Source organism: Pezoporus wallicus, unplaced genomic scaffold (assembly GCF_028554395.1).
Source record: "Pezoporus wallicus isolate ANWC-B61680 ecotype Strahan unplaced genomic scaffold, APGP_CSIRO_Pwel_v1 contig_2012, whole genome shotgun sequence".
Classification (NCBI taxonomy): Eukaryota; Metazoa; Chordata; class Aves; order Psittaciformes; family Psittacidae; genus Pezoporus; species Pezoporus wallicus.
In genome coordinates, this window is record NW_026639840.1 from 2,935,338 (window position 1) to 3,007,426 (window position 72,089).

Here is a 72,089-nt window from a genome sequence, read left to right on the forward strand (position 1 = left end):
GGCATTATTGGCATTAACCAGATGTATGCCATCAAAGCTAAGCATCCCAGGGAATGGCACATAACACTTAGCATGACAATATTTTAAGATCAAGAAATACTTCAGTGACAATGTATTTGTATGTTGGTCCTCATATCTGAATAGATGACCTGAATGTACACTGAAACAGGGTTCACTGACAGGAAAAATAAAGGTCAGAATATTCTTTGTATTGCATCACTTTTTTGTTGCTCCAAAACACTCCATGTTTTCCTTTCTATTTTGGAAACGAGTAAAACAGCTCTGGTATCAGGCAAGATCCTCAGCTGGAGTCCATACACACCATTCCAAATAATAGCAAAGTAGATTTTTTTTATACAAATACAAAAAATACATAAATACACCAAAAAGATCCTTGCCCTGCACACCAGTAATTTGTCAGCTATATTTTTTTGAATCAGGAATCATAAGAAATCATTATAGGTTCCTTTTCTACTGCATATTTGTTCTGTGGTTAAAGATGAGTTACTGCACAGTTTGGGTTAACGAAGGAATATTCTCCTGAGACAGAAGTACACAGTAGCTTTAAGACGGGGATGGGTACTTTATTATGGTCTATGAGTGATTTCAATGCTACTTTATCATCTGCCAGCATGCACACACCAACTAATAAGCTATTCACTGCTTTTGGCCCCTGAAGGCACCTTTCAATAAGGCAAGTCATTGATTTTTACCACCAGACACACAGGCCATAAGCCATTCCCTGTATCATTCTATCCCCGGTGGTGCATTCTGCAGGGGAAACTGGTCATTTCAGTCACACATGCACATGCACATAAGCACACACACACTAGCTGGAAATAACCTAGCTCAGGTGCCCAGATATTTACTTTGTCTCTATTAGAAGAACTATTCATATTAAACTCTTCTGCAATCCTGTCAGTGTAATTTTTATTAAGAATACTTTGATGTAATATTGAGGCCTTATACAAGGGGCAGAATATATTTTTTCCCCCTAACAGCGTGCTTCTACTACATAAATCAGCAACTGACCATCATTGTCACTCTTTCAAGTATTCCTAGCAGGGAGCCCAAGGACTGAATTGCAGTAATGTACATAATATTAGACAGTGCCTTTTGGATTACCTGTATTTCTTTTAGGTCTGCAAAGATCTCTCTTACGGCGTTATATGGTGCTACTTTGAAACGTTTTTCCTGTTTTATAGACCAAGAGCAGTTAAACTTTATGACCTAGCTCACCTTATTTAAAATATAAAAGACACAATGTGGGTCATTGTAGTTTTAATTACTGCCACTGTCTTCTACTTTTGCTCTGATAATGTTCTTGAAATCTATCAATTTAGCTTCCTAAAGCTGACCAGACCAAAAGAACACAGATGCTTAACTAATATCATACAGAATAATTCAGATTTCAGTGGAAGTATTCTGATGTCCTGCAGCTGAGCATCTGGACATCTTGTACGTGTTTCCCACTTAATTTAATTCCTTCTTCAGCAAGCTTTCCTTGGGAAAATAGCTCACATACCAGTTAGTGTCTCCACCACAGCTATCAAGATGTAAGGAAGACAGCCAGTGCAGCAGCTCATCTTTCCCTAGCATTCCTTCTTCAGCCATTTGACCAAAGCAGCTAAGGGAAGGGTTAGTTCAGTACCTTGTACCCCATGATGCCTGAGACTCTGAAAGCATCCTGGCCTGTCTGGAAAAGTGACTTGTAATGGCCTTAAGCTATCTTAACTTTATCTGAAATCCTAGTGACAATTCCCTCTGGGCCACTTGGGCACAGAACACGTGCTATCCCAGAGGCTTCACTTCCACTGAAGTAAAGCAGTTTTTTAACAGCTTTAGCAGTTCATGAAAAAAAAGGCCTTTAAAGCCATATGATGTGAATTACATTTTTTATCTGCTCAGTGTATGATACTTCACAGTATCTGTAGCATATCTAAACTTTAAATATTCAGAAGTATCGCAGTTTAAAATATTTTAGGCAGAAATACTTCTCAGCAGCAAATAAGGATTTCCTAAAAGAAAGTTTTCCATATGGAAAAGCCAATTATATTTCTGATTAAAATATTAAAACTAAATATTGCTTTGAGGTACTACTTCAAAGTTTTTCATTCACAGCTTTCTGGAATTTTCTTAAAATTTTCTTAAAATTTTTCTCAATAGCTTTTCAGACTATACATTTACATTAAAAGGCCCACGGCAAAAAATCTGAATGTCAGCATTAATGCAGGAAGCAAGCTAGCATTTATTTTTCAGCTATTTCTAAGCATTCATTAAAAGTAGCTTGATGAATTATGTTTCCATAGTATACACAGCCTTGTTTTAAACATACATATAGCCTGTATTAAAATCTACAATATTCAGTTGACTCGTTTATCATAACATTATATGCATCGAAGCAAAGCAGCTTCATCCAGTCTGTGGATGTACTGTGACTTTGATCCCTATCCTCCCATAGGGGAAGGGCTGTACTTGTTAAAATAAAGGGTTCAAAATACAAAGATTTTTACATAATGAGAATTGTTTTCTGCAACAGAGGAAAAAGTGCTTTAAAATGTATTTGGAAGTCTAGGCAGAAAAATGCATCTGCAGTTAATTGGCAATGTGCTATTGATCTAAGCATCTAAGCAGCTAACTGCACATTCTGGTGCTGTGAGGTTATAAAATATGGTTCTGGTTATTGCAATGTAAGTTTACAACGTAATTTTTACATAGAGACCTGACTGTGAATGTCTCCTACAGTAATTTATTACATGACCACGTGGTCATCTCTGACCTCAAGAATTCATGAATTTGTTGTTGTAATAGGGAAAATTTTGAGTTCTGCTTATCCAAGTTTGGAGATAAGAAATATCCATTTTGAAGAGACCTAGAAAATTGAGATACTTACTATAGTGGTGTTGAGAATGAAATAAAAAAACAAAACCAACAACCAAACAGACCTATACCAGCCCATAAAACATCAGTAGAAATCTGCTTCTCCAAACTTAAATATCAAAGGACCACTATTTCTTCTGACACTGTCTCTGAGTAAAGCAGCTAAGTCTCTGATTGCTAATTAAACCGTTGCAAAAAGCCCTTAAACGAAGCACCCCCATGCCTGACTAACAACTTAAATCTCAAAGGCTTTCATAATTGAAAGTGGAGGAGATCAAATAGAGAAAATATTAGAGAGTTAGTGAATGACAAAAAAATTTATTTGGTCCATTTATAATATATCAAGAGGTCATCTCCCATAGCTCTGGGATGGCATACATCTAAATGCCTGTCAGAATGTACATTGTAAAGGACTAACCAGACAGCCTCAGACCCACTGTACAGCCAGACAAGTATCCTGTGAGGACTGGTCTTACCTTATTTTCTTGGTTTTTTGTTTTTTTTTTTTTTCTGGATTGATAGTAGAGCTTTTTAATTCTATCCCAAGCTGTCCCTTAAGATTTGTCTCAAGGGCTCTAAGAAAAGAAGCATTTGAAATTCTTACATTTGGTCCTTCAGTTAGGACACATGTTCCAGCTCCCTTTTCTGCTTCACATAAGCAGCAGGGTGAAAAGGCCTCCCATGGCTCCGATTAAGGTGTTCCTCACTTCAACACACGCATGCCATGCACAGCTCCTGACTACAGCAGCTCTACAGATCTCAGTGCTGGGATAAAGTGAGGATTCGTACGTCACTTCTGAGGAAAACCTTTAACCAGCTGCTACAATGTAAATGCTATTCTTTAGGAATATGTCTAGTTAAAGTGCTAAATAAATGGCAAGTAAAATAAGCGTATCTTATTGCATATGTCCTTCTGTTAGAAGGGTACAATGCAAAGACCACAGATGTCAGTTTAGTTCCTTCCATGTTCAAGTGCAAACGTAATGATGGAAAAAAACATTTACCCCCATACATAAAGATTTTGTTATTCCCAAACAGAGGGTAATCCCTTTCTCCTGCAATATCACATAGTGTGACCATGATCTCTTCTTTTTACCTTAGGGTCCATTACTGTCAATTTTTCCTCCTATCATCAGTTAGATCCATCTAATGGAAAACATTTGTGTGGATTTAGAAAGGCCTTTGCTGCTATGACAGCATGCTTCGCAATGAACCTTTGTCAGCACACTGCTATTATTTTCTAAACTCTGTGGGTGTTTGTGTGTGTGAGTCTGGAGTTGTGGGGGATGTGGAAGCTTTGATGAAATGATGTGGTGAAATGCCTGGCTGAGGTGTCAAGCATGTGCCCAAGCAGGAAAATGGTGAGAGCTCCAGTCTCATTTCTTACAGTCTAGGTGAAGTGAGGTTTTAAGATGGTGGATCCTGCCCTTTGTGATAGCAGACTGCAACATACTACTCCCTCCCATTTTAGAGCAAACCAAGTGACAGAAAGAAGTGAGCCTCCCACTTGGATTCCATCCTCCTGGGGTTTGTATCTCTTTCTGTATCTCTTGCTCAGAATGCTTCGTGAACAAAAGTTAGCCCCCACTAGATAAGCTCTTTTGACTGAAATTGCAATCAGTTTCCAAGGTCTACAGAAAAGGCATTTGGATTGAGCCGGGGAAAGATTGCATTTTATTCTTTTTTCTTTCTTCCCTTCACCTTCAAACAGCAGATGAGTACTCAGTGCAGTGGGTTTAACTTCAGTGAGGATAAAACTGCTGGAGGAAACTGTCTCACCTGAACCATTTACCATCAGTGAGCTTTTGGATCTCAGAGAAGCCCTTTCCCTGCAGGTTGCAAAAGATGAAGGCAAACTCTTTAAGGATTACTCAGTTATCAGGCTTCTGATGCCTAAGCCTGGAAAATGTGATCTATGACCAGTGGAAAAGTGGCAGAAGATTTTCATGGAAGTTCCAGAGCTCCATTTGCTATAGAGTATAATTGCCCTGTAATGAGTATCCCGATATCAATTCCTTTTGCACAGATCTGTCTTTTCTCTTAAAGGGAAAAGAATTCAGCTCACAGGTAACATACTTTGTAATAGGAAACATTTTTTTTTCCTGAAATGTGCTTTGCATTTAAGAAAATGAATGTTTCAAATTATATTAAACATTCCTCCTCTTCCTAACTCCATTAAGGACTAGATTGTGGTCTTCGCTGCTGACATGGGGCTTTCACATGCATCAGGTCTCTTGCACAGTCATAGAGATATCTTAGTTGGAAATAATCACTTATTCCTACAGTGTCTCTGAGTTTTCTATTACCATTTTGGAAATTTTCATGTCGCACAATTGCAAAGATGAAATCCCTATGAGATTTCAGTGGAGGTGCTTTGTTAGGTAGACATTAAGCCTCACAGATACTCAGTGTCAAGCTGTCAGATGTAAGGTAGGATTTCTCACCTGATTTCATAGAAGAGATACTAATATACAACTGATAAGGAGATGGCCCAAGGTCTTGAAAAGAGCTGATTTGTCCTATCCACCTGCCGGTGCAGAACTGTTTCAGAAAGTATACATTTGAGTGATGTGTCAAATTATTCTTCCATTTTTCATATGACAAAACTTCATCTTTTTTCCTGGATGATTATTACACAGTTGAACAAGTCTCACCAGTCCTGGTGACACACTGATGAGAGCATCACAATATTAGACTGAAATTTCTCCTTTACCAATTCCATCAAGTTATTTCTAGTGAGATTTTCCTCAGCTGCTTGAAAAATTCTTCACTTGTCTTGCTTCAAGAGCCATAGCCTTTCTGTTGTGGTTTGCCTTATGTAATAGGAAGGTTTGGCTGGTTCAGAAGCGCCCAGCACCTTTTTGTGTGTCCATGAGATGCTTGGACAGCACACTGAGCCTGCACACACCAGGTGCAAGTCGTGCCCCTGAGACATGACATGGCTATACCTGTTGCAATTTCTCTGCATACAGTGTTTCTGCATTGAAAATGTACCTCCTAGGTAATCTCTAGGAGTAGCCCCATGTACTAACAACATATTAAACAATAGAAAACAATAAAGACAAATCAATTTAAAGCACTTCTATGCTTTGCTTCAAACCACGTGACTTCACCTGAACACGGTGTCTGCTCACAGAAATGGAGATGAGAGGCCAAAATGCTTGAAAACGAATGAATTCAGGCTTTGCTGGTAGGCAACCAAAGTGTGTGTGCCTGACTGAAAACTGAAAACAACTGCTTTCAGCAAATCAACTTTGTGATTCAGATTTAACAACAGCATCAAAAATATTTCAGCTTGTGAAATGGTACATTCAGTGAAGGTTTCATGTCACATCTAAGCTAGAAAATTCATGTCACATGGACCCAAACTGTTATGAGGTGTTCTACTGCACTGGCACAAAGTGCAGTGCTTACTCTTACTAAATGATCCTGCATATAATATATAACAGAGAGGTCCATGCATCAGCAACAGGACTGTGGTATATTGACTCTGAGGTAGCCAGTATGATCCAGCTTATATATAGTTATGTATCATTGTACTGAAACCCCTGTTAGGGCTCATAAAGAGCTTTTTGTGTGTTTTGGCCAAGAATTTCCAACTGGGTTTCACTTGTAATGTCAAGTAGACAGCCCAGGAACAAGGATCCAAAGCTTTTCCTGAATAGGGATACTGGAAAGAAACTTGAAGCATTGCAAGAAAAGGAAAAAGTTCATCTCCAGTGACTTTAATTTGACTTTTTGATGTGGTACTGTCGTGGTTTAAGCCCAGGCCATAAATCAGAACAATGCAGTCTATTCCCCCCACCTCTTTCTTCCCCCCTCTCCCTGGGGGATGTGAAGGAGAATTGAAAGAATGTAACTCCCACTGGTTGAGATAAGAACTGTCCAATAACTAAGGTATAACACAGACCACTACTGCTACCACCAATAATAATAATGATAAGGGAAATAACAAGGGAAGAGAATACAACCACTCACAACCCGCCAACCGATAGTACCCAGCCTGACCCCAGCAGTGATCTAGCCCTTCCAGGTAACTCTGTTTACATTACTGTGGGCATGACATGCTGTGGTATGGAATACCTCTTTTTGGCTAGTTTGTGTCAGGCATCCTGTCTCTGCTTCCTCCCAGCTTCCCCTCCTCCCTGGCAGAGCATGAGACTCACAAAGTCCTTGATCAGAGTGAACATTACTGAGCAGCAACTAAAAACATCGGTGTTATCAGCGCTGTTCCCAGGCCAAAAGTTAAAAACACAGCACTGCACCAGCTACTAAGAAGGAGAAAAAATGACTGCTACTGCTGAACCCAGAACAGGTACATTCACTGGGCTCTGGCTTTGTTTTAAAAAATAGGGCTGTTCATGAGACAGGTTTTCCCAAAGACTTGTAGCTCTACTTGGTAATCAGTCACCCTCAGATGAATATTTTTAATTATCACCATCTGGCTAAATCACATGCTTGTGGAAAAGGCATATTAGCTCATCTTGTGCTACTCACTGGCAATTCAAGTTTGTCCTTCTAGTGCTTTCTCCTGTCTGTCCTAAATTAATAAAGCATAGAGGATTCCTTCACTTCTTTGAGAGATTGTCTTTAGGCTAGTTGTCGTGGTTTAAAACCAGTCAGGCAGCTCATTCACTCACTCCCCCCCATTCTTGCTTTCCCCCTACTCGCGGAGGGATGGAGAGGAGAATCAAAAAGAATGCAACTCCCATGGGTTGAGATAAGAACAGTTTAGTAACTAAGGTATAACACAAATCACCACTGCTACCACCAATAATAATAATGACAAAGGAAGTAACAAGGGAAGAGAATACAACACCTCACTGCCCACCAACTGATAACTCACCCCCACAACCTGACCAAGCACCAACCAATACCTCGTCCAACCCCTCAGTCAACTAGCCCTTCCAGGAAATTCTCAGTTACATCCTGGGCATAATGTGCTGTGGTATGGAATACCTCTTTGGCTTGCTTGGGTCAGGTGTCCTGTCTCTGTTTCCTCCCAGCTTCCCCTCCTCCCTGGCAGAGCATGAGACTCACAAAGTCCTTGGCCAGTCCAAATATTTGAGCAGTAACTAAAAACATTGGTGCTATTAGCACCATTCCCAGGCCGAAAGTCAAAAACACAGCACAGCACCAGCTACCAAGAAGGAGAAAAATGACTGCTACTGCTGAACCCAGGACACTAGTAAATCCTGCTTTCAGGATTATTTTTCTAATATTCATGAACCCAAACAATATCTTAAGTAATTTGAAAATGTTGAAAATTGTTTTCCTGTTAGACTTCTGTGATGCTATAGAGATGCAGTGGTTCTTTCTAGGGTAGTAATTTTTATTCAATATCACAATATTAAGGTGTTAATTCTAACCCAACTATTCTAACTTTTAGGTTGTTAGAACAAGTTGATGCAGATTTTGAAAGCCATTTATTAATCAAAGGGCCTTCAAGCTGTGTTTCTCTCAGTGCACCCCACCAGCCTTATTTATTAATTTATTTATTTATTCCTTTTTTAAACTCCAGTATTACAGTTTCTGGTTTAGAAGTCTCAAAAACTTAATCCTACTGCAAGTTGAACTAACGTTAGTGAGAAAGGGCTTCATCCAGATAGTGAGCACTTCTGGCAATAGTGCCTATCATTTTCCTGATCACAGGGCAGGGGTACTTTTCCCCAAGGTTCATGGTGCTGCAACAGAATAACCCTCTGGGCTTGTCATTTTCCTGGTAACCTTATTACTTTACTGATTTTTTTTTTTTATCTTGTCTGAGTGATTTTGTCATTTCGATTCTCACAAAGGAAAAGCCTTGAATCTTTCCTCATTCACTGTCATCAGAGAGAAATGTACACGTCACAATAGTTGACTGGCTTGTTAAAAATAATAGTAATTTCGACCAAGACCAAAGGATCATCAAGTTGTTTGTGAATGATTCAACCCATTTCAGAGTAACTTTTTTCAGTTAATGACTTTGCTGCTATTGACTCCAAGTGTTCTTTTCATGGACATTAAATTTTCTATGTAACTGTATTGGCAGGGGAAAAGAAAAAAAATCCAGCTAAAATGAAGTACCCATTTGTGAGGGACTTGGGCTATTGGGAAGGTGAAACCTGACCCAGAAGAAAGTCATGCTCTTTTTTCTATTCTAATGCCTCAGCCTACTTTTCACATCTTTACTGGTTTAGTTTTACTTTCCCTGATGCTTTCTCTGTTTTTTCACTCCTACATTTTATTTACCTTTCTTTCCTTTTCATCTTTGTATAAACATTGATGCACACATTTTAGATGATCAAATGACACAAAAAAACTTGCTAATCAAGAGAAGGGAATAAATGATAGGAGCATGTAAATCTGTGTGGCTTCATGAAATGAAATAAGGCTTTTGTGCTCTCTGGTTTTAAGAATCTTTATTCTAATCTGATACTAGGTAGCAATGTTCACCCTGAATTCATCCTGCAATTAAATCCTGTGGATTTATACTAAGGGCAGATTTCAGCCTGCATGTTTTTAGAGTAGATTGATTTTATCACTTTAGTCATGAGGAATGCCATGTATTTCCTCTTTTTCCCGTTTACCTATTTCAAATTCTAGAGGAACAATTAATTTGCCATCACAAGGAGTGTTTGATGAAGCAAAATAAAGCTGTGCCAAATTGCTGACATTATAGCACTGTGCCAGATCATACACTCTTTCTACCAGTGGTCACATCTGGTACTTTCCTTTGGTGGTTCTGCTGGTAGACTCAACAGATCCAGTTCATTTTCAGTTATATCTTTATGGCAGGATACATCCTTTCCCACTCCCTCTGGAAAGCTTCATGCCTTTTTAGAGGTTCCTAAATAGGAGTTGACTTTCCAATGGCTTGAACTTTGATTGATTTTATCTTTGAGCTTATTAGATAGCCAGATCAAGGATTGTTCAGTCCTCATTTTTCACTTAATATCTGTATCACAGCTAGAGTCAGGTCCCAGGTGGAAAAAATCTGACTATCATCATTGAACACTGTAGCAAAGCTTGACAGTCTTCTCTATCATACAGATCTATAAATATGTTTCAGTGTTTCCAATCAACAACAAGTGCCTGTGCTCTTTCTTCTGTAACTGAACTTCTGCACTGGTGACAGTACAGGAAATCTACCTGATGCATTCAGAAAATACAGTCTGGTTTGTTTTGTTTTTTTTTTAATTGGAGGAGTTGAGCTTATAAAATGTACTCAGCATGGGGTCATTGATAGGCTGACAAGCATTTGACTTTATCTTCAATTTCTTTCTCTTTGCATCTTCTTTCTCTTTGGACCTTACTGATTACCTCTGCATTTTGGCTTAGGGAACATCTATGGCTTCTTAACCTGCTCATTTCCTGAAAAGATTTGTGCATTAGTTTCATACTGAATTCAGCCCGGAAATTAAAGAGTCAATGTCTCTTCACAAAGTTAAGGGAGTCTTGCAGAGAGAGCCCAAATAGAATTTAAAAATGCAAGTCATTTTTTTATATATTAATATGGCTATGAGGCACTATTATGAAAAATGAGAAGCTTTTACTAAACTTAAAAGGATATGAATATAGGGTAGTTCTGAACCTCACATTATTCTTTCTTAGCTGATATAAATTGTAGTCCTTCTCTTTGTGCATTATCTTTAAGAATGGAGTCCCGTACCATAGGGTTTTCTGGGAATAGAATCATGGATGTGTCTGCCATTTGCAGACATTGGTATAAAAGTATTGACATTAATGACTACAAAAGGTGCAAGACAATGCTACATGTCACAAACCATTCCAATCTTCTTGTGCTATTTAAGCAATTTCAGTCTGGTTGTAACCCTTGTGATCTGGGGCCACATCCTCCTCCTGAATTAACTGCTGACTTTATAAAAAAAAAAAAAAAAGAAAAGAAGAACGATGGTAAGTGAATGCAGATTTTGATGTATGGTGCTTGAAGTGTTTCAGTAAAAATTAAAATATTAATAGGTTAATAATTTTCATTGATTTATAGTCAGATTAGTTTGAAAAAGGTCTTCTGAATTATGTCTGTCCTGGATTAATTAAAATAATACACAAAAGGGTGAATACAATAAGTGCCAATTATATTAAGTAACCTCCTTGCTGCTCCTCTCCTGTAGAAGAAGTATGAAAACAATCTTAGCAGCATAGCTTCTTGATAAATTTCTTACAGAATATGGACCAGACAAGACTAACCCCGAATACTGCAAAAGCTCATTTAAAGTCTGTGACAGCACAGGACAGCCTTATCCTAGAAATCATGAGAAAGTGTTAATTTAACATAAGTCTAAGCTTTCAAAATAATTTAAGTATAATCAGGAGTCCATAATGTAGAATTCATTGAGGATCATTCATCATTATGTTAAAGGGAGACTAGGCAGAGATCAGAAGTACTAGTTGTCCCAGTGCCCTCCCTTTCACCCCTAGCATTAAGCTCTATTGCACATTAAGCTTCTTACAAGTCTTTCTGTACTTTTCAGCTTTTGGTCCTGTTACAAATATATCTCTGCTTTGTAACGTCACAACCAACTCCTCCTCTCTACACAGTCTGTCAGGACTCTCAGAGTTTGTTCTGTGCACTGTGCTTACAGATGCAGGGAAGAGCAAGGAAAAGCTCTAGTTAATGTCTGTGTGTGAAATACTGACTGTAAGCACATTAGTTGTAATTATTAGTACTTTCATTGTTTGTATGTACAAATAGATTTAGAAAATCTCCTGTAAATTTTAGTATCTCAGACATGTTGCTCACCAGTTAAACATTTTTAATGTATAGCTAGTGTATAAAATTCTTGCTAGCATGAAGTTAGATTCCTTAGGATGAAATGAACACTTTAAATAGTTCATTCAGTCCTGCCACTGAAAAAAACATCTGTGACATCCCTCAGATAGCCCATAAGATAACAGGGGGAATTGAAGCAGTGGTCATGAGCAATCTAGATTCATATTTCTCTATGTCCAGACATGGAAAGCTAAACATTATGAGTCTTCAGACACCTGTTTTTATAAGACCTTTATTTATTTTGAAGAATTCGCTATTAAATAAAGTGCCAGCAGGTGGCATTGAAGAATATACGTCATTATTCCTGTTTCTTTAGAAGTAGTAAGGCTTCATGTCATCATGTACCAAAGATGCATTCCCACTTTATAGCAGCTGGGGATCTCATCTTAGATGTAAGAAAACTCTCTTTATATGCTAAAGTTTTTATTTATCCTCTCGTGTCACGACAGTCTCAGAGAGCTGAGGTTGTTCAGCCTGAAGAAGGTTCAGGGGAGACCTTAAAGCAGCTTCCAGAGCCTAAAGAGGGCCTGCAAGAAATCTGGAGAGGGACTTTTTAAAAGGGCATATAGTGACAGGACAAGGTTGCATGGCTTTAAACTGAAAAAGGGTAGATTTGTGTTAGGTAAAAGGAGGAAATTCTTCACCATGAGGGTGATGAGACACTGGAACAGACGGCTGTCCAGAGAACTTGTGGCTTCCCCATCCCTAGAAGTGTTCAAGGCCAGGTTGGAAGGGCTTTGAGCAATCTGGTTTACTGGAAGGTGTCCCTGCCTGTGACAGAGGGGGGTTCCAGCCCAAGCCATTCTCTGACCCTATGATCTTCAAGACACAGCCATCAAATGGAAAAATCCTCACTGGATTGCCATCAATAACTGAGAACCACCACAGTGCACAAGTCTCCTCTTTCTTAGTGTCTGCCATGGTTGTGTGCTGTTGGTTCCACTGCCAGTGAATTAGTTAATAGTTCTTAAATTCCTTTTAATGATGCTTACTCCAGATTATGGCTTTTGCCATTTCTACTTAATGTTTTCAGGGTGAACATGAAGGGAAAAAAGCAAGGGAAAATAACGATATATAAGAGAAACAAAAGTTAGAGAGAAAATAGAAATGGAAAAAAAAAGGCTGAAAGCTAAATAGCAGAGCAGAAGATACTAAGCTCATGGGGATTTAGTCAGATCTCACTTTGATTATGAAAAATGACTGTTTTAATTTGGATTGGTTTTAGCTAGTAAGCCTTATCAAATCTTCATCTATGTTGATTCCTGTTTGCAATTGGTTCTAGTTCATGAGTGACAGGTTGAAGAGACTACACAAGAAAAGGAAAATACATAAAATAATCTGGTAATTTATTTAGGTGTTTGGAGAGGTGGGAAATAGGTGCTTCAAGAAAATCACACAGAAGGTATTTCCTTTTGTTTTGTCTTTCTAGACTTAACTTCTCACCCGTTCCCGAAATGTACTTTTTTTTCTGTCTCCATTTTTCCACTTCCTTTTTTTTTTTTTTTCTATTTTTCATGGTTTGCATAACTCTTTTTTTCTTTGAAGATATCTAGATAGAATCTGTGTTATTTTCTTTAGGTATGTTTCTCCAGATTTAAAAGACAGCTCCTCTCTGAAATCAATAGCAAGAGCTAAAATATTCATCTTTCAGTATGTGGAGAAGATCTTAACAAAACACTGCAGATGAATCAAAGGCTACTGGTTGTGTTTACTGGCTGTAATAAAATGAAAATGTCTACTGTTTACTCTCCATGTTTAATGGTGACAGGTGATTTCTTCCTCTTTGTCTCTTGAATTTGAGTGGTTTTCAATTGCCAGATCAAGCACCCATCCAGTGAATATGCAAATATGCAGAAGAAGGCACTTGCAGATTGCTTTACTTGAAGTGCTTTGAGAAACAAGGTTGCCCAATGGGGAAACAGGCTACAGACTAATTAAGAAGTGGCATGTTTCTTCTTCCTTGACTTAAAATTCTCCATAGAATTTTTTTCATTATTAAGCACTTCATAAGATCCCAAGTCTGCTGAACATTAAAAACTTGCAAAAGGCATTCTTCTGGAAGTTTTAATTAGGATGTTTCCCATTCCAGGTAATGACAAAAGGAGTATATGACCTCTGATTAGTCTTCATAATCTTCTGCCTAACTCAAAGATATAAAGTTGTGAGGCTTTTTTTAAATCTGTACAAGGAGGTTCTATTTTATTTTTTTCTTCCTTCATTTGGGGTATTTTATAAATTCATGTAGTTATACATTACAGCATCATTCAACGAGCAAAGGCGTGAACTGCTGGATTTATTGTAGCTTTTCATATTCCCAAAAAATCAAGCTGGCATCTTTAATGCAGAAACAGATGTCAGACATTTTGTGAAGAGAACCAACATGCCATAGTATGATTTACTTGGCAACACAGCACAGCAGAAAAAAAAAACAGAAAATTATTTGGCTGTAGGATAGACAGTTGATTTAAATGTACCACTTAGCCAAACAGTCACACTGAACTGATTATGTTATCACAAGTTCATCTTTCTCCTAGAAAGCACAATGTCCCCCTCTCCATTTCATACTGACTCCTTGTTTCTAGCATTGTCACCCAGTGACCTGTCTGTCCAATCTCATTGTGCCAACAGGGGTGAAATTTTATAATATATTTTCAAGGATTAAACAAAAGGTTTATTAGAACACATACAATATTTTTTTTTGACCACATATAGAAGGGTGGGAAGAATTAAAGAAAAAAGGACCGTGATAACAAATAACATTAGTTACATTTTTAGACATGGAAATATTAAGGAATATGTTACTTGCTTCTGTGTTCCCCAATAAGGAGAGGAACAGAGCATAATCGTCTATCATGATCATCTACTTTTATTCATTTTAATAAAATGTTTTATATACAGTCACTTGGGTATGCAGTTTCATTGCTCATCCTTCTGACTCAAACCCTATTTCTGCCCATAGACAGCACTTCTGTTGAATCTCAGAGCTTCTGCTTCAGTTTTATATTTGACTGGTCTTGCATTCCTTTGGTGATACAGTCATACCTCAGGGCATTTGCCAGACAGTTTGTAGCATCTCTCCCTTCAAGGGTTCTTGTGCTAGATGCAGCGCAGCAGACAAATGGGATGGAGAGCACTGGAAGGCTGGGCCACAGTGCTGAACTGCAGCTCAAAACAAGACTCCGCACTTGTGCAAAAGGCTCCCTCTGAAGTCAGTAACAAATATGATCCATCACCCCTGACTCTATAGTGGTCAAATGACTTCACATGTTGAAACCTCAGAAACTGAGACCTGAGAATAGTCATTCTGAGCCAGTATACTAGACAGGACTAGATAGGATTTTCAGTTGTCACTTATGATACCATTAGATCCCATGGAAGTTCATAAGAAAGGGACAAGCAAATACTCTCCCAGCCATCAAAAATTTGCAGTTCAGTCTTTCTGAGGTTAAACGTATTGCTTTTCTGTTCAACAGCTCCTCACAGATTTGTCTTCTATGAGTTTATTAAATGTAAATTTTAGTGCCAATACCACCCTGCCGACTATGTTGCATGACAAAGTAGTATCTTTTCTTTCTTTTAAACCTTCTACCTGCTAGTTTCATTCAGCGCACTATAGTCCTTGTGTTGGAAAAAGCAATGAATATTGATTCTTTGTTTACCGTCGTCATTCCACTCACGTTTTAAATACCTTTATCATGCATCCACTCAGCTGTCTTTCTTTCATGACAAAAAAGCTGTAGTCATTACTTGTATAAAAAGCATTCCATCCCTTAAATCATCTTTCTCTTTTTTAGTTCTACTCTGGTTTTGAGATGAGGACCTGAGAACTGAAAAGTTAGAAAGAGTGAGTTGGTGACTTGTTTTACATCCACAGTCATATTACATACAAACTGAAACAATAGTACAAAATAAGGCACGAAGATTGCAGTAGGCATGAGTTATCTAGTGTTATGACTCCTAGAATAAACCCACAGACCATTACATCTTGGACTTGTTAATTTTTCTTTATGCTATGTTGTGCTATTTATGTAATTTTATGCTGTTTAAACTAAGCCTTTTCTGCCCCTCAAATAGATCTTATCTCATTTTAATTGCTCTAGGACCTTTTTTTTTTCTGTATAATTCAATTGGTTAGAATTAGACAGTTGCAACTGACAGATCTCCTGCTAAGAAATACTGTAAGATAATTATGATCTCACAGAAGATGGACTAGAGGCAACCTTTCTTCCACATATTCTAAAAACACTTTGGATACTTTGAGCAAGGACAGGCCTAAGAAAGGTGCTTCACAGCATGAAAGCAACTGGAATTCTTTTACATTATGTAATTAAGCATTGTGCCTGTATCTTCCTCACAAAAGGCTCAAACCTGGTGTGACATAGTCTACAGAAGAGTTTTTTTGCCAGATGGGAAATTGAGAGACAGTAGGATTTAAGTGGTTCATCCAAGGACAGAAAAACAGAACAACGGCTAGAGTATCAGCTTGAGCCTCACCACTTTAATTCGGTGACTTATCAGATGCTTCTGAAAGTCTCTATGTGCTTTAAATAGAAAATTGTATTTTTTCACAGTAGTGTGAGGTAATTATATAAAAAGTTTTGAAGTGCTCTAGACTGTTGTTCTGGGCATGCAGCTGAGGAGAACAAGGGAAGACAGGCCAGGAAGTTCCTGACTCGTGGATGATTACCTCAGCTACTAAGCGCTCTGTTACTAGTTTTTGACCTGTCAGATATGATGTAATAACTGGGTTTTTGACATGGGGCTTAAGCTCAGGCACTTTCTGAAGGTGAACTTGAATGCTTGAAAAAGCTTTTCTACTATCTTCCTTTTTTTGATAGGAAAATTAGAGTGCTGGGAATGAAAATACTGAGCTCCCATGCAGTGGGACTTGTGTTGCCTCGTTAAGTCTGTCTTTATGAGCCCATAAAAAGACTTCAATAAGGAAAACCATACAAAAGATCTAATAATTCTTGGCTATTTGGAGGGGAAAAAAAGGTGTGGAGGCAAAAGAAAAATAACACAACTTTCCATTTTCTAACATGAACAGTTGGCAACACTGTGTTTTTCCAATTCAGATGATAGTATCTGGACTACTGGTTGTAAACTGTGTCATGTTGCCCTCTCCATAGTGAATTCATCAGTCAGCTGGTGATAATAATTTTACTACAGAATTTTTTGTTTGGTTGGGTTTGTTGTTTTTTTTTTATCTCACATGTGCTGTGGGAAATAATTTGTCTAAAGCATTGGACTGGAAGAAAGAAGCCTGCAACAAAATTAAGGAAACTTCTTCCTTTATCTTCCCTTCTCTGTTCAAAAATACTCAGTATAAAATAGTTTAAAGGGCTGAGCATTTAAAGATTTCAAGATTAGTTTTGTCACCCACTAGTTTAGATTATTTCTTATATACTGCAGTTTATTCCTACATTGGTGCTCAGACTAGCTGCAGAGTGCAGAGAGAAGCATGCAGCTTTGGAATGGAAGAGCACCATGGGGCTGTGTGACAGCTGCCACCAAGACAGATAGGGCAGGGGATAGCAGAGGGGAAAGGGAATCTGCAGCACTGAAGGGCTGGGAAATCCTCAGCAGCATCTGGAAGGGATTAGGAATGTACAATTTAAAAGAAACAACGAGGAACTGAAATGAGTTTCACTGAGTCAGTTACCTTAGTCCTTTCTCTGACATCCAGCTCAACCTTTGGATTAGAAAACTCCAGGTAATGCTGTTATCCTGTAAAAAATTATAGTGGCTGCAAGATGAGAACTGTGCTTTTAGGAGACCATTTGGTAGTGGCTGTTTTCACTCTACACATTTGAAACACTTGCATAATTTCTTATTTCAAAACAAAGAATGAATCTATCAATACTTTGGGTCCCTCTGTGAAATTATGGAGGATTTTTTTTAATTTCTTGTAAATCACTTGTGTCAGGAGTTCACAGCAAGTTTGGACAAGTTGCCTGCCATGTCAGATTTTTCTGAAATACACCTGAACTACTTAAACCCAATGAGACTGTCTCTAGAAAGAAATCCAGGACTCCCATGGAACTAACACACCTACCCTCACACAAGCTCCTTGCTTGAGCCTTATGTAAGTAGTCACACCAGTGCTGAAGTGGGAACTCTTGACACCTGCTCTGACCAGGTGCATGAGGTAATACAAACAGTGAAACAGAAAGGAAAGTTCTCCATAGCTTTATTTAGGATTCAGGTAAGTAGGAGCTTGGGAAGTAATGAGAAGACTAGCTAAATTCTTTCTATGCTTTTGGTGGTTTTTTTTTTATAGTGAGGGATAAAATTCTGAAAACCTTTAATGTTTTATCCTAAGGAGCTGGCTTGCATCGATTTCAGATTAGTTTTCGCCTTCCTTGATAAGTTCTGGTACTTTTTCTTGATTTATGTAGTTCTTTCCTTACAAGGCTGGAGTTTCCATATTGGTGCTGTAATTTAACATATTCCGAGAGGCATGAGCCATGAACATAGGTAGAATATCAAGAAATATCAGATCATAAGCAAGAAATTTGAATGGAAGCTAAGCTCTAATGCATTGGTATAAAAAAAAAAGTTTTGATAGAAGGAAATCTGATGATTTTTAGCTGGTGCATTGGTCAGAACTGCTCTGGTAAGTTCTGTTTGCCCTGTTCCTACACATCAAAGAAATGGAATTTGACCCCAGCTTCCACCCCCCCCCCCCCAGTTCCCAGTTATCTTTGACAATTCTTCAGAAAGATTTTCTTTATATATGCATGTAAAGCAAGAGTGATGTAAATACATAAAAATAGCTTTTTATTCCCAGAAACACTGTTCAGATATTTGGAATTGTGTGTGTGTAGCTTACCTATACTGGCAAAGAGAGGGAGAGCTGGAATTTACCAGGCAAATCAGGATCTGGAAAGAGATCTTTGGATATTTAATTGTGCAAAGCACAACTGTAGCTGAACTCGGGCTTAGTTTACAGAGGTGTGCTGAGCTCTTGTAATCTCATATGAACCCAAAATGCAGAATAAAACATTCTCCTATAAAGGCAATTTCCTTGAAGCTTCCCAGGAAGTGGCAAAATTCACTTAATGCAGCAGTTCTGAAAACTGCGGTTTAGTTTCATCCTCAAAAGCAGCCTGACAAATCTAGACAAAACCGATTTAACAACCTTTAATGCAATGGACAAATCTAATGAAAGGGCGTAGCCAGCTTTCTCTCCTGTAAGGCAATACTGGTGAATCAACCCCAGCCTTCATAACAGTGTTTTTCTGATGGTAGAGGCTAACATTTTCTTCATTGTACTATAGAATCATCTAGGTTAGAATAGACTTGCCATGAACTTTGTAGGGTTTGTGGGTGACACTACTGCTTCACTAATATATAGGTGAAGCTTATCTTTCAGTCTGTGATTCCCATTTACAAGAGCAACTACTTGGAGACCTGTGTAGCATCCAGAACCTTTTGTGCTTGCGTTTTGGATGAGTGAACTGCAAGTGGTTCTAAGCCCCTGGTTCTATTGTGGCTTTTTAGAGAGGTGAATTGATGGCATCACATTGACTTAACGTTAATCTTTGTTACACGTTGGTATTCCAGCTTCATTGCTAATTTTAGTATGTTCGCTATCTGAATTAGCTTATTATTAAAAGATGAGCCAAGGCTGGGGCAAACCCCTGTTACTCTCCTCCCCCATCTCTCTGCCACTGATAGCCAGGTGATTATTAGCTAGCAACATGCTGAGTTTCCTTTAAGTGTAGCTGGGAATGTATAAAAAGATGGGGAGTGCATGAAAATGCTGCTAATGAATTAGTATATGTAAGACTCAAAAAGAGCTCAGGAAGACACAGGTTAGTTAAGAGCAAGGAGCAATCTCTTTTTACAAAATCATAATGTGCAGATTTATTGGTGAGGCTACTTACCTTGCCAGTAGTAAATATGCAGCTTCCCAAGCAAGCTTATCTCTTGCAACTGACACCCTTGATCTCAGAGAAGAGAAACTGATGCCTGAATGGAGAAAATAGAGCCTAGTTGTCCCACTACTGTGCAATAAGGAAATGGAGGAAAGGAGCTTGCAGCAATGTGGGAGGCATCCAAGTTCTTTTTCTAGCTGGAGTAAATGGCCCCAGCTACAATAATTTAGGTGCTGGATAAAGAGTCTGCCACTTCCGAGCATGGACAAGAGGTGGAAGCTGCAGAAAACTACTAACTAGCCTCTACTTTGGAGGGCAAACCTATAAATTGCAGGGGCAAGTTAGATGGGAGAATAATGTCTTGCAGTGATTAAATAACATGTTAGCCATGTAAATTCCTTCCACTTTCAAAGCATAAAAGAGCTATACTCATTCACCCTAGCCAAGAATTTGATATAATAATTGCAAAGCTTCCTGTTTTTCTCATGTGTAAACAAGAGTTCTATATTATATAAAGAGACTGTGGCATGAAAGTTACCTGGCCCAATTTCTGCATGCAATTAGTTGACTTACTTTTTTTCTCTGTGTGCAATTCCACACACAAAAGGATGCTTCAAATCACAGCCAGTTATTGATAACGCCTTTCAAGGAATCTTTCCTAAAAAAATTCCAGAACAAAAACCCTGTCTATTTTCATCTCTTTCCACACTATACAACTGTAACTCTTTTAAGCAAGTGATGTGGTGTTTTCTACTGCACCTTGAAATTGCAAGCTTTCTGTTTATTGCAGAAATGTCAGAGATGCTACATCGTTTGATCTATAAGAATCTAACGCCATATACTTGACTGAAATTTAAACTCAGGATACTTTTGTCCAACAACTGCACCTCAAAGATATCTCCATAAGGATAAAAAAGAACACTTGGGATGAAAGATGCTTCAAATGTTGCTTGTCTGGGGCTCAGATACAATACCTAGAAATACTCTTTTCCTGGAATGACAGTGTCATGAAGTTGTTTGATTAATAATTTTTTTGGAACAAGACCTGTAATTTCTGGCATGTGCTGGAAATTTTAATACAGGTTCACATCTGCTGAGAATAAACACTTAAAATCACTGGGCTACTAAAATATATAAGCTACTTTTTATGACCTTGAGTTGAGTGAAGTTGTAGTATCAGTGGGAACATTTTTTGAGTTGCAATAAAAAATGGTCTCTTTAAAGGAAGTCTCAGTTTGTACAGAGAGGAAATTTGATGGAGTTTCCTTTTTAAACGCTGATTGATAGAGCTAGAGGGGCCTTCATCAAAGGGGAAAACTTGAAGAGAAAAGAAAAATAGAAGGGAAGAGGTAAAAAAAAAAAAAAAAGGAAAAAAAAAAAAAGCTGAGGTTTGAAGGCTTGATACTGGATCCAGGAGGAAAGAGAAGGAGAAAGAGAGGATATAAAGTGATGCAAATCCTGAGGGGGAAAATGACAAAAAAAAAAGAGCATGGAAAAATGGGGAATGAGATTAAGGGAAAGAGCAGACCAAGCAAAAGAAAAAGCATAAGAAGCAGTGCTGGAATTAGGCCAGTGCTGAGCTGTGGCTGTTCAGGAAAGATCCCCGATAGCTCTCATAACAAGGGCCAGACTAATTGAAATTTGTCCCTCTCCAATTCTGATGGTTAAATTCCAGTACTGATGGGGGAAGCACACAGAGAAATGCAGATTGAGTAAGAGCTCTTCAGTATAACTAGGAAAACACTTATTTTAATATCAAATATACAAGGAGAAGAATATCATTTTTCCAAGCTATAAGTCTTTTCTTTGTTTTCGGCACATGGTGAATTATCACTGGATTACAACTGATGCTGAACACAAATGGAATTCAACCACGTTCCTACTTGAAACAGCAGGCCTGAGAAGACTTCCGAAATGTAAGTCCTTTGGGTATGAATATGCACTACTAAAAAATCTGTATTCAAGAAATAATATTATGATTTGGGGAGAAATATACTGAATTCACTGTATGTAACTAAATAGCTGAATGTACATTTTAAATACAAAGCTTGGTGCGGGCTGAACCACAAGATCATGGCTGATACTTCTTTAAGAAGTAACTTCTTAGAGGGTCCTTTGTAATTATCATTAATAATAATATAAAAGAGGAAGATATTTATGATCCAAGGTCTGCAGCTAACAATTTATACCAGGAGAAGATCTGATCATTCTTGTCTATTTTTATCCCTCATTAAATCATTGCAGGAAACAGATAAGACAAAGGATCCTTGACTTTTTCCAAAGTGGAGTCTCCTTTTGAGTAAATGAAGTTAATAAATTTTTAAGAGCAAAATACAGTTTTAAATATTAGGCTAGAAGAAATTGTTTAAATAACCATTTTTCACAACCAATATATAGTATTATGGAAAAGTAATTACATAAAGAAAAAGACATGCCCAGTATTTTTCATTTATGGTGGGAAAGACATGTCAATACACCTAAAATTTATGGGACATAATTCTTGCTCTTTTCTGAAACCAATTTAAAAGGGAGGCAACTCTACTGAGGTAATTCTGATATAAAATACACTGAAGATCTGCCCAGGTGATGAGGGGCCTGATTCAGCCAAGTGTATAAACATGCACTTAAATTCATTCCCACTCAGCATATGCTTGCATGTTCTGTTGCTTCACTGGCACACACAGTTTATATCAGCTATAACATAGTCCAAAGACTATAATGTAAGTAATATCAGAATGTATACATAGCTGTAGGTTGTGTGAGTAAATGTGTTCCAGTCAGCTTCTGGGCCCTGCAAACGGAGTGCAAGTGTCCCTTGCATCTAGACTCTGTCCCAGAATGATCCTCAGAGCTGTGATGAGAAGCCTTTCCCAGCCCTGAGAAGGGCTTTCTGCGGCTGGGTAAGAAAGTGTTTTGATCTTGAATTCTTTTGGAGTCTATATTTAGCAAAAGCCAGCTACTCTGTTAATGTGTCTAGATAATATAGTGATTGGCACCTTAGAAATACATAAGAAAGGAATCCAAATGAATCCTTTGTGAAATTTTAGTACAGAGATTTTGCATTGTCCAGTGATAAAAACAAATCCTTTGTGGAAAGGACAAAACTGTTTTTCCATTAGTATCACTCACTGAGGATGTTTGTATACATTGAGTGTCTGATAGCATCTTAAACTTAATCACTTTGCCATTTGTAGCAACAAGATATGTCACTTGACAAGCACTTTAATTTTGTATCTTCCTCTCTATTTTTTTTTGTTTCTTTTTGCAAGCTCTAGGGCTCATCTATTGAATTGTGCGGTATTTTTCATGCAATCATAGAGATCCCTGTCTAAGGAGATGGGATAAAATTTAATGTCTTTTAGGCTAGTCTAATAGGGAGAGAAACTTGATAATCAGGTGAAGTTCTCTGGCGCACAATTCACTATTTACAAGCAATACACAAGTTCTGGATTTATTTTAAATTCCAGAGAAACCAAAGAAATTGGGAAACAATTTTCTTGCTTCGAATAATCAGGTTTTTCAATGAGTGCTGAACCAAAGGATGCTGGTGTTTTTCACAACAGATAATTTTTATTACTTCTTAAAATGACCCTACTATAGTTTTTAAAGGAAAAGTTGATAAATAAATAATCACTAACATCTCTCACTCAACTTCCCAAATGTATTTATGAAATCTCTAAATCTGTACCCAGTGTATTTTTTAACGCAAGTTATCCTCATACTAATGATGATGAGGAATATTATAAATGTTCAGTGTGTGGTGACAAATAGTGTATTTTATAAATTAATTTCAAGTTAATGCTAAATTATTACAGAATTACATATTACATACACTTTACTACCAAAAGAGTTCATCATGATTAATGTTATTATAGTGAACACCAAAGGAATTAATAATGATCTGCACTTCTCATAGAGTGGTACCAATGTAGAGAAAAGAAGGTTAGACTAATTAAATTCCAGAAACCACTTTAGGGCTCTGCTGCATTGTGAAGGCTGGTTTTCATGTTAATTAATTCTGTATGAAAGGTTGCTGAAGTGTTTTAATATTGTTCAAAGAGGCACCAGGAAGCATTTCAGAATTATTATTTTTTTTGGCCAGGATATCTTGACCAAGAAAATGGGTTCCTTTCCATGATGAGCACCTGCATACTGGTAAAATTGCAGTAAATAATAATAAACTGAAGATTCTAGTCTTGTACTGAGGTGTAGAGCTGAAGTTGAGTGAGGATATTGCTGTGTTCTGAGAGGATGCAACTGGATGGGGAGCAAACCTCAGGCCTAGAAATACAGTTCATTTACTTGCTTTAAAGAGAGTTCCTGGACAATACATTATGGACTTGACTGCCCTATTGAATTTCTCACTGCCTTTATGCCAAGACTTCCACACAAAGGAGTACTAGACCAGACTTGGCTTAGGTTTTCATTTTCACACATCTGATTTCATGATGATTTGGTGTTGTAGTTCAAGGATGAAAGGGCACAGTTTTGCATGGTATTTCCTGTTTGGTTCTTTTTATTCTGTGATAAAGTAGAGAGCAGACAGCATTCTTTGGTAGCATTTTGGTGTCCTACCTAGTTCATTTGCAGCTTTCCTTAACTGTTGTTGAGTAACACAAATATTTCAGACTCAGATTCACACAAAAAAAAAAGTTATGAAAAAAAGTAAATATGAAAATTTGCTTTGCCTCTGCTTCTACTGAAATTCTTGGAAATGTTTTTACTTCTACCCTTGTAATAGACCCAGTTGAACTTGGAAATACAATTCAAGCTGGTTTTTTCAAACCTCAATTCCCTTAAGCACATGCTTCATATGTTAGGCATGTATTTAAATTCTCTTGATTTAGAGGCATGAACTTAAGAGCATTGCCGAATAAAGAAAGGCAGGAGTGTGTATTTCATTCCTTTGATGATCAAAGGAACAAACCTTTTGATTTGATCAACATTTAATGTGAGTTAGATCACCTCTACTTGTTATCCAGTAGGCAATGATTTACCTAATGTCTCTACTAAAGACGCAGTTCCTGATTAAGCCATAGCATTCTGGCTGTGGAAATAGGAACGGCTGCAAAATACACCACATTTCTTTCTTTGTTTTTTAATGGCATTGGTTATAAAGTATGTTTTCAAGTACTGTAGTCTCACTGCAAATAAAAGAGGGAATGGAGACAGTAAAAATGAAAAGAGAGAAGAGAGGTTTGGTTGTGAAAGTCATATATTCAGTGTACCACCCGAATGATTCAATATGTTTTATGTTCTTAATATTTCCCTTTCTATATACAGTACGTCACACATCTCTTCCCCCTTACACTAACAATTTATATTCAGGATACTCTAATGAAGTACATCTTGAGTCTCCTTTTCATGGTTAATGAGGAGACAACAAGAATTTGACTAATACTAGTACAATTACTGGAGCAGTGAAGCGTGCATCTCTGATTAGACGTGATAATTTGCAAGGCTGGGCTCTTCACATTAAGTTTGCAAACAGTTTAAAAATCACTTCCTCTATTTATCCAGCTAATCTCTGTTTAATGACTCTAGACCTGACAAAAAAAAAAGAAAGAGAAAATGTCTCTTGAAATCCTATACTTCATTTCTGAAGCTTGTGTATAGAGAAGAGGTGTAATTTATAGTAAATCTTTTCCAGAAGACTTTTTGATGAAGCCATGCAACTGACTTTTTACACTGCAGTGGTATCTTTATTCATCCTCCAATACTCAGTTTCCTATATATATATATATAGGTTTGTTGTCTTTGTCCAGGTTTAGACTTATTTCCACTGATTTTTGTCTCTTTTGTTTGATTTCTTGTTTCTAATTCACCTTTTGAATTTCATACTTAACTGTTCATAAAGGGTGAGGTTTTTTGTCTAATTTGCTTATTTTTTATTTGCAGAAAAGGTTGGGAAAGTGACTGTTGATTGGTGGTGCTAGGGAATTCTTCATCAGTCAGTAACACCATGGGCAGGTGGGTTTTAATGAAAATCTGGCATGTACCATTCCAGATTTTTTTAAAGTGCAGCTTCTTTTTTTTAAGGTCTATTTCCACCATCTGGACTTGAAGCAAAGCTGCCTGAAACAGCAGCAGCATCGGTTAGAATTCTTGACAAAGCAAAGCCAATAAAGCCAGTTCTTGTTGTCAGTAGGTGGCACTTGTCCTGAATCAGGAGTAGGAAGACCTTATTTATCAAGGGCATCCAGCTGTTTCAGGTGGGGCCAAAAAACTTATGTCTTCATGTAAAACTTTGTCTCAGAACACATCACTACTAGAAATAACATGTCCTAAGTGTGACTGCAAAGAAAGAGCTTGTGTTAGAGCATTTAACTGAGTTCACCAAGTTTACAAATAACTTGCCACTAGTTATCCTCATGGCTGGACAAGGTGCCACAGTGTTGACTCCATATTGTGCAGTGGCACTATAATATTGTAATTTCTTTAGGATCCTCAAAAGCTGAGTAAAAACAGATTCGAAATCAGGGTACTGCCCTAGGAAGGTAGAAGGGATTCAAGGCTGACTCACATAGTTGGGTTTATTGGTTGGTTTTTTTTTTCAAAAGTTTTCCCTAAAATGTGTAAAAGCAGATGCACAGAGTGAGGATCAAATGTTCAGCCTGTTGTTCTGCATATATTTACCTATATAGCTTTCAGAGAGCATGATTAACTGTCTAATGTATCTTGTTAAAGATTGTCTCTGGGATTTCCCTATTTTACTAAGAGACACCTAATAGCTTTTTGTTTCCACTGAAAAACAGCAGCTGTTGCAAGGATTGTGTAGAACAGACAGAAAATGTGCATCAACTTCCTTCTGTACCTATGGAAGTTATTTGTGTCAAGGAGGATTGGGACCCTAGAGAATTTTTGACACACTGCATGGAAAACATCTCTAGATATAGAGGGTATCTGAATCGTCCTCCTTTTCCAGACACAAATGAGGTGAAAATAGAAAATTGTGGGGTTAAGCTCTTTGGGATGGCAGGTTTCTAAAACTGATTTGTGAATTCCCAGTAGCAGAGCATCCTCCCTGAAGATTGGGAATAGAAGGGTGGAGGAAGTGCAACATGACGTCCCTTTTTCCTGTTACTAATGTGATGGAAGATGGCCAGTGCAGCTTCAGAAATGGAAAAAGCAGATAAAGGACTTTCTTCATTTCTGCTCTGCAGTCTCCACTGGTGGTCCTAGTAGGGCCAACTGTCTGATTTCAGTCTTCCCCATTACAAAGTAACAGATTTAAGGGCCAGAAGATAGCATTTGAATATCTATTATCCTTCATATATATATTTATTTATTTATTTATTTTCATTTGGTTCATTCTGCATAAAACCATAGTAAGTAGTGAAGCCATTTCTCATGGGAGAAGAAGTGAAAGTACCCTGAAACAGGGCTAGGAGGAAGTGTGACTTCCTTGAATATTCCTTGCTCCTTATGCTATGAAAGCTATCATTTTTAAATTCCTGCATGCGGTCTATCTAATTGATACTATTTTGTAATACTTACTTTCTTGCTTGTAATCACAACAGCAATACTGGAAAAGAGGACTGCTTTTGCACTTGCTTCATACCCTGGGAAGCAGGTTATACTATCATGGGTAAAGATGAGGGCACTGCACGGGTGTTTTCATGCCATTTGGATTGTGTTTGTAATTCTTGGTAAGTTTCCCCCCCATTACCCAACAAGCAGTTCCAACCTAATGTCGGGTACTGTTTGTAATTTCTAAAACTGCTGGTGAAGCTTTGAACAGAGATACTGAGTTGCCTTTTTCTCTTCCTTATACCTTGTATCTATCAGGCTGCAGAGGATTGGAAGGGGGGATTTTACTCCCCCTCCAGCTGCCTGACGAATTTGGGATGTACTGTGCAGGGATAGTTCATTTAGGAGCAATTTAAGCCACAAGATAAAATTTTTAGGAGATGTTTACTTTAAAACAGGTTAAGCATATGCCATTTAAGTGATAAAATACAAAAGCAACAAAATAAGTAATTAGCATTAAATTTAGAGTCCCAGCTAACTGATTGTTAGTTCCAGCTTACGGGGCTGGCTAATGAACTCTAATTTTTTTCTTCTAGGCCTTGTGCCTTGGAAAGCTCCTAGGGCTATATAATTTCCACTCCTTTTGCAGCAGATAATTAGTGAAGCCACCCTGAGTTAATTCTGCTTTTTTCCATTCAGAATGAAATAACACCTTCCTTATTCCTCTCCTTTTTACGCATCTCTGAGTGTATAAAAGGCAGGAGAGGAAAATTGTTTTCCATTCTTTTCTGCTGGTTAGTAACTTTATATTCTTTTGTGTAAATAGCAAAGTACATTTTGCCTTGTAGTCAAACAGGGCCTGATAGGCATCTCTTTGAAAGCGATGGAAAACTTTCTAGTAGACTTTATAGTTTCATAGCAGATTTATCAGTTGTACTCTTTTTAAAAGAAACAAAACCACTTGTGACCCAGGGAAAAAGAAAGAACCAAGTTTAGTGGAAATGTTAAGTGGCATGGAATCTATACTCAAGAAAGCTTTTACTTTAAGAGAATGGCAACATTTAGAAAGCACACTATCACTTGATCACAAAGTTGAGTCATTCTCTAAAATAGATCTCAGGAGTTGTCATGCAAAAAAAAAACCAAACAAAAAAAAAAGCACATTGATGCTTTCTGAAAATTCCCATAATAAAACCTTAAATTTATTCTATTAATAGTTCCTTAAATTAAAAAGTGAATATAGAAAAATTTTCTTACCAATGCTTTTTCAATGTCATTATCAATGTAGTGGACTGTGCACTGTTTTGAGCATTCAAAGAGTGACTCTGTTTTTATCTTTTACCCGCCATTCCTGATTTCTACATAGCAGTGTCTTTGCTTAGTCTCTATCTTGTTGCAGTCCACAGTAAGAAAAATCTGGAACTCTGTCAAGCAGCTTAAATTCCTTTTTATAAATGACATCCAGAATCCCCAGTGCTGAGTTTGCTGGCAGTCTGTCAGATACCATGTTCCACAGCACAGATGTATCACCTTTCCCTGCTGAGATTACTCACATGGAAGAGTTCACGTACCTCTGAGCGTGTCCAGGAGGAAAAAAAAAAAAAGCTGTTCTGTGCTTAAAGCATTAGCATGGAGATCTGGAAATCTGAGCTCAGAGATTAAACTACATGTCCTGAACATGCACAGAAATCTGTATCATAACTGCAACACTGTCAGAATTGCCTGGTTTATTTCCTCCTTCCATTGTTCACCGGGATTACAGGCTCCTTAAGGAGTAGATGGTGGTGTGGTAATCACAGAAATAATATATGGGTTTTCCCAGGACACTGGCTCTTCCACTGTGAGGAATGTTGAAATAAGATTCACTAATCAACAGGGAAACCACTGTGAATTCCAAATGTACCCATTCCCTCAGGTTATTTCATCTCTCTCCATATCTGAATTATTTGAATCCTGATTTCCTAAGGAAATGAGGTTTATGTAAGTATCTTTACCAGTCTTTCCTTTTTGAGCCAGACATGTTTGTGAATAAAGTTCTTAATCATATTAAATTCTTAATAAGTAATGAAAAAGCTCTCCTGGAAAGCAAATACCCTATTTTCACTGGAGGGAGTGGAAAAATAAGTATCACTTAAATTGTTACTAAAGTGAAAAATCTACATGGCATAGCACTTTGTGAATACCTAACTGCTTAGAAAAAAAAGAAGCCTCTTTTGGAGTTTTTGCTGTTTCAATCATTAGAGTGTCTCCTCCTCCACTAAGGCTTCTTTTTTTTTTTTGTATGTGAATTATCTGTTTTCAAACAAGGAGCTAAAGAAGATTTTTCTCTAATACCTACTGGATGTTTAATTAGGGTGAGCTCACACATATTCAGTTAAAAGTCAACCAACAAGAAGATATAAGTCCAGTGGAAACCAGATGTAGTTGGCTCTGGTGCTCATGGAATAACTTATTCTCTGCAGATTGCTTGTCACTTCTTCCCCAGATGTGAGCTGTCCCCCCTGATTATAGTGCTGTTTCAAAACACTTGTTCACAGGCTCCACAGATCCAGAGCAACCCTAGTACAAAGCCAGTCACCCTCAAGTTTGGAATAAATTAGGATTTAGCTATTTCTTAAATTACTATTTAGAAAAAAAAGCCTTAAATTGTAGCATTCCTTTCCATTGAGGAGTTGTTAGTCTGCAGCTGGTGGTGTTTGTTAGAAGAGTCTTCTCATTACACCTCTTTCAGTGCCTTCATTTTTGTCACCTTTGTAGGAAATGTGTAATATTTCACCGCAAATGAGACTCTGCCCCAGGGATAGTTTGCCGGGGATTTTATCCTGCTTTTGTGTGTTGCATCAGAGAGCCTTTTACCTGTGTAAGTACTTACAAACCTCAATTTAGTCACTTTATCAGTTTTCTGATATCCATGCCTAAACCTGGAATTTCAAGCATTTTGGAACATCCACCTAGAAGCTCATTTTGAGCTGAAGCTTTAGTTCGTCTTCATGGAGATTCTGGTATGGTCCATAAAATAGACAACACAATTGTTACAAGACAATAGAGCATCTATAGATAATGATAAAGCTTGCTTCTCTCCATAAGCTCTTTACGTGTGGATGTGGTGTAGACAGATAGAACATGCATTTCACTGCACTACTAGTGAGCTCTTAGGTTAAGTGATTCACTACCCCAAAAGTAGGGTTTGCGCCCGAGGGCTGTTTTCGAGCTGCAAAAGCCCAGGTCATAGCTGTTAGCATTTGGATGTGCACCTTGCTGAAAATGTACTTCCTTGTCAGAATGGGAAGTCCAGCTATAACAAAAGCACTGGTTTCATGGCAGGGTGCATATATGCAGCATTGCACCAAGTATCCCCAGAAGGCCCACGTGTAAATCTGCTGTCCTCCTCATGTGTGAGGGGAACTTATTTCTGTGTGTATTTTCCATTAACCCTGAAATAAGGGTTCCTTGCCTTCGGAATCTTTAGGCAGAGGCTGGGTTTGTTGGTCATGAAAGTTAAAACAATTATCTCATTCATAAGGCAGGAATTCTAATTGAGATCTCCAACACTAAAAAACAAGCAAGTTATTCATGAGAAGAATTATGCCTTTTCCCAGTCCTTTCCTCTAAATATTTGGTCATAGAAGGGCTTGTTTTAGACCAACTGCAGCAGAAAAAAAACATTACATTTAGATTTGATATTCTGTGAGTCAGTGGAAGTTGGTAACACACAGCTATATTTATCTTGTCCTGTCATTTCAAATGTTCCTTACCCCTCTCTATGCAATCATTTCTTATAGTTGTTAGCATCAGTCCTTGCTATCTCATACCTGATATTTTTTTAAGCCAGCCTTGTTTATTTTAGACAGGTTGCTTCATACCCTGTTCAAAAATGAAATGTTTTCTTTGTGTAGGGACTTTGACAGGAATGAAGAAAAATCTCATCCATTTTCCTCAGTTGTCCTTACCTCATATGAAGGAAAACATTCACAGCTGTCTCTAGTGTCCTGCAATGCAATAATTTTTCTCAGAGGTAGCTTAATACCCGAAAACCTGCTGACATGGCCACTTTCTTTCTGTGGTACTGTAATGTCTGGACACTGGGAGTACAAGTACGATCTCTGTAAATTTCCATTAAGCCCAGTACCCCTTTAAACAAACTCATAAAACAAAAATCCACAAGATTTGTACTTGGCAGAAAATTCTCTCCTTGGGCAATTATTGCAGACATATCTTAGCAATAACTCCAACATTGGATGAGTTATATTCTTTCTCCTTCTTTGTCACTGGGCTAGTTTTTCCTTTGGATGGAGTGTACTGGACAGTGCTATGCTCTTGAGGCACTTGTCCAGCATGAAGTTGACTTGAATTTGTTTGAACATCAATTGCTGTTCTAATAACCATTTCTAAGGAGGCAGCAGGAAAAGAATATGCTACAGTCTGCACAAAATGAAGATAAAACAAATGTAAACTTAGATCAGATAATTAACGCATCTTTGTGAGGTACTTGTAACAAATCCCAAGAAACTATTCCACAGTTCTTTAAAGCAAGGAGGCTAAGCTTTGTAAACTTAATGGGGTTCCTCTTTCACTCTTTGAAGGGATCTAAACTAGGAACACACGGTTGTTTTTTTTTTAGGGTCAAGAAAATGTAAATGACAATGTATAGAAAACATTGCAACCTCAATCCAATTCATTCTCGCTTCAAAAACAGAAAAAAAAACACCAAAACCCCAAACCTCAACCAGATCTTTCCTGTGATATATAAACAGAAAGGTTTTAGACACTTCTTTCAGATAAACGCAACAATACAGCAATGACTTGTAACAATGCTGGTAAGAAATAAGATCCTGATGAACAGCAAAGAGGATAATGTATTTCCTGGAGGATATCCAGATTTTTTTCTCTTTTTGGAAAGAGACTTCCCAGGTTTTGCCATCAAAACAGATAACTGAGTTGAATATCAATCACTGCAGGAATAAAAGAAAATGCCTGGCATGCACAACAGAAAAATCTGTTCTGAATAACCTGCAGCACAGAAAATGGGAATCCCAGTGCAGTTCCATAATCAATGCCTAACACTATAGCAGAACCTGCAGTATGTCACTGCAAACTCTGGCTATGTATATACACACAGCACAAAACCAGGTGTGCATAAAGGCAAAAAAAGTTTTACAAGCTGTGGGTTGAAGTCAATAGTGGCAACACCCTAAGAAGGTCAGAATTAGACTAAGCATTCATTCAATTTTGTTAAATTGAAGTATGTAACTGTTATTCTGGTGTTAAAATTTTATTCTTTCCTATGTATCTATGGTTTTATCCCATTACATGCTGACCTTTGTTATATAATTGGCAAAAGGGTATTCCATTAAAAGTAAAAGCTTTTTTTATTTCATTTTGTCTCTTTTGGTTCAATTTTTAATGTCCATCCTCTTAGTGACCAAGCATTTACCAGGTTCACTACTCTTCTGTAGAAGACAGTATATCATGGCTCCATTGCTCCAAAGTCAACCTACTATTTTTTCTATTTTCTATTTATTTACTTAAAGAAATTAACAGATCTTTGTTGTCCAGACTGGCCATCTTCTAATATAGTACACGTATCAGAATGAGCCAAAGCTTTCAGGTGCCAGGACAAATGTTGTATATTGGATATAAGTCTACAGTGTGCCTCAAATTGAAGCATATTAGAACTTTTAATATTCAGATTAGATAGAAACTGAGGAGTGCATGATGGTCTCTATGACAAAGCTGAGTTTTAATCCATTTTTCTGTGGATAACTGTCTACACTGGAAATTTTTGTCAGATCATTAACTTGCACCAGGTGTTGACAGTTTGGCTAGTTTGATAGAAAGGCAGAGCAGGAACTATTATATCCCTCCTAGAGGTTTCAGATCAGTGATAACAAGGGAATAGTAATGTATCTATTCAACATTATTAATTCAAGTGTAAAACTACGAGTGCTTATCTTTGGCAGAATAGCTGCCAATTAAATTCATCTTTGCAAAGACTGTGGATCAGAGTCTCTTGTGTTCTTAAAAAAAAAAAAATAATTGAATTTTATCTGAGATATCCATTGCTATAAACAAATCCTCATCTGTATACTGTTGGGAGGCAGGCAGTAGTTTGAAGTCTTTCAATCAGTGGTGTTAAAGCAGCTTGTAAACTGCTTATGGGTGGGGAATGCAGTCTGTGCTGGGGTATTTCACGTACCTTCTCTGTGGTTTCCTCTCAGTTGCAGAGACTAAGAGAAGTATCTGTGTAAATAATATGGATTTTGTTTTATGCAATTCTGACAAAAGAAATAATAATGAACAGAAGGTATTTGAAAATGAATCAAGAGGAGGTGAGGTGTATTTTACTTCTGTCTTCTTTTGACTTTTAAAAGAATAAAAACATTTATTTTTAAAACAAACTAAGAATCTTGGGAAAAATCTCAGGCTTTTTGAGTGACAAATGGAGCTAGTAGCCACATAGTATCTATCAGTATTTTTCATCTGTATTTTCTAGAGAATAATCTCAGTGTACATGTATGTGAAACAAACATACTAACACTACAGTAGCTTCATTAAAGCCTTTATAGCCTATAGAAATTTTATATTTGAATTTATTCTAGGAATGGAATATCATAATGAGACAAAACTTAGGGTTTCACCCACTGTAAAATTCATAATGTTTTTTTGGTGTGAACTGGAAATAAGGAACAAGCACCAGAGATTAAATTTTGAAAAACTGAAAAATGTTCTACACTTCTGAATACAATTAACAATTTATTGTTATTTACAATGCATACCACATGTTTTGCACAGGACTAGAACTTTTCTCAGAAGAAATAATTAAACATTCCACATGAAATCTTTTTCCTCTAAGTATTTTCTTATTACTAAAAACTTTCCTTCTGACTCCATTTTCTCATCTGTTCCTGGTAAAGCAATACATTCATGTATAAAGTTTCCTATGCCCTGCCTTAATGGCTTTACTACTAATACACAAGAGTACTGTCATATACTTGTATGTGTGAAGTGGAGATAGGATCTAGTGGCATATTTATTAACTGGGTTTCAGTAGTCCTGTTAGAAAGAAGGATTTTTATGCGTTTTGGTAGAAAGAGGCATTAATATTCATAAATTAGTTTGCTGATCAGTAGTTATATTTTGGTGGAAGGCGCAACCTGATATCTGATCGGGTCTTAATTAAATCTTGGGAGCACTATATGTCTCATGAATTCATTCCATGAACTGAAATAAATTACATATAAATGCAGTACAATACATACACAATAGGCAAAACAATTGTACTAGAACTGATGGAATAGATCTTAAGTTAGATGCATGTGTGTTTTGTTTGTGATCCATCAGCTGACAGGAATGATGGGCAAACCTTTAGCTTATTTATACCTGGTTCCTGGAGGAAGGCAAGAAATAAAGCTAGAGCTATTTCAGGCAAAAAGAGTTTTCTTATACATAACAAATGTTGAAGCTAGGACCACAGAAGGCAGGGACATTCCATCCAGGCTACTCCAGAACCAGCAGTCTTGAAATAAAGTTTTTTTGAAAACTGGCTGTGTGACGATAATGCCCCAAAAGTTAAGTTTTTGGGGTCTGGGCAGATTGCTCCTAAGCCAGGTGAAGGCCTGCAATGTTTGTCTGTCAGGTTGCCATGGTAGGAACTCCAAGTTTTGTCCTGAGAGGGAAGCAGCCCCAGCAGGCTCAGCACTGTGGCACAGCATCTAGCAGCTGGAACACCTACTCAGAGCCCTGGCTCCACCGCTGCACAGCTTCTCACTTCAGAGCATGGGTGAAGACTTGAAAACATGGAAATAGTTATACAGTACCTCTGACTGCAGGGTTGACATCCCAGCAGGTCCGTCTAGAATCCATCAGTTTTGAGAATTGCAAACCTTAGAGATAATGACTCAGTCAGTGCAGCTGCAGGGTCTTGAAAACTTATTTTCTATGGAAACACTGTTTTTGAGAATGTCTTGCTGTCAACTCAAAATCTGTCCAAACCACTCTAGAACAGGCATATTTCCTGGGAACTGGAAACTACTTTTTGACTAGTTCCCCTTATAGCTATAACCATGATTTTTTTTCCTGCTGTCCTCCTCCACTTTTCCAGCTCAGCATGTAATTTTTTTTCCAAAACTGAACTCTCTTTAGAACAGAGCCCCTTTGACTGAGTATAGGGAGGAATAGTTCCAGGACACATAAAACCAGTAAGAGAGGAAAATACCTTTAAGAGACTCAACATGCAAAGAATAAAACCTTATATCTCTTTATGGGGAACAGCATTTTTTTTTTTCTTCTGGAGTAGGGGGTCAGAAGATGAGGGAAAAGCCATTCACCTATTCTGTTATAGACCTGCCTTCCACATGGCACCTCTGGTTTAGGCAGCTTAAGGTTTTGCACACAGTCCTATGTTAGAAGATCTGTAACTTTAACAGACACAGAGTATGTTTAAAGCCTGTGACAAACAGAAATCACCACTTGAGCAGAAGGGGCTTAGTACAATGCCTGCTGATAGAATTCTTCCCCCTTACAGTAAAGAGCTTTAGGTCAGTCCTTAGGTAAGCACAACCACCAGCTTTAATATTTTTAAGAATGTACCAGGTCAGTTATGAAGAAAAAAGGGGAATATGACTTGATACATGGAATGCTTTCCAATTTGCTGAGTTACTTGCCAGCTTCTGAAATATCTCACTCTTAATTGAACAAGAAGTATGCCTGAACAAAGGAAGCTGTAAGCATTGAGAAAAAGAGTAAAGTCAAGACTTAAACACAGACAAGCTGCTTTGGAGTTACAAATGCATTTTCCCTATTAAAATAATGTAGCTGTCAACATTTCGTGCTTTTTTTGCATAAGCACTACCAAATGGGGAGATGCAGAGATGCCCCATGTACCTTCAGATAAACTGGTCACATTTGGAAATAATCAAAATAGAGAGAAGGTGGGGTTTCTGTTGGCATTTACTGATACAGTCTGGTTTGTATTAGGATGGAATTTCTGAGATTGGGAATGTATTAGCCTAACTAACAGTGGTTGCTATAGGAAATATATGATCTGTATTATTCTACATGTACAAAAAAGGCATGCATACTGACAATTTCCTGGGATTTGAGTGTGCCGGGGGAAGGTAATGGACTCTAGGAGTCCTATATTTGTAATTTCATAGCTTGTATTTGTCGTCTTTACTCTTGTCATTGTAATAATTATGTATACTCCTCAGGAATCTGTGTGGGCTGTAATCTGCCACCAGTATACCATTTTGTATTTTCCATATTCAGTTCCATCTAGGAGAAGACAATGACTTGGAACAGCCAGAATAGATTTGACAAGAGAAAACTGCCTGAAAAGTCTGGTAGCCTACCTACTAGGATGAAACAACTGGTTCCATGTAGGGGAGAGAAGTGGATGTATTTTATCTTAATTCTATCAAGGATATAAGGGGGGGAAAAATCTGCAAAGAGACCGAATTAAAATTACTGGATATTTGAAGTCTATGGTTTGTAGAAAATACTATGGGAAATATCTGTAATATAAATCTGTATTCCCTGTTAATGTCTGCAGTACAAATTAATAGTGTAGTTTTCCTCAGCCTTTACCTGGATGTCAGGTGGCAGAAGAGGATTACCTGGGGGGGAAGCAATACCATGCAGCTTCCATTTCTGTCCATGCCATGATTCCCCATAATTGTATAGGTGGCAGTTGCAACTTTCTTATAGATCAAACACCAATTACCATCCTGTTTCCCAAAGATTAGAAGATTTTTGGCTCCAGCATCAGGTACATCAAAGCCCCACTTTAAGTTCTCAAGAGCTTGTACTGCACGCCAAGTGCATTCGCAAAGTGCTGTAATGTATTTGATAATATTGTCTCTTGAAGGAATCTGTGTCACTGAGCCAGTATATCGTAACCGCATACACTGAAATGCTCTATATTTTCCTAGTTCTGTTTACAGATAACAAGAGAAAAAAAGAAGAAAAAGCCAGACATAAAAGTATGAAGAAACAGAAGAGCCTAGACTCCTGATGCAACTGATACTGTACAGAAAAAGAGTTAGTATAGACAGAGCATTTGATGCTGAGAATATACAGCATTTGAATTCTGATCATCTGTGCAGCTCTCAAAGTAGCGAGTGTATTTATGAGGTTTAGATTGGATTTACTGTCACAGGCATTGTTTCATGGACACATTCCATTCCTTCCCTACCACTGTGCTAAATAGCTTGTTTTAAGAAGCCTTGAAATGGGGCTCAAAGCATATTTAAGGCCATTTTTTCCCATGCTCCTTGCACCCAAAGGCAACTGAAGCTGGGGCAAAAAGGTATAGGGTATGTGAAGTGGAGGTGGTGATGCTGAGCTTCCACTAACATCTGGTCATTAATTTCAGCTTTGGGGACTTCCAAAATGTTGGCAAACACAGCTCCAGCTGGCATGGGGACTGTTGCTTCTCCATGAGCAGGTAAATAGGCCAGATGGTTTCCTATTTTACTACTGTTTCTAGTACGGATGGTGAGTCTTGGTCCCTACAGAGTAATACACCTTCGAAAAGCTGAGCATTTTTATTCACCTTTTGGCCACATAGAAACAATGTAATTATTAGAACAGCAGTAAAATGATTAGAGCAGTGGATAAGAGGAAAGTCTGAATGTGAAGAGGAAAGAAAAAGCAGCAATGATAACCTTGTTTTCCTTTCTCCATTTCAGAATAGCAAAGTCTATGAATCCATTGTGAACAGCTGCACTTACATTTGTGTTTGCTGTAAAACAAAACTAGGGGAAACTGTTTTGTCTTTGCCATTTCTGTTCCTTTCAGCAAACAACAAAAAAGCCAAATAAAACCAACCACACAACCAAATGAGAAAATCCCCAAAATCCCAACAAGCAGTCTCTAGAGCTCTAGTGCTAAGAAATACATTAGAAAGCTGGGAGAATCCAAATTTAAATGTTTCATCTTCTGTACTTATTGGAGAGAATTTTTACCATAGGAACATACAGCATGAAAACTTGTAACAGGGTGGGAGGATGAGATTTGGAGAAACTGGAGCTGGAACTTAAGGCAATATTCAGGCAGTGATTATGCAATTGTTGCATAACATGGAGAGTGCTTGCATGAATAATCCTATTAACATTAGAGTTTCACAATCAGGTAATTGAACACTGCACTGTTCAAAATCATCTGTATTTAATGGTGGAAAAATCAGCAAAATCACTATTAATAAAACAATGATCTCATTAAATATAGTCTTTCTCAGGGGGGGATAAGAGTGGAAGAACATCAGAGGAAAGAATGGAGGAAAACATTTTCTCAGCTTAGATATAGTAGTAAGGCTTTGTTTTAATGGTTTCCTTTGAGAAAGAGAAATGATGGGGAAAAGGTATAGATTACTACCATGGGCTATTGGTAATTTATTTGTTGTGGCTGAGAAGAGCTGTGAACACTGGGATTGACAAAATCGAAAGGAAAGGGAAAAAAATTAGACTAGTCACCCAAATAATTTGCAAGTTTCTGTTTGTATCTAGAAAGTGCCAGAGCCAGCAGAGGTGGAAGGATTCATCCCAAACATCTGACAATGGTTTATACTAATGAAGTATAAACTGGAGCAGCAGGTGCAGCTGCCCCTGCCTCCGCCTCCCAAGTTATAAGGCCCCCATGACTAAGAAAAGGCATCTATTCCCTGGCTCTCACAGCCCCCATCGGGTGGGGAGCCCAGGCTGCTGTGGGGGCTGCTCCTTCACCTGCTGAAGGTGAGGGCTAAGAACTTCCTCTGTGAGCTAGTGGGCAGCAGCAGCAGCATGCATGAGCGAACTGTAGCACTTGCGTCAAGGCTGGAAAAGCTGCTGCACCTCTCTAAGCTGTTTTTGTGCTCCCGGTGTGAGAACACACACATTGAGCCTGTGTCCATGCCAAAGGTGATCCCAGGCAAGGCTTGGGCTGTGAGTGGGTGAGAGTTGTGTTCCCTCTGCAAGATTCACGTGCCACCTCCTGCAACTTTGCCAGCTACAAAGCAGCCACTCGTGTCTAAAGAACCTCTGCACAAACATATAGGCAGCAGCAGCAACTCTGGTGCCAGGTGCTTGGAAAACAAGTCATGAAATATCTGATATATGAAGTCTAAGCTACATGCCAAAGCAGAAATTAACCTCTGTTAGGCTGCCTTCCTCCTCCCCTCCCAGAAGTTTTAAGGCTACAGAAAATCAGTGGGTCTATAAAGATGCATCTCCAGGCACCAGGAACACGGCAGTGACAGCTGAAATTTAACCTGTGTTAATGTTGCCAGAAAGAATTTGACTATTAGGTTCTTATAGCTAAAGAATTTATATAGTCATCTATGCAAAAAGACTGAGAAAACGTGTAGCTGCTTGAGGAAAGTAATCTGCTTTTATCTCATGCCACAATATTTGAAAAAGCAAATCCAGTGCCTTAAACACCAATTGCTGCAGAAAACTGGAGCCTTTCAAAACTAATATCCTTCTAGCTGGATTTATTCATCAGCTTTATAAGTCTTTTGACATGACAAAACTTATGACCATTTTCAGGCCAAATAGAACTGATATTAGGAAGAAAAATAATATTTTTACTGTTGTCCCTAGGTGACAATCCACAATTGGTCTGGAGGATAACTGTGAGGCAGCCTTCCCTATTCCAGTTTCTCTTATCCTGTATAGAGCAGTCATCTACCAGTCTTCCATGGTTGTTGCTTTCTTGGATATATTTAATAGATTTGAAAGTGGTAATAGTCTTGAAGTTTTATTTCTATGGGAAGATACATCTAGAGAATGTATGGAAGTCACAGGGTTTTTTTCTTCTTTGTTAGCCAGCACTCTTTCTTTGCGCTTTTTAGAGTGCAAAAAATTGGAAAGATCTACTAAAAGCATATCCCTTTGCTTTTAAAAAATGTATTTTAGGGTATGGCAGTTTGCATTTTCATTTGGGGGAAGATGGCGAACAATTGGTAAGAACAGGCAAAACAGGCAAATCTCTACTACCAGTGCAGCTGCAGTCCTTTAAATCAGTTGAGGATCTGATTCACTGTATGACAAAATGTCTCAAATAATATAACTAGCGAAAGCTGCAACCAAAGCCCATCAGGGATGTGGATTGTTGTAACAATGTAAAAAAAAAAAAAAACAACAAAAAGCAAAGCTGAAATTTTCCAGTATATATCCATATGTTCGGCTACATCTACTGTTCCAGTTTTTTTGTATTTATTGATGTGATAAGTGGGGTACTGTGCCAGAATGCGAGGAGGCAGCTATCTGAGCGGGAGAGTTTGCCTCATAATTATGAAAATTACTTTTTCCTCTGCCTCCATTCAAGTAACAGGCATGTAAATGTAGACCTGTGACTGCTGGATGAACAGCAGAGAACTGCTATCAGGACTTACATTGTCCATTTTCTTACTCACTGTTTGCAAGGCTGTATGTTTGGTTCACCTTAGGCAAATTGCTGTCTTTCTCTGTGCTTCAACGTTCTCATTCCCAGACCTGTCTGGTTAGATCTTTAAGGCAGAGCTTGCTCTCATTCTATGCCTGTCATCATGCTTCCTGCAATGAACTAGCCCTCACATAGCGGACGCTTTTTGCCCTCTCCTCTCCAGCAGCACCAATTAGAACAAAAGCAGTAATCACCAGGAATAAATACTTACCAGTATAACCCAAATCCCCTAACTATTAAGAAGTACAAACTTGACAACGGCAAAAATTTCCAATGCAGCCTTTGACTCAGTTTATTAAAGTGGACCTCTGCCTCTTATGGTCAACCTTTTCCAGGCTATGACAATATCCAGGTGCTTCATCTTTTCTTTTGGCTGCTGGTTTAAACGGGAAGGCAGGAGACAAGAGCATGAAATGCTTTATCACTGCCATTGTATGCAGTTTGTGTATTTGCTGTGGAAATGTGTTTCTATGAGGAGTCAGACTGTAATACCTTGTACCTTGTCAGCAAAAACGTGCTTCAGTGCATCCTATTCTTGCTAACAGAGTTCTTTTTTTACATCTAGTTCTGGATAGGAGAGAGTACAGTTCTTTCAGTTCTCAGTAGTATGGTGGATATAAAGAGAAAAGTTCTCATGGTAATATCTGTACATTAAATACAAACCACCAAACAAAACAATGCATTGCATCTTGTTTTTTAGCAAACCCTCACCAAAACCTTTCAAAGATCATATTACAATGATGCCATAAGGGGCAGGTAAACAGATGAATCACTAATGACTGATTTTTATCAATATTAATCATTCCTGCTCTAGCAACCGAAAGAAGCTAGGTAATAAGAGAGACTGCAGAATGGAGGAGAGTAAAAGCAGAACCCCCAGTGCCACAAGACATTAGACAGCTCCTTCCACTGGAGCTCAGGTCATTCTCTCTTCCTCCAGGGTCCAGGTTTGCTTCTTCAAGGGTTAAGATTTCCTGATAATGGATGAAAATCCATGGCTAATGACAGTACACATGAAAAGCTGCCATCCTTAGTGGAACTTTAGTAACAGGGAGACTGAAAAGAAAAATGCTGAAGCTACAGATTTCAAGAGCAAAAGTGTATATCTTGAAATACCATCTTAAAATTTTCCTGTTTGGAGAAAATTTCTGCCCTAGGAATTCTTGTTGTGGTGCCTGAGAGAAATGTAGAAGACTACAATATTGGTCTCAAATTTTCTATTCCTAGAATTTCTCAGTTTAATTACTCTCATATTATTCTTTTTTCAAAATACCTTAATTCTTTAATGCATTTTATGAAGTACAGTTTGTGAACTTCATCTCAGTTTCACATTTATCTTCTTCTAGGATGGTTAATGATTTGACAGCTATCACACAGTTTACGTAAGAATATGAATGGCTAATAGAGCTGCAAAAGATCAAAAGATAGTACAAAGGCAGTAAATGGTGGTGTACATTGCTCAAAGCTGGTTCTAGTATATCCACCAGGCTATTACAAAAAATAAGAGGATCTGAGGCATTGTCCGGAAGTTACAGGATTATTGATAGTAAAGTTTTCAAGCTATAATGCTTTAGAACTGTGTAGCTGTTTTCTATCCATCATATGCTTTCAGGCTGAGCAGAATTGGACCTTCCACATCTAGCTGCCTGAAAACAATTTGAATTTGGTCAGGTATTTGCTAAATTAAACAGTAGCTGTTGTAGTTACTGCTGTCTGCTAGCAACAGTTGTCAGGAAGATTTTCAGGTCAGATTTTTAGTTTCATAGTTTTAGTAGCAACTTAGTCCCAGTAAAATTGCCAGAATAAACTGCACTTAACTGATGTGGAAGTACATTAAAGTCTAATAAAATGAATTCTTAATGGCTAAGTTGTGTAAAATTTGGATTGCTTCTAATTTAAAAGAAAAAAATCAAATACTGTTAATTCTTTGTAGTGTTCCACTCCATTAAAGACATTCAGCTTTCCTTCAAACTGTAGATAATGATGCTTAAACACATTCATAACAATAGTTCTGCTCTTTAAGAGCCTGGAAGATAAACTCAGAAACAAACTTCTGCACATGTATGTCAGATTTTCTGGTTTACTTTAAAGTGGTTTTTTAAACAAATACTTCAGTTCCTGTCTTTGTGCCCCCTAAAGCACTCTTTTGGGCATGTATATGTAGTCTAGAATATAGAAAAACAGGACTTGTTTTCAGTAACGACAAACCAAATCCATGTGCTTTCTACCAAATATCTGGAGACAGCTATCGAAGGAAAAAAGGGTTATGAATGATGCAAATGTGTATATGGATTCAACATCAACTGTCTGTTGGTCTGACTAGGATTTTATCTCCACCCCTATTAACTAGGATTTGAGAAAAAGCTAAACTTTATGTTCTTTTTGGATGTCAAAATTTTCTTGAGGTGTTAGCTGACAAAGGGCAACAAAGACAAATGGTAACAAACACGAAAGCTGGCAAACTAAGGGAAAGTTTCCCAAATACACAATTTGGGAAGCTATGTCACTGCAGTAACTGAGCTTCAGGCTTCAAAGAATAACAGATAAAGCCTCCAGTTGTATCCCTGTGGGATGAAATCCACTGTTGAGAAATTTTGCCATTCCAGACATAATTTCTGGTTCTAAGTCTGAAAATATTTGCAAAGACCAGATATCTTTAGGTGACGATACCTGTCTTGGGGGGGAAGGGGAGAGGGGGAGGGAGTTAAGAACCTTTTGAAAGAAAAATAATTGTCTTGAGACACTTGTATGCTCTTCTGTGTAAATATCTGCCTTGGAAGTACTAGTGGATTTTGGTTTTTCTATCAATAAATTGAGAATAGGATTCAGAAGAGCTACATTGTGACTCAACAACAGGAATTTTGGCTGGATTTGAATTTGGTCTCTCTGAGGGTTGAGCACTCCTTCCCTGGTTTACCTTTGCACAGTATCTAGCATAGGAACAGGAATCACAGAATTGAGGTCAGCAGAGACATTTTGAGATCATTGGTCCTACTCCCCCTGTTCAAGTAGGGTCATAGAATCATAAAGTGGTTTGGGTTGGAAGGACCTTAAAGATCATCCAGTTCCAACCCCACTGCCATGGACAGGGACACCTTCCACTAAACCAGGTTCCTTAAAGCACCATCGAACCTGGCCTTGAATACTGCAAGGGATGGGTCAGCTACAGCTTCCCTGGGCAACCTGTGCCAGAGCCTCACCACCCTCATAGTGAAGAATTTCTTCATAATATCTAATCTGTATCTACCCTCTTTCAGTTTAAAGCCATTTCTCCTTGCACTGTCACTACAGACCCTTATAATAGCCCCTCTCCAGATTTCTTGTAAGGCCCCTTTAGGCACTGGAAGCTGCTCTAAGGTCTCCCCTGAGCCTTTTCTTCTCTAGGCTAAATAAGCACAACTCCCTCAGCTTCTCTTCGCAGAGCAGGTGCTCCAGCCCTCTGACCACCTTCGTGGCCCTCCTCTAGCAGCTCCACACCTTTGTGTTGGGGGACCCAGAGCTGAATGCAGTACTGCAGGCGGGGTCTCACGAGAGCAGAGTAGAGGGGCAGGATCACCTACATCGACCTGCTGGTCACACTCCTTTTGATGCAGCCCAGGATACAGCTGGCTTTCTGGGCTGTGAGTGCACACTCCCAGCTCATGTTAAGCTTCTTGCCAATCAGCACTAAAGCCCTTCTCCTCAGGGCTGCTCTCAATCCATTCTCTGCCCAGCCTGTAGTTTGGTATTGTCCCAACACCATGTGCAGGACCTTGCAGTTGTCCTTGTTGAACTTCATGAGGTGCTTATGGGCCCACCTCTCGAGCCTGTCCAGGTCCCTGTATATGACATCCCTTCCCTGCAGAGTGTCAGTCACACCACACAGCTTGGTGTCACTGGCAAACTTGCCGAGAGCTCATTCAATCCCACTGTCCTTGTCAATGACAAAGATGTTGAAGAGGATAGGTCCCAACACTGTCCCTACACCACTTGTTACTGGTCTCCATTTGGACATCAAACCATTGATCACAGCTCTCTGAGTGTAACCATCTCGCCAATTCCTTATCCACTGGGTGGTCCATCCATCAAATCTGTGCCTTTCCAGTTGAGAGACAAGGATGTCATGTAGGACAGTGTCAAATACCTTGCACAAGTCTAGGCAGATGATGTCAGCTGCTCCTCCGTTATCCACCAACTCTGTGGCTCCATCATAGAAGGCCACAAAATTTTTCAAGCACAATTTCCCCTTAATAAAGCCATACTGGCTGTCGCCAATCAACCCTTTATTGTCCATTTACTTTAGCTTAGTTTCCTGGAGGGTCTGTTCCATGACCCTGACAGGCACCAAGGTGAGCTTGACCAGCCTGTAGTTCCCCGTGTCTTCCTTGTTTCCCTTTTTAAACATGGTGGGCTATGTTTTCACTTTTCCAGTCAGCAAGAACTTCACTGAACTGCCACAACTTCTCAAACATGAGGGATAATGGCTTGGCAATGTCATCCACCAATTCCCTCAGGACCCATGGACGTATCTTGTTGGGTCCCCTGGATTTGTGCACCTTCAGGTTTCTTAGATGATCTCAAACCTGATTTTCTCCTTTAGCAGGCAGTTCTTCACTGTCTCAGCTCCTTTGCCTTCTGTGACTTGGGTGGTCTGGCTGGAGCTGTTGCTGGTTAACGCAAAAAAGGTAAAAAAGTCATTGGGCATCTCGGCCTTCTCCATGTCCCATGTAACCAGGTCTCACATTTCTTCCCAGCGGGGTGCCCACATTTTCCCTTGTCTTCTTTTTATCCCCAGTGTACCTATAGAAGTTTTTCTTGTTGCCCTTAATGTCAACAAGATATAGCAGATTGCCAATGACTGTGCCCAGTCAGGTTTTGAGTATCTCCAAGGATGAAGACTCTGCAACCTCTCTAAACAACTTATTCGATTCTCAGGTTGTGGGGTTTTTGATTCACATGGAAATCCATGTGTTTCAGTTTGTGCTCATTGCCTCTTGTTGTATCTGTGTCCATCACCAACTATTGACTATCATAGTTTTTCCTAACATTATGCAAAAATAATAGTTTTCTTCACTGTAAATTCATTATTTATAGCTTTTAACTGACTCAAGCAAAACAGGCAACAAGTTCAGCAATCCTGGGTAGCTTTGTTGATAAATGGTAAGCCAGACATTGCAGAAAGTATATAAATCTAAAGCAGAATATCTGTCATTTCTAGGCAAACTGGTTTTGTCTAGAACAAAAAATGTTTTCCAGATGAAATGAGGTCATGCAAAGCTGTGGTCATGTCCATAGCCAAGGAGCAGATGACTATTGCTGAAAACAGCTTTTGCATTAGACCTCCAACCCAAACAAGCCTAGGGTTAAGGGCTGGTGTGTCTGTGTAGCTTTAGCTATCCTGTTGGAAACATTGCATACTGAGCCTGCACTTACATACTTTAGCTAGCCTTTTCCTCCCTTTCTCTTTGTGCAGGTTAGGAACTATTTTCCTTAGTGGGTATAAATCTATCTGAGCCTATGAGGCCTCAGCATGTGTTTTAATCAGATCCACCACTCCACTAGGAATATTCAGTTCTTAATTCTCTGGTTTTACCTCTGTAATGGACTACTAAGGGCCAGAGGTAAAAAACTCAAGGTGTTAAGTTGATGGTTGCCTCTGATATCAAATCAAAGAATAGACATCCTCTTACCTTGGAAAAAAAGATTTGTATGGGAAGATGTCACCTACCAACAAGGTGGTGCCCTAAAGTCTGTGCTTGCCTTATAATACTGAGCAAGCCTATGTAATGGCAGGCTGGAACATGATAAAAAAGCAAAAGCCTTCCAGCTCTGGAGACCAATTTTAGTATTTTATGGCGGAGGTGTTCCAGGAGCATCATAGAACAGGGTGTACTCCTGTCTTTTTGAACAGTTAGACTCACTGGATTTCTAAGGGATAGAGACAACTATTGCATCCCAACTGCTTTTCTAAAGAATCTCTGTTTGGGGGTGTCTTCCTCTTTATTTAAGAAGTCATCTGGTCAGAATCCTATGCAAAACATACATGTGAGATGTGCTGCATCCAGAATGTGCTGACAACTAGCTGAAGGTGGCAGTCCTTCAAGAAGGGCAATACAGCACCCCCAGAGTGAGGCATTGTTTGGAGACAGTTTGGCTGCTAAGAGCAGCCTAAGGCTTGGTCACAGGAGGGTGGAAAGTCTTCAGCTGGTCACTGCGTGGTAAAGGGAGGCTTCTGAGGCAGAGGCACTGGCTGCTGGCAAAGCCTTTAGGATGCATATATTGGAAAGCTCAATTGACAGATAGAATCAAGGTATATTCGTATTTGAAAATGAAGATTTAGTATGATCAAACTACCAAAAAAAATTGAACTGTGGGTAAATAATAAAGTATATAACATTGTGAAACAGATCAAGAAGGAAAGAGCCAAGTGCCTACACAAGTTCTGAGATGAATTTCCACTAGAGTAATAACTTTTAAAGGCAGCTATTTCCCTTACAATCATAAGTTAATCACATAATATGCTTATGACAGGTATTATGAACGTGGAAAATAGCTTTAGTTTTCCAGACTGTCAAACACTGATAAGTCATGCCAGTAAGTTCACCAAACCTGTCTTACTTAAAATGCTGTTTCATTGACATATGTCTTCTTACTGTTACATGTACCTATATTGTTAAATAAAATCAGTTATGTAGTATAATCACATATTATTTATTAAGCATTGCGACTGCTTGCATATTCTGGTAGGCATGCTGAGAACCTATTTACTGTGGCATGTGTTTGTGAACAATAGCAGGGGAACTGTTACTGTAGCTATTTATTAGGACCACATTAAATGTGAAAATTTTGGGACCAAAAGGAAAGATAATATTTAGGTTTGTTTAGGTTTGTTACCATGGTACCTAGAATAGTTACTATGGGAATGGAAACAAATTAGTAAGTTACCATTGCCCACTAATATCAGTACTACAGGGGGGGTTGTTTTTAAAATCCACTAACCTCAGCTTCATTGATTTGCTCAGAACCCTTTTTGTCTTGTTTAACTTCTTTCTCTGCATTGAAAAGGAGAAAGGATATAATCCCTGGTGGAAACCGTTATTTGAAGTTATATCTGGATGAAAGCACAGAAGGTGACTATAGAAGAGATAAATGCTCACAATGATTGACCCAGGTAAAAGAAAATAGAAATTCAGACCCAATAGCATGCACCATCCAGGTTATTCAGGATGAGGGGTGTGACTGACATATTCCTTAAGGACAGGGTCTTTCTGCTGTTTCATTGCCTTGGGGGAGTGCACACATGCACACAACTATGTTCTGTATTCATATAAGATTGTTCTAATCCAGTTTTCCATATGCAGATGGCTGTCTTTCCCTTAATGCGCAATTGCAGTGTGATTGTGACAATTCAGATTTCAGAGAGAAATGACTGGAAATACTACAGATGAAGTACAAAATGTAAACATGTCAAGAACAATGAAATGCCAAATCATATGAAAGTTAAAATACAGGCCTGATCATGTGCATTGTACTGTCTTGATATATCTTGGCTGTTCTAAGGTGCAAAAGGAAATATTATTTCCATTTGTTCTCTGTGGCTTCAAATAAACCCATTGCTTGGCTACTTTCCAACTTACTTGGAGGGGATCAGGGTGAGATTCTTTTTAGTTTGCAGCTCCTAAAAGCATGTGACTACCTGAAAATCTCAACAATCTAAAAAAATAGCAAGAGTTTCAAACATTATTGGAGAATGAATGTAGTTTTTTTATTTTTCTCTTTTAAGCCTCTTGATATTTGGCATCTGACTTGGGATTTCTGGCTGCATGGGACCAACCATATACTGAGATTTTATCAATAAGCCATCGTGGGTTTCCCCAGTCACACTCAGCAATAAAGCAGTTAATTTTCTTCTGCTTAAAATGTAGTTATTGAAGAGAGTTAATTGCAGCTTCACAGTTTTTATGCTTTCAAAGTAGAATTATTATTCTACCTCATATAAAAAAAATGAGCAAATATCAGAGCTTGTGCTGTGATGCAAATAGTCCCAGGGAGAGCACCATTTCTGATCCTCACACTTGATTCCAGTGCTCTCCAGCAGTGTTTGGGAGGGTTACCTGGTGACCAGCTGCACAAACATTCTACCTGGCCCCTCCAGCCAGCATAGCCCTGCCTTTGCAAACCTAGAAGCCTTCTGTGTAAACAAACATCACAAATAAACACCAGAGTAGGGACTGTCCCGATTAAACAGCTGTAAAAATAAAAAACAAAAAGGTTTGCTTATGACCAAGCTGTGAAACCACAAAGAAAGCATCTGCAAGCAGCAGTTGGAGCAAATACTTTCTATTCAGCTGTAGAGGCAAAGGCACTTGCAGGCAAGCATCTAGGAAGCCAGTTGTTACATTTAATCTTTACTTCCAGAAAAATCAAGCTCTCTTTCAATGTTCACTTTCAAAAAACCTTAGTCTGAAACATCATTGAAAGTACAGTTTTGGCTTAGAAGCCTGACTGATTAATTAACTTGGAACCACAACAAGGTGAAAGTTTTCATATTTAAGCAAGGCCTGCTTGCTTTAAAACATGTAAAGCCCACAAATTCAGAGTAGTTCATCTCCCAAAGAACAAAACTGCATTTAAAACTACTTATAAAGTTATCTTGCTCCTGATAGGAGATAATGGACTTTCAAGAAGAAACAATACTTGCTATACAGGGTATGACATTATTAAGCAATAAAGAAGTATAAATTTGCAGGATGTTGATTGCATTTTCTAAGTATAATCCTAGGAATTATTGTGTTTGTTTTTCTTAAAAATTGTTGATGTTTATTTTATACTTCATATGAAAGAATACAAGAAGTTTAGGGTTGGGGAAGGATGTCAGTTTGTTGTGAGAATGCTAGATGAAATCAGGATGTAATTTTTCTGACAGGAAAACATATTTTCAATTTTATTTTATTTAATATTTCTTTCTTGAGCTGTTCATAATGATACTGATTTTCCTTGTTGTAAATAGGTGTCATCAGAGACATTCCTGCTTTAATTCCAAGCATTGCATCCCACTTAGAGGTAGGGCTGTCTTTTTAATTAATGAAGTCAGTGTACAAACAACACACTAGAGGTGAATTTTGGGTAGCTACATAACTTGCTGCTGTCTGACTAGCTTTAGCTCTGGCAGTAAGCTTGCAGAGATCTTGCCAATGAAGTTTAAGGTATATTGACCTCAGTTACGTAGCCTGCATCCCTACCTGATACTTCCCTTTATTTACAAGAAGGAATTTAATGCCCATATTTTAACTCTTCAGTAGGAAATCCAAGGCCTTAGCTGAAAATGCTGGCTAAGGAGGGCTAACATTGAGCTGCTGGGCTTTGCAGTGGCACATGTGCAGGGATGTGTTCTGATTCCTTTTCTCCTGTTGCAGCCATACTTGGAAAAGGATATGAAAATGCACAGCACTGCTGCAGTGAGGGGCAGGGGTTCCGGGTTGTTTCAGAAGTGTATAACAGCAAAAAAATGTGTCTCTCCTCAGTTAACCACACTATTGGAAGTGAGTGTAGACTGTGGGATGCAGAACCCAAAGACCAGCACCAAAATTGCCCTACACTAGGGCATTCTTAGGACTTAGATTCCTGTCTAATCTGTTAGCCCTTTACTCTGTCTTTTTGCTACAGCAAAACACCTGGTGGTATGAAACTAAGCTGCTGCCTACAGTTTTAAGTGATTTTATATTAGTGTTTGCGTGTCATGGTATAGTTCATACTCATAATTTCTTATTAGCTTCTCTGGGTTTATATGCAGTTCCCTTTTTTCCAGTGAGTGCTCTGGTTTTCAATTGTTCAGGCTGGTCAGTATCCACCCTAAAAAGTGTGGATGATTCTTGAAATCTAAACTTGAAATTCATTCTTCCTGGCACATAGTATCCTAATGTCTTTCCTTGCCACTTCTCTGCTGCTTCAGGATTTGTCTGCCCCAGGCTTTGATGAGCTCTATTGCCTGTGTAGGAGGTGATCTAAGGATGGCTTTTTTTTACTTACATTGCAAAAGTACAAATTGATTTCAACCTGCTGAATATTTTGGCATACCTTGTAGTTTCTCACTTAGAAACCAATGCCTTCTCTAAATGCAGATCCATATTTTAGATGAGGCTGTGAATTTATTCTTAAACTGCCATCATGTTACATTTTCTTTGGTTTTCCATAGTTAAATGACAAAGAGATGAAGGGCTTTGGAAGGGGTCAGCCTCTGACTCTGTGCAGAGCTTTTTCTGAGGGCACTGACTCTCACAGAGGAGAGTTGCGTCTGTGTGTGTAAGGAGGCACACCTCTTCCTTCTGTGGCCCCTAGGTGTTGCATCCAAAGGGGATCTGTCTGCCCAGACTAACTTCTGGTCAGTGATGGGTTTGAGGAACAGCCCATGTCTCCAGAGCTGGAGTAAGAGCAAACGAAGTGACATAGCAACACACAGCTTTGGGGTTGCTGCTAGTATCTCTAGTGTGTCCCTAGTGTGTTTGTATGTACATATATACGTCTGTGACACCTAAGATATATGGAAAAAATTGTTCGCTTCTACACTGGGGGAACTTTGGTGGCTCTTTTTGCATCACCTTGGGGCAATTGGTGCATGCTGCCTGCACCGTCTACTGCAGTCAGGTCTAATGACATGGCTGCACAATCAGACTCAGACCCACAGTTGCTTGCTCAGGTATAGACCAGGACACTGCAAAAGATAAGCACAGAGATGATCCTCTGAAGGGGAAATAAAAATTAAAAAAAAAGAAATCCAAATAAAATGATCTGAACCTCATTAAATTTTTTAAAAAGATCAGGAATGCAAATGCAAGAGGTATAAAAATCTTGCTAGAAAATTGAATCTGAGAGACTGTTCAAGGAGATTTAAACTTGGATACTTTAAACACAACTGAAAAATTCCAAGACATTTCGGCAGATTATATTCTAGGTACCAAATATAATTTGAAGCAATTTTCTCTGCCTAGATTGCAGTTAGGAACGTTCACTATAAAAAGAAATTACAGTTTAAGAAGGGGTCTGAGTAGAGCAAAAGACTAGGAAATACCCATTAGAAAATCAACTTTTCTCCTCCCTTGCAATCTCCATTTAAGACCTTCAGTGCCCTTTTCAAACATGATGAAATAGTTTATATGAAATGAGGAAGCACTGTGACCACTGGAAGAAATTCAGACACATAACTGATGCATTTTCCCCATTTCTCCACATGCTGCAAATCCTTGCGCTTAGACCATCTTACCTATTCTGTGCCATAGGATCACACTTGTCAAAATCACCTGGAAATCTGCTGTGGCTCTTTGATTTTAGCTCTCTTAAACAAAAAAGTCATTCATAATTTAATTGCAGATTAGGATTTTTCTTTTTAATTTAAACATTAATGTTCCCAGTTTGGGTAGAGAATTTCTGATGATGCCAGAAATTCCAAATGCATGTATCAGTAATTGCAATTCTTGGGGTGTTTTATTCTCCGCAACATGAATACACAAATTGATTTAGGTTCTTAAAACTACTCCTGAAATCTAGGCTACGAGCTTATTTATGCCTGCTGCTTGGCTGAACACTACATCTGGTTTAAGAACACGTGCAAGTATTTGTTTGAAGCCCAATGTGGGCATTATAAAATACAAAACTGCCAACCTCCTGAAATGAAAATTATTTCAATTTCCCTGGCCCTGTGTGACCCTGGAAAAAGTATGTAATGATGGATCCTGCTGAGGCCCACAGCCTCCCTGGGAAGCAGCACAGCATCAGGTAGGATGTGAGGGCAGATCCTGCCCCCCACCATAGTTTTTGACTCAGTAGGCTCCAGAAAGGCAATGTGAGTATCAGCAGGCAGCGTTTTGATACTTCAGCAACCCAGGCTTAATTTACCACAAAAATATGTGCCAAAACCCACAGGGTTTTCCCCATAGTAGGGGTACAGTGATGCTGCCTATTGCATGCCTTGCTTGGTAAGATTTTCTTTAAACAATTTGGAGACTTTTCTGAGAGGTATGAAAAGCCCAAACCATTTCCTATTGAAATTAAAGGAAAGACAAAGATTTTGGATTATGTTAGCTTTGGATTTACTCATTTATAAATAGTGGTCCATGAAAATTAATTGTAGTACTGGAAATAAAACATTTTCCATTAAATTATTTTCACATTCAAAATGCAATATCTGGTTTTAAAAGCATCAACAAAAAACTTTCTATAGGCATTCCTTTGCAATCTTAGTTGAAACCATAGGTGTTAGCAAAATGATCATAGAAGTCCTTATTGTACTGAATACGCAGATTTTTCGCTAGAGCAAAGTATTGTCATTCCCACAGTATCATCAAAACATTAAAACAGTTGTTGCAACTGAATTGCAAAAACTTTAAAAAAAAGAAATTAAAAAAGACATTATTTTTGAACCTTCAGTTGAAAGTGTCTACATTTTGAATTAAACGTGTTCTTTTTTGATCGTGTTATCTATTGGAACATTTTTATGCTTCTAAAATCTTGCAGAAATATGAGGATAGGCTACAAGATCATACCCAGGAAAACTGGGACTTCGCTTATTCCAGCCTTGCCCACTTTCAGGAACTGATTCTAAAGAGTTGGAACATATTCCATAAATCTCTGTGAAGAAATTCCTCTAGAATCCACTTGGGAATCATGTTGGTGGACAGTTCAACAACAGCTGGTCTATCAGGCAGCAACATCCTAGAACTGAGGAGGTGTCGTGGTTTAAACCCAGTCAGGTAATTCGTTCGCTCACTTCCCCCCCTTTCTTGCCCTCCCCCTGCTCTCGGAGGGACGGAGAGGAGAATCAAAAGAATGCAACTCCCACGGGTTGAGATAAGAACCGTTTAGCAACTAAGGTATAACACAAATCACTACTGCTACCACCAATGATAATAATGATAAAGGAAATAACAAGGGAACAGAATACAACACCTCACCACCCACTGACCGATAACTCGCCCCCCAAGCCCGACCAAGCTCCGACTGATACCTCCTCCAACCCTGCAGTCTCCCAGCCCTTCCGGCTAACTCCCAGTTACATCCTGGGCATGACGTGCTGTGGTATGGAATAGCTCTTTGGTCAGTTTGGGTCAGGTGTCCTGTCTCTGCTTCCTCCCAGCTTCCCCTCCTCCCTGGCAGAGCATGAGGCTCACAAAGTCCTTGGCCAAACCAAAACATCTCTATCAGCTCTGTTCCCGAGCCGAAAGTCAAAACACAGCACTGCACCAGCTACCAAGGAGGAGAAACATGACTGCTACTGCTGAACCCAGGACAGGAGGTTTTCCTGTTAGTGGAACTAACCACCACTAACTACCACTGTTCAGAAGTTTGGACAAAAATATTTTTTAAGAAAACACTGTTTCTGAAAAAGAATTACAATAACCCATTCCATGTTAAATATTTTCTTCTGAAACTAATAAATAACTAAATAGCGATTTGTCCAGAAAGGGCAAATCGGCATGCTTTTGAAGGTTCACTTTTACAAACAAAGCTGGATTCCTTCCCTGCCCAGATCTGGAGCTACTGAAAAAGATAAAATATCAAGAAAGGGCCAGAAACTCTTTTTAAAGAAGGGAAGGAAAATCAGATTAATAACTGCAATACATTTGAGCAACCATTTATTTGGGCTTACATGAACGTCACAGAAGCCAAGGGCTATTAGAAACTTTTCATAACAATATAGACTGAAGCTGGCATGTCCAAATACTTGAATAGAGTAGCCTCAAAACTTCTTTGGGAATCAGTTATGTGAGTGCTGGTCTATGTATTTTTGTTTGACTATCACTGTGTTCTACAGGAATATTCAGATTTTATATACATATATATTTATCTAAACTCTAAACTTAACTAAACAGAAAATTGAAGATAACCGTATTTGACTTAGCTTTTCTCCATGAGAGTTATTAACTTTTTAATATATTTTGAAATAAGCTGCAATCTGTCACTTTTGCTGTACATATTTTATACATATTCTAACTCCTGAAAATAACATATTTTCTTTAATGAGCAGTTGAGTTTACAATTTAAGTTCTATGAGGAGTCTTGTGGTAAGATAGTATTTTCACAGAAACTGTCTCATGCTATTTGCAAAGTATTAAACAGATAAAGGATAAAGAGCCATTAAAAGGGTTTGAAGAGCAAAGCCACATTACTCCTGATTTAGGCTGTGATCATATATGAAATTCTTGGACCTCTTTGAAATAAATAGAGGCAAAGCTTGATTAATCTGGTATGAGAGGCAGCAACAAATATCAGACTTTATCTTAATACAGATAATGGTATTCCAAAATAGATAGAAGTTATATAAGAAAATGTGCTACACAAGCTTTTGGATTCCTTCAAGATCTCTTTATTAGCAGGTGTGCTAAAATTGCATATGTAGTAGGGTTATAAATATTGTACGCAGCCTTGCTCAAACAAAATAAGTTGTCTTATTTACTAGCGAAAGTTGTCTAATAAACAAACTGTTGGGAATAACTTGTGCTTTCTTCTTCAGATAATTATATCTAATGCCTGGTAGTGCAATGACACATCCCAAGAAAATTGAGTTATGTTGATAAAGCAATAAAATAATAACAGTAAAAAATTATGACAACACTTGAAGTTTTGCTTGTGATAAAAGACATAAAATAAAAGATAAAAGAATAAATATTCCCTCTTCTATTTGATAATTAATTACAAATTGAGACAAACATAATTTTCTGTGCTACTAAATATGGACTGCTCATGAATGTACATTATGAACTATTTGTATGGATTAGGCTCTGTAATTTCAACATACACATCAGTAACACCTCACAAAAACCTGTTAGCATTTGTAAAATTTCTTCTCAGTCCATTGTGAGAACTGCACCTGCTCCTAGTCAGAAGCAGGAAGGCTTTTCTGTATGTCCTGAGTGTCAACTAGAAGAATAACATAATTGGTTTATGCCCTTTGAACTAAAAGATATTATGTTCGAATATAAGCAGTTCAGGAAAAAGTTAATAGATATTGGCCTGACACTAATACACTAGTAGCGTGGGAATGCCTGGAAAACAATTTTAAGAAAACTGGGGAGGCAGCAGAAACCAAGACTGCCTCTAATCCAAGAAAAGGTAATGGAAATTTGTCCTTTTTTTTTTTCTTAAGGATTCCAGTCAGTCAGCTATTTCCTAAAGAAATATTTCTTTACACACAACTTGCTCTTAGGCATCATTAGAAGAGCAGGGGGAAATCTTTCATTTCCTGTGCTCAGGCCTAATAATACACATGGTCTCCGTTAAGCACTATAAGCTGTTACTTGGCACATGTGCCTCTGTCCTATCAGCTGTTTTACACCAGGGTCTTGTTGCATGAGTCTGATTGCAGCAGTGGTGTTGTGGGAGCTTACTCCTCTGAACAGGTCCATTGCATTCACTGGTATTGCTCTCCTGAGTAAAAATTCCCATGAGTTCATCCTGACAAGATTCAGTCCTTTATCTGTGTTAGCCACCTAGACCTTAAACTCTGTGTTTAAGGTCTGTAGCTTAAATGTCTGCATCTTTCAACATTAATAAATGACAGATGACAGAACCATAGTTTCAAGCATATGAAACAGATCAGAAAGCTTTATTAACACCTGTATGTGTCACACTTTTTTCCATCTTTCCTCCTCATACTGAGCACAGTGTTCCTACCTGCTCCCGAAAAGTCTAGGAATATAGTAATAAAGACCTCTTCAGAGTTTGAAGCAACTTTAGACTAAAAATTCAATCCAAAATCTGTGTCTTTGTTACATTCCTCAGTTGCTCAATAAGAGGCTTCAATTTGGAGAAGATGCAGAGTGAAATAAAGCACAACTTTGGCTCAGGCTTTATGCAGTGAGACTATTACTGATCCCTATGGAACGTGGACTACTTGCAACAACTATGAATGATTTCCCAACTCTTTCTCTTGCTACTGTTGTATGTAAAATATACATAAACATATATTCTGCCACTGAGCACTTCAGGCTATGTTAGCATTTTTCACTGAAATTTTATAAAGTTTTAAGGGACAGGCCCAATGGTTTTACACAAAACATCTTGATAAGAACATGGTGAATAGACTTTTATTTTTTTCTCTCTCTCACTAACATTTTTCTCTCTGTGTCTCCTGTTTTCAGCTTGCTTAATTTAACCATAGCCTTGGCCATCATTTATATTTTAAGTGCTGTATAGCCAGTCAAGAGATTTCATAGAAATTAAATTGGGAGCATTTTCCTTCTCAGCTAGTTTAAATATGGAAACTTCTTGATGGAAATGAAGGAAGTACCTTTTTCTCCACTCTAGCTATGACCTGAAAACAGCATTCTTGTGTTTTGCACCACAGCTAGTAAAAATGATAGTGCAGACAAATCATCATTGGAAAGGTAGTGAGTGGTGCAATAAAGAGCAAAAGCAGGGCAACCTTTCATCACCACTGCAGTTCAGCTGCCAGAGCTTAATAGTATTTTCCATTCCATTCTACTGACAAATCAATGGCAGCAGAAACTAGAAGATATAAAATAAAACCTTTGTTGTTTTCCAGATAAATTAAATACAGTTACTAAAAAAATGGGAATCACACAACCTTCGACTGACTTCAGTCAACTCTATAGACAGCAGCAGCCTCAGGCTATGCTCAGGAGGAAGCATTTAGGCTCATATATACACAGTGTAGCGTGCGGGGGAAAGGCTGGATTTTACAAATATGAAAATTTAATAATAATTATAACAACACTAAATTATTTCAAAACTTGGAAAGTTTCTAAAATTAAGACTTTTCAAAGAGCAATCTTTGTTCTTAGCTATATTGTAAAGACAGCTGACTGTCGGGGGATATGGGTTGGCTGCCAAGAAAAATCTTCACAGAACTCAGTAAGAGCTTCATTGGTTTTGCACTGAAAACTGCAGAACACAGCTCACTGAGCTTTTCGTAATTCATCTGGTTTAGCATCAACGACTTTGAGTACAGAAGTGAGTTTGAGGTGTAAATAAAAGACTGATATAAAAATACAAATTTTTAATTGGAATAACAAAAGTAAATGTCTAAAAATCTATTTGAAGATGATGATAAGTAAATAGCAAAGTGTGTTCCTGCTGTGATCAGAAAGTGTTTAGTACCTTCCCTATATTTTTCCTTGTTCTTTTAAAATAACCTGTTTTCCATTGTAAAATATGCTAATTTATCAATTGAATATTCATCTTAGTGGGTCTCATGATAAAATAGCTAAGAAAAATATCATTTTTCTTATTTTGTTTCACATTCTATAATTTTAGACATTTAATTGATTTTGTTGCTCTGGCAATGTGGTGGCTACAGTACTACCTGTATGAAGTCTGTTTGCTCTTTCCTTGCTTATTGAAACAGTCAGTACTAGCTCATTCTCAATTTATCAAACCAGTTAATGAAGAAAATGTTTATTGTCAGCATTCTTTACACTTTGTTTGAATTATGGCTTACAAGTAAATTATTATTTTAATCTAGCTCTCTCCACATTTAACAAATATCTTAGGTTCTATGCATTTATTATACATATTTATTAAGCAGGTCATAAACTTATTTTTACCTCTTGGCTATTTATAAATTTCTCTTTTTTTGTTGGTCTGTTAATTCAAGCAGTTTTGTGTTTCTAGCTTGTGATTTGATCACTCAAACATTTTATATATTGTATTACTGATTAAGGAAAGGTGAAGGGGCTCATGTTGTTTTTGGGACCACTTTCTGAATTATTACTTACAATAAATTTAATAATATTCTGTAGGTTTATCAAGATCATCTCAAATAAACCAGCAGGTAACTGTCTCACAAAAGATGAATAATGAGATATCTGGAAAAGTAGACAATTATCTGGTTTGATTTTTCTTATTTTTACTAGTTCCATTCAACACATAAGATGTGAAGCACTTCCTATAAAGGAGAATTCTCCATACCCAAAAAAGAAGCTAGTTTATTTTGTTTCTAGCACTACAGTGCTAGCTACTTTCCAGATAAATGTGAACTGTCTCCTGAAAACAAGAAAAGCGGTATCATGACACTGTCTGAAGACATAGATATCCTACTGGGGGAAAAAAAAAAAAAAAAAAAATAAAAATACCAAAATTATGATTTCTTTTTGCCTAGAAAGGCAAGAACTCTGCAAAAGATTTCAGTATCTACTGAACTTTCGGTATACTTCAAGGTGAAACATTGTCCTTACTCAAGGAATAGCAGAACTTCAAGACAAGAGAGATATTTCACCAGGGTGGTTAATTCTGTGCTTAACTGATGCAATGAACGTAGGGCTGAAGTAATTGGAGTGGGGGATAATCCTTTATTTTAGGTCTCATTTGGATGCTTTTGAGTATCTGGACTCCATGTCTCTGAACAGTTGTAGCCAGCCAGAAGACCACTTTGTGGAGCAGATACAACATCCTAATGCATTTTGGAAAAACCTGACTCTTTGCACTTCTTTAATGGAGAGGTGACCCTTGCCTATCCAACAGTCACTTCTTTGGGTGAGAAGATCCTTGTCGAGTTGGTATCGGAAAGAAGGGACTAGATCTGAAGAAATGGTCTTATTTCTAAGTTACATGAACATCTTAATAAAATTCTCATGTAAGACTAACTATTCATAGCGCTTATATGTAGCGCAATTGTTCATGCTGTTTTTCAAGGCAATCAACGTATAGACAAAATAATATGCATCTAAAAAGCATAAGAAAGCATCACTCCACTGTATTTTTCTACTTTTCATTGTCTTATATCTCTTATATAGAAATGTTTACTAATTTACTGGTAGTTAGATTGTGCTATCTTTTCTCCTTAAAACAGACACAGGCTAACGACCATCTGTTGTCCTAAAATTCACTATTCACACAGAATGCTATAAAAACAATCAGCAGAGCTGGCTGGGAAATAAGTTTTAAAAATAAGCTTCATTTACTGTTTTGCTTTAGGAGGAGGAGAGGAGACCTTTTTAACTGTATTTCTTTTCAGGTATTTTTAGAAGACGTCATCTCTTTCAGTAAGATGGGTATGACTCTTATAGTATTAAATTGCATGTACAGGAAGGGAGGCAACAATTAAGTAAATCTAACTAAATGAGGATACAAAGGGGTTTCATACTTAAAAGGATTATGTATGCTTTCTGATCAAGTCATAGTATCTTCGCTGCACACAAAATAGTTTCCTATCCATATCAAGGCACATCCAGAAACACACCTGGGTTTCACTGCCTTTCAGCTTGAGAATGCTGAGCATGGTTTTGGTCTAGCTCCTCATGTGGAGTAAATTAGCATGGTTTTGTCACCTTCAGTAAAGAAATAGCTCTTTACACCAGTTGAAGATCTGATGTATATTCCTTTCCTTCCCCTTTTTTGGATAGTCTCTTCCTTGAAATCAGTATGAAATACAACATGGATGAACAACACAAAAGCACTTTATTATAAAGGTTTCATGTTTAAGATCACGGATATTGGGAGCAAAGCTGAGTGAAAAAATAAGTGCAAATCACTGAAGGGTTTCTAACCTCTTCCAAGTCTCTTTCAATCTAAAATCTTTTCAGTATTAGCCCTTACACATGCTGCAGGGAATACATGCATATCATAAGCCAGGCTGCAGCTAAACTTTGAAGTCTTGATGTTTGACCTCTAAGAGCCTGTGAAAAGGTACAGCTAGCCAGATGAGGACAGCAAAAAAGAAATGCACACATTTATTTTATTCATAGATTAGTTTTGAGTCAAAAATACTTGAAAGTAGAAGAGACTGGATATGCTGGAAAATGCAGGGAAAGGGGTTTGTGTGCTTTAAGTTAGCTGTATGTTAAGAGCGCATACCTTTCCACTTTTTTCCTTTTTTTCCCTTCCCAGAAAATAATGAGAAGAGTCCATGTTTGTAAAACTGATGGTGTTCTTTATTAAAGAAACCAACTGCATCTATTTTTTAGACACTTGCACAAGTTTTGATTTCTTAGCAGACACTCTCTAGACTTCTTTTCCTTGCAAGGTGTGTTTCTTCTTCATACTCTATATAGAATGTTACTGCCTTTCCCTTGCTTTTTGCCTTTTATTCCACAAACTTTGTAAGAGACAGAGATCTCTTATTCCTTCACAGAATAAGTGAATGAATAAAACCACTTCTCCAAAGCTCAACTTTGTACAAGTAGAGAAACATCTCAAAAGAATCCTTGAGACAAGGACAAGGAAAGAAAACTAACTTTTCAAAGAGCAAAAATTGCAAGCAAGCAGGATTTTTGCAAACCAGTTCTGAAGGAAAGAGAAAAGAAAAGCAAATACGGTTGGTTGGTGGTTGGTTGAAGCAAATAGGAAGGTTTTACATGAGAGCTACCTCAGTGGTCTGGAGTAGGTAGATGAGAAGGTGTTTTGCAGATAAGTGAAAAAAACAGGATGAAAGCAACCAAAACTCAATAACCATAGTAGAAATTATAGGTCAACTTTACCATGTGGTCTTGAAGTGATACAAAACAATGAGATGTAGAGATAGTTGAAGATAAGGTTTGAAAACCAGAAACAGTTCTAATGTGGCTTAGGACATAAACAAACTGTGGATAAACTGGCAATACCTTGAAGTACTTTCGTTATTCAAGAGCAAATCTCCATATGAATGTTCTCATAGAGTATTTATTATCCATCCCCTTACAGGGAGAACTAGGAAGCTCAGGCCAGTTCAATAAACCTTTGCGTTAGAAGAGCAGGAGTAGGGCAGGTTTCCTTCAGGGCTGTGTGCGGACTTTGCACATTCTCCACCTGCTCTGTTTCTTGCTCAGCTCATTGTTGAGCTCTTTCAGGAGCAATACCTACATACAGAGTACAGACCATGTAAAAAAAAAAAGTCAAGCCGTATCTGGAATCTAAGGCACGCACGTTTTTCCAAAGGCTTCTCTCTATGGGCCCCTTGGATGCCATGTCAGCAATTTAAGTACATACCCACTGCGTTGCAATTTAAATTAGTTTCAACAGTACCTGGTGTTCTTTTTTTTTTAGAGGTTTTTTTTTTCCCTATCCTGTCTGCAGGGATACATTCAAATAAATAAAGCACAAGAGCAAAGATTAAACTGAACTTAAACCAGTCACCTTAGGCACTCAGATGGCTGTGTCCTTTGTTGGCAATTCACTCACATCTCTCCCTCTACACTAAGCTGTATTTTTCATTCTAGGCAAATCACAGGACCAGATGCTCCTTTTGACATGTGGAGACAAGTCACAGATTTGGAGGCTTTCTCAATTTTTGTTGGCTAATGTAACAGTTATTATAGTTACATTCTCAATATTGGAGAAACATGCTTCCCTGACTTGCTTTGATTTCTTGTCAAAGTAGCTTACAGAAAACACAAGTAGCTATTACTTGTTTTACCTTCTCTTCTGTTTATTTTAAAAATGTCATAAAATTAGTTTTTCCACTTTGGGTTACTTCTTATTTATTAGTTTTCAGTGTGAAATATTTGAATTTGACTTCTTTCTCTAAAAATGAGAATCTGACAACAGTGAACATACTGCACACTGGGATGACAAGTTGATGCACTGACAGTTCTGGCGGCTGATGATTATTAGTGGTACTGCAGTGTAGGTACAGTTTCTACAAAACATTGTAGCCTCATCCATGGAGGAGGACCCCATTGTACCCGGTGTATTGTACAGACAGGAAGCAAGAACAGACAATGGCAAGGTAACCATCGATAATAAGAAATATTTTTAGACTCCATGTTTGGTCAGTGTGCAGCTCATCTGGACACACAGATTCAGCACAGAACTGGTGAACAAATGGTGTAGGGGTGTTTTCAATCAAGGTATTCTCTCTGAACATGGCTGTTTATGAAAACCTAAATGAACTTGAGATACAACTTGTATGTTATCATGTTAGTGTCAGCTGAATCTCTATAAGGCCATTGTGGCAAAGAGCTTGTTGCAAATTAATTAATTCTGATATTTGACGTGAACATTATACTGTTACTCTGAGTATTAGTAAAGAAGTAAGATAAAGGACAGTATCTCGTGTGTATTAGGGTAGGGGTGAATTGTCAGTGGTCTGAAAATCTATTCACACACAGTCTAGAGAATATTTAGCAAAGATATTAACAATGTCTAATTTTTCAGTACAAAGCATGTGCTTATTCATATTGAAACACAGATATTACAGATCCATCTGTAATATGTACCTATATATATTATCTACCTGTAATCTGTAATATTTTGTCAGCTGGATGTGGGTAAATATACAAATCTGTGTTGTGCAGGTTGCTACATAACACTAGAGGGTGTGAAAACATGAGCAGGTACCTCAGATTCCATCAAATCCATGTAGAACAAATAGGCCTTCATTTTTAAAGGCCTCCGTCAAGGACCAGATGTGATAACTGCATGGCATTTAATTTTTCTTCCTTGGAATGACGAAGGGCTGAGATGACCTTGTAGTTTCAAGGCATCTATAGCAGTGATTTCAAACCTGACATCTAGATCAATCACTAAATCATTCCCCTTATCTGAACTGACTCATTGCCTATTTGCCCACCATGAAAAAAAAAAGAAAGAAGCAAGGTCCTTTAATGCCCCTCTTGTATTTCAAAGCCACTCCTGTGTAAGGTCTCTCCCACACTATATGCTATCCAGGCACATGGCAGCCAAACTTTCTAATGCAGAAGCTGCATGTAATTTGATAAATTATGGCAGAAGCAGCAGGATTAATTAACCTACATTTTCTCCACTCAGTAAGCCAGTCTATGACAGCTCTGCCTACAATATCTGTAAGTCTACCCTATAATATCTGCAGGTCTCCCCAGTAAACCTAGTCCTCCATTTCCTCCCCCTCTCCCCAAGATGTTTAACAATTTCCCCCCCATTTCCTGAATCCCCATCTGTACCCTCCCACCTCATGTTCCTAGAATCACCCCCTACTGCAAAGCCACACATTCTTCCTTCGGTCCCTGCAGTTCTGTGACCCCTCCCACCCTCTCCCTGTTCTCCCTCTGTATATATCTTGGCTTTCTGCTGTGACAAGTCCAGAGTACGTATATTTGTGCTGACTGGCAAGCTGTGCTCATCAGGCAGTCCACACACACGTGCAACTACCCAGCTAGCCGCTGCCAACTGAATGAAGAAAGCTTCCCCTCTCCATGTCTTTTCCTCAGAGAAAGGATTAATTCGGACATTTTCTCTCCTCTACCAACTCCCAATTTTCATTATACTCCTAGGAGAGGAAGATTTTTGAGACCTCTATCCTGAAGGCATTGTCAGATGTGGTTGAAATTGGATGGCAGCTTCAAGATCATTAAGGTCAGGAGTGACAGACAGGCTAGTAACATGATTGCATTATTTTTTTCCTTAGAATCCAGGCTTAAAAAAGTGGATTTGACAGTGTAATTGATACAGGGAGTTGTGAACAAAATAAGTGATACTGACAAAAGTACCTTTAATTTGAGATTGGTTTATCAGCAGTAAGGCTTTTGCCAGTGTTTCTTTAATCTCTTAAAGGTTTGCATCCTCAGTACAATCAAGAATGCACTCTTGGTCTAATTTTGATTAGCAGATAAAATGGCTCCCCAGCAGTAACAGACCACGCTGTAGAGAACAAATAAAGGCAATGACTTAACTAAAAATTCTGTGACAGTAAGCTTAGTTGAGTTATTTCCAATCCAGTCCATTACACAAAGCACTCAGTGTTACTTGAAGTTTCCTGTTTCCATAATGCATACCAGGAAATACTGGATATACGGTACCTAGACTTCTATGCCGAGCATACTCCATGACATTTCTCTGCTCCTCATGGAGACGGACGCCCTGAGACGGACGTGTGCAGAAGAGGAGCATAGGAAAGAATAGTGAAGAACTGAGGTTCATCATGCGGGTGAAAGTAGGAGAGTTGTGAGTAGTCAAAACCTTTAGCTGCGGAAATGCAGTGCCGTGAGAGAAACTGCACAGACAGACCAAACGACTTCCTGAGTAACTTTAATCCCAGGTCTGGCAACAATTTACGTTTTTCTCTTGGAAGCACTTTTCAACTCTATACCTTGGTTATCCTTTCATGAAGCGTTCATAGTTTTTACTTGCTTCACATGGGTGTTGCAAAGTTTCATTAATTAATACCTGAAGATTCTGAAGTAAGAAAGTGCCACTCAACTGCAATGTATTCCTTTTATTAATTTCACATAAGCTATTTTGATCAGACTCTTCAGCTGCAGAGCCATCAGGGGATCTCACAGCAGGCAACTGTGGAGGTAATTTTTCCTTTACTGAATTGAGCCCCTAGGAGTTAATGATTGACTGCTAATAGGTTTATTCCATTAAATAAGGGGAGAAAGAAGGTTTTGCCTGATGAGCAGCAGACAAAGGATAATATTCAAAGCAAAATGAGCTCCGTTGAATATAAGTGACCATCTCCTGGCATATGTTAGAACTAGATCCCAGGAATGAGAGAAGGTTTATAGTATTGCATACAGTCTGAAAGTTTGCATTGAATTTTGGGCTACACATTGCCTACCTTCAGTTCACTATTTAAGAAAGAAGCCTCTGTAAGAACAAGCTATGAAATCTGTCCTATTGCTAGTAGAGAAGTTTTACAAAGTAAACGTTTTTAAACCTTTCTTATGAAGTTAATGATGCTTATTAAAACGTTAAAAGCAGTCATTCACAGTGACTCCCATTTTTAAGAGGAGTTTTATTATCACACTCTGCTCTCTGAATTAATGCGCAGTTTAGTTACTTATTTGGTTTACTGTAAATGTTGGCCAGATTATACAATTTAGTTCATGAAATATTTAGAGATTTTGAAGTTGTAATCATTTATAATGTCTGCAGTGTCTACAGTGTCTGTGATATAGCCCTTGGAATAATTCCTAATGCTGACATCCCTTTCTGTACTCCCAAGATCCCAACTTTCCTTACATAATTACATTTATATTTTTTACTCTGAAATATAGCCACTTCTAGGTTTGTGAAACTTGCCATTTTATGGCAAATCATACAAGAGTTCTGGCTAGAAGCAGGGACATGCCACTCATAACTTCAGGGAATATGTGGCCAGGCACAGCGTGCTTACACAGACTTGATTTGAGCTAAGACAACAAGCTATTACATGACTGGAATTGCCATCTGAATAGATGAGGAATTAAACCTTTAAATGCTGCTTATTTATGGCTGTGGAAAATGCTAACAGTTATTGTTAATGCCAAATGCTCACAGTTTCTGGTTACTTTGAAAAAAAATAAAATCATCCCTAATTAAAAACCTCTAGAAAAAATATTGTGTATGTATTGACTACAATTTCATCAAAAGCCTAAGGTCACTGATATCACTAGGCCTTACATAATGGGCCTAAATTTAGCCATACGTTGTTTACTGTATAAGAAGAGACTGACGCATCAGATATGTAAAAAGTGAAGAGAGAAAGTTTTTTGGACAGAGTACTAAAAACTGCTAGTGAACACTTCTGGCAGTGTTTCTTTGTTTCTGATTTTATTTTTAGTTTGGGATGATTTTGAGAGGAAGAGGGCAGTTTCCTTTTCATTCTGCACGACGCAGAGAGTGTCAGTCTATCCTCTCATCATCCCTACCTTTCATCTTCCTTCCCCTCCACTTTCTGGAAGTCTATTTGTACAGAACAGTTCACTTATTACTTATGCACACTTGTATGCTACTTATCAGGCAGAGAAAGTCTGTGACTTCAGCTGTCCTTAAATAAAGGCTATTGTAACTCTTAGAAATACATGAACCCTCAGACAAAGCTTTCAGTTATCAAGGTTATATTTTCAGGAGGAAAAGTGTCAGGAATGAAAATAAATTTCCATGGGAAATTTTGCAAATGGGAATGGCACCAGAAATCCTGTACTCCCAGCTTTTAATGAAGTTTCTAGTTTGCTGTTAACAAAGAGATACCTTAACAATTGCTGCATGATGAATTCCCACGCACGCCTTTGTTTCTTTCATGTTCAATTAATATATTCCCTGTGGTCCAAGGTGGTGAGAGGGGAGGTGTGGAGGACAAAATAGTTTCTAAACAAAGAACAGAAAATATGGTTGCAGGCCAAAAACATACACAGGGATTCTAGGGCAAATGTATCAGCTGAAACTATTTTTATTACTGGTAAATAATGAAATGGATTTAAAACTAGTAATGTTTTAAAATTTAAATTGCACTCTTTCTGCAGTGTAAAAGAGAACAATCTACATTTCTTCTTTCTACACTGTCACCCTGACTTCTAGTTTACCTTTCTTTTAACTCTCTCACACCCCCCCAGACAAGTGGTGTTCTACCACTACTGTAGTAATTGAGGATTAATTTGTTTCCCGAGTTCCTGCACCACTTCACATAACTCATTAGTGTGTATATATATATATATATAATTACATAAGTGTTGAACAATTTGCCATTTCATATTCTATTTACATTGTGATTTTCTACAGAACCAGACAGGGCAAGACACGTGTTAAGTGGAAAAATGAAGATGTGAATAATTATGGACTCTTCAATCTCCACAAATAGCCTAAAATTGTCTATTTCTAAGGAATTATTTTCTTCATGGAAGACAATAATACAATTAAAACAGGTGCATATATTCATAGGAAAGAAATTGCATCAAACCAATCCAGTTCCCTTCTTTGTGAGGCTGTGGTAAGTAATTCAGAGGAAAGTGGTGAATGGGATATATGTTTCATAAAGAATTCAGTATTTTCTCGCATTGCTTTGTCAAAGGTTATTGGAAAAGTGTAGTTCTGATATGGTGACTATAATGTAATCCCGCAGCTTGTTAAAAGATTCTCTCAAATACTAGGGAATTTCAAGTGGATATCTACAGGGACCTGATCTACACTCAGCTCTTTTATTACTTTCACTGGTATCTTGGACAATGAAATATTGAATATAGTTACATCACTTGTAGGTGACACTGAAACACATGGGTTTGGCTGCAAGCACTTTGAGAGACAGAAGTGTAATTCAAACCCACCTTGACAAATTGGAGAAATGATTTGGCATCAACAAGAGTAAAATCAATAGGTGCAGCCAAAAATATAGCAGTTACAAAGTTCAGAATACATGATAGGAGTTATAATGATTACAGCTAAGTTATAAGCAAGGAATGTGATGCAGCTGCTGCAGAAAAGACAGTTCTTGTTTTGGAGTATACTAGCAGAAGTACCATATTAGAAATAAGAGGTATCTGTACCACTGTGATAAGCATGGCTGGGGCTTCTGCTGATATATAATTCTGGACACCACACTCTACAAAAGATGTATGCATTTAGAAAAATTTGTGAGGGAAGCAGCAACAATAAGAGGTTTAGCAAGCATAGTACGTGAGGGAAGTTTGAATAAATGCTGCTTAATTATCACAGAAAGTAGACTTACAAGAAATAGAGGTCTTTCAAATATTACCCAAACATTTTTAAGTTGAGAATAATTATTCTCAATGGCCCACAATGATGGCAAAAATAAATTTGCTTAACTTTTAAGTTCTGAGTGTTCAGAAATTGCAACGGTTTACATAGCAACATTCTGGTAAACTCTTTAACCAGCAATTTTAAGAACAGTTTATACATGTTAAAGTTGATTTAACTATTCTCGCTTCTTCCTTCATGCAGGGAGTTTGACTAAGTGCTCTCTTGAGATCCCTTCTACTCGTGTGTTTCTCTGATTTTAATTTACATGGAACTAAAAAAATCTAGGTCATTCTATTAATTTTTATACATCGAGTGAAAATCTTAGAAACATGAATAATTCTGTAAGCTAGAATACAAAAACTTTTTAAAAACAGTCTTGCCATAATCAGGAAGTAAAATAAATAGTAAAATGAAGTAAAATGTTTTCAATATACACTATGTACTTCAATTAAAGTTGAAAAGAAACAAGGAAGATAGTACAATATTTACAGTTATTTCTGAAAGTCCAGGATCTAAGAATAATTTTTCACTTGGATGCTGGTAAATAATAAGTTATTTCTTCCTCTTTACTTAATCAAAGTTGCTGGCAGTTCTCAGGTTTTTTTCGGGGGGGGGAGGGGGGTGTTGACAAATAATGTTTTGTCTAACAGTAATTTTTGAATCTGAGTTGTTTGCTCTAGGTTCACTAGATCATATTTGCTTGAAATAAGAAGGTAAGATAATGGTGACTCCATCTTCACATCTATCAGGAGAATAAAATTTTACTTTCTCATTATACCTTTTACACTTCAGAGTGAAAGTCTCTTGAGTCCTTACAGGAGGCTGACTTAACCTGGTTTTTGAGTGTTTCTTGTTTCTTGTCATCCACATGAGTAGAGAACAGGCCTAGTGTCTTCTAGATAAATACCGACACTGGAGCTGTTTCTGTTGCTTGTACAAAACAACCGTGTCATAAGGACATTGAATTTAGCCTTTAGATAGTGGACACAAATGGGAAATCACATGCATAAGTTGCAATGGTTGGAACTAGATGATCTTAAGGTCCTTTCCAATCCTAACTATTCTATGATTCTCTGAAACTGCACATATGAATGAACTTGCCCATTGTCCCGTGTACATTTTCAAAGTTATAGGCAAGGCTGTACTGTTTGATACTTGCATCCAGACTTTCTGCTGGTTGAAATCAACATGGATTTCACAAAACAAAAGACATTTTATACTTAATTGGGTTCAGAATCCTTAGGAAAATGTTGTTTGCTTTTATAAGTACATAAATCAGAGGAACAAAACCTGAATTTGTTTCTTTAAAGCTATGCAGTGAAACAGTTAAATCTGTATGTCGCCTGACTTCAGTTTAGAAATTACTACTTGGGCTGATTAAAACATACTAAAAAGCAGCCGCTACTGGGCTTTTTCAAGTCTGTATGCTTATTAAAACCAGACAGCATGTGAAACAATGATATAGTCCCTTAACTAATAGTTTATCTTGCATGAAGGAAAATACCATTATATCAGTCTTGATGAAACCTAATTGCTATTTGACTGTGATCACATTAACTGCTTTGTGCTCCTAGAGTTACGCTTTAAAGGTGAATTCCTGGGTTCATCAACAAGCTTAGTTTATATCAGTCTTTTTAGAAGAAGCATTTTGTGAGTTGTGTTGATCAAACATTATTTTGATCACTTATACTTGTATTAGACTTGATTAAATACTACAGAAGTCATCTTCCTGACAACAACCTCTTTTTCTGCTTGCACTCACAAAAAAAGAAATCCCTGGATCCCAACTGTGCCTGTAATGAAGGTGAATTGTGCTTAATGACTTAAAGAGTGCCATTTTGTGCTTAACAGTTTACATATTGCAAATTACCCTGTAAATACTCTGTTTCTAGATCAAATTAATTGTATAACAAGTTGTGCTGAGAGGCAGTGAATTTTCTTTGCTATTTTAGCTCTCAGAGTTTGGCAGCTTTAAATGGTTTTCTTAAAATCCTACTCATAAGCTTTATCATACTACCATATGAGCACTTGAAAACAGACATGGAATCCATGGTGGATGCGGTTGTTGCCACTTGTATTTAAAACAATAAGCTGTTATGACATTTAGTGGACTTTGACTTGCTTGCCTTTATTAATAAACCAGTGTACTGGAAATTGCATGACTTCACATTTTATGCCCATATTTAATTAAATTAAAGATAAATGGCCAAGAGAAACTCACCTGTAATTACTGTGGGCTTACATGGTATTATCCCTGATTATACCTTGCCTAAATGCAGCTTACTCTCCAAGTGCTGGATCCAAAACATTTTCAACTGCATCCAAGTCTAGCACCAGTTGACTTTGAAATGAGCATTCAGACTCAGAGACTGGGACAAACCAGATATGAAAGGAAGCAGCAGGGAAAGGGAAGTGATACACCCGTAGCTGGAAAGTGAGTGACCAGACAGAAGTTTTGCTTCCTGAGCCCTTCTCCTGTGTTTTATCTTCCCATCATTCCTCTGCTTCAATAATACGCTTGTGCATTATCCTTCTATGTCTCAGCTGTTAAATTTGAAACTAAATAAATGTATTGCAAGAAAGATAGTGCCTGGGCATGCGAGTTCCATAGACAAAACATCCTTTGGTTCTAAAGTACTGAATAAAGTACTTTATTTATCATTAACTCTGAAACTGTACCAATTGACCAAGCTGAGTGCTGGGTCACAACAATTCCATGCAATGTTACAGGCTTGGGGAAGAGTAGCTGGAAAGCTGCTCTGCAGAAAAGGAGCTGGGGGTACTGATTGACAGCCACCTTAATATGAGCCAGCTTGGGCCCAGATGGCCAGGAAGGCCAGTGTCATCCTGGATTCTATCAGAAGGAGTGTGGCCCACAGGATTAAGAAAGTGATCATCCCCCTGTACTCAGAAAATATTTTGGTTCATTTCCTTAAGTACTCTAGAATAAACATTCTCTGTCGACTTGAATCTTATCTAAATATCTTTTAAAGTGCTTGCCCTCTCTTCTGCTTCCCATGTTAAAATCATTTTGTTAAAAATCTGGTGAGGCCACAGCTCAAAAAATGTGTTTGGTTTCAGGCCCCTCACTAGAAGAAAGACATTAATTTGCTGGAGTGTGTCCTAAGAAGAACAGCAAAGCTGGTGAAGGGTCTTACAAGGAGCAGATAAGGGAACAAAGGGTTGTATAGTCTGGAGAAAAGGAGGCTCTTATCACTCTACAACTACCTGAAAGGACGATAGAGCAAGGTGGGTGTTGGACAAGAGGAAATGGCCTCAAGTTGCACCATGGGAGGTTTAGATTGGATATTAGGAAAAAGTTCTTCACTGAAAGGGGTGTCAAGCATTGGAACAGGCTGTGCGGGGAAGTAGTGGAGTCACAATTCCGGGAGGCATTTAAAAGTTGTGTAGATGTAGCACTTGGGGACATGGCTTAGTAGTGAACTTGACAGTGTTAGGTTTACAGTTAGACTCAGTATCTTAAAGGTGTTTTCCCACCTAAATGTGAATCTGTCATTCTGTTCCTAATAATAGAGGATGTTTCCTCTATTCCCCATTACTCAAAGGACAGCTTTCCTGTCTGAGATGAACTAGGACTGAAAGCAGAGTTGAAAACATTGTTGTGGTACTTAAATGATCTTTAAGGAAAAGCTCCAAGCCACTGATTTTGGATCGATATAAAATCACTAAGTCACTGATGACTAACGCCAGTCTTCCTGTTCAGTGATAGGAAGGTGAGCCAAGTTCATAGAGGACAGGAAAATATTTCATTTGGAAAATATCCTCAAAAACCTCAGCAGTCTCCTACCTTACTAGCAATTTTTGTGTTCAGACAGTGTTTCACTGTGCTGTTTCTTGCAGCCACCCATTTATCAAGGGCTGTGTCAAATGCAAGTCTTAAACAGTTTGACTGAACTGATGTGTACTATTCTGCAGGTGTATAATGCAATGACAACCTGAACTTCAGATTTTATGAGACTGGTGCTTCCAGTGACATCTACTCCAAAAGCACTTGTAACAGGAACACTGTGATTGATATATTGGCAACAGTCTCATATCAGAAGCTGTCTTAGAAAGAGAATAAAGAAAAACTACAGTCTAAAGTAGATTCGAGTAAGGCAGTAATGGTCAAAACTAGAAGTGGAACAGTGTGCTTTGTGTACTTTGTCAGAACTGAGTAAATGATCTAAGTGGAGAATTCTGAAAGTAAACTGTCTTGCAGGGCATAAACAGATTTACATCAATCTAGCTCAATTATGCAGCATTTTTTAAATGTGTTTTGGTTGTGGAAACCCTTACAGTCATTTGAACTTTCTGAAATAAAAGCT

At 38.0% G+C, this 72,089-nt stretch overlaps 1 long non-coding RNA gene across 2 annotated transcripts; it reads left to right on the top strand.

Moving 5' to 3' along the window:
• Positions 1–25,428: 25,428 nt before the first annotated feature.
• Positions 25,429–38,613, top strand: LOC130602953 (uncharacterized). 2 transcript variants are annotated; one of them, XR_008973022.1, is made up of 3 exons: positions 25,429–25,503; positions 37,376–37,447; positions 38,508–38,613. It is a non-coding gene; the product is annotated as an uncharacterized LOC130602953 (long non-coding RNA). The 2 variants fall into 2 exon arrangements; XR_008973023.1 differs by lacking the exon at positions 38,508–38,613 and adding an exon at positions 37,692–38,218.
• The last annotated feature ends 33,476 nt before the right edge of the window (positions 38,614–72,089 follow it).